The sequence below is a fragment of the Castor canadensis genome, chromosome 1 (genome assembly GCF_047511655.1).
Source record: "Castor canadensis chromosome 1, mCasCan1.hap1v2, whole genome shotgun sequence".
In the NCBI taxonomy this organism is placed as follows: Eukaryota; Metazoa; Chordata; class Mammalia; order Rodentia; family Castoridae; genus Castor; species Castor canadensis.
Window position 1 is genome coordinate 187,923,257 of NC_133386.1, and position 72,089 is coordinate 187,995,345.

Here is a 72,089-nt window from a genome sequence, read left to right on the forward strand (position 1 = left end):
TTTCCATGTTCTTTGTAGGGCATACTTTACATCTTTGTTCCTTATACCAGTAGATTCAACAGGGGATCAATATGGAAGAAATTTTGTCAGTGTCAAAGGAATGACTGGACTTGAGTTGCACATACATGAATATCACAGTTCCATAGAAAAGAATGACCAGTGTCAAGTGGGACCCACACGTGGAGAAAGCCTTGTGTCTGCCTTCTTCAGTGTTCATTCTGAAAATGGCTGTAAGTATGAGCAGGTAGGACACAAGGACAACCACAAGAGATGAAAGCAAATTAAAAGCTGCCAAAATCAGAATTATCACTTCAATTTCATGATTATTAGAGCCAATCAAAACTAATAAGGGATTACTGTCACAGTAGAAATGATTTATGACATTGTAGCCACAGAATAAAGTGAAAATCTATATAGTTACTAAAAGAGAAATGGATGTACAATAGAGATAAGGGGCTGCCACTAGCACTTGACATACCCATTGTGACACTGTAGAGCAGTGGGTTACAGATGACCACATATTTGTCATAAGACATTGCAGAAAGAATAAAAAGTTCACAAGCAATTAATACTAAAAAGACAGCTAGCTATGTGGCACAAAAATATGAGATTGTATTTTGATCAACAAAAAAATTTATCAAAATTTTGGATCCCCCATTTCATGATAAAAGCTCTAAGAAAACTAGGATTAGAAGGAAAGTACCTCAACATTATAAAAGCCTATATATGACAAACCTACAGCCAGCATTATACTTAACGGAGAAAAACTGAAACCATTGCTTCTAAAATCAGGAAAAAGAAAAGGATGCCCACTATCTCCATTCCTATTCAACATAATACTGGAATTCCTAGCCAGAGCAATTAGGCAAGAAGAAGGAATAAAAGGAATACAAATAGGAAAAGAAAGTGTCAAAATATCCTTATTTGCAGATGACATGATCCTATACATTAAAGATCCAAAAAACTCTACTTAGAAGCTTCTGCACATCATCAATAGCTACAGCAAGGTAGCAGGATATAAAATCAACATGGAAAAATCATTAGCATTTCTATATACTAATAATGAACAAACTGAGAAAGAATATATGAAAACAATTCCATTTACAATAGCCTCAAAAAAAATCAAATACCTAGGTGTAAACCTAACAAAGGATATGAACAACCCCTAAAAGGAAAACTATAAACTTCTGGAGAAAGAGATTGAGGAAAACTATAGAAAGTGGAGCGATCTCCCATGCTCATGGATTGGTAGAATCAACATAGTAAAAACGTCTATACTTCCAAAACTAATCTACATGTTTAATGGAACTCCCATCAAAATTCCAATGACATTCATTAAAAAGATTGAAAAATCTACCTTTAAATTTATATGGAAACACAAGAGGCCACGAATAGCCAAGGCAACACTCAGTCAAAAGAACAATGCTGGAGGTATCACAATACCTGATATCAAACTATATTACAAAGCAATAATGATAAAAACAACATGGTACTGGCACAAAAACAGACATGAAGACCAGTGGAACAGAATAGAGGAACCAGATATGAAGCCACACAACTATAACCAACTTGTTTTTGACAAAGGCGTTAAAAACATACGATGTAGAAATAGCATCCTCTTCAACAAAAACTGCTGGGAAAACTGGTTAGCAGTCTGCAAAAAACTGAAACTACATCCATGTATATCACCCTATACCAATATTAACTCAAAATGGATCAAGGATCTTAATATCAGACCACAAACTCTAAAGTGGGTACAGGAAAGAGTAGGAAATACTCTGGAGTTAGTAGGTATAGGTAAGAACTTTCTCAACAAAACCCCAGCAGCACAGCAACTAAGAGATAGCATAGATAAATGGGACCTCATAAAACTAAAAAGCTTCTGTTCATCAAAAGAAATGGTCTCTAAACTGAAGAGAACACCCACAGAGTAGGAGAAAATATTTGCCAGCTACACATCAGACAAAGGACTGATAACAGAATATATAGGGAACTTTAAGGACTAAATTCTTCCAAAACTAATGAACCAATAAAGAAATGGGCAAGTGAACTAAACAGAACTTTCTCAAAAGAAGAAATTCAAATGGCCAAAAAACACATGAAAAAATGCTCACCATCTCTATCAATAAAGGAAATGCAAATTAAAGCCACAGTAAGATCCCACCTCACCCCTGTTAGAATAGCCATCATTAGCAACACCAGGAACAACAGGTGTTGGGGAGGATGTGGGGAAAAAGGAACCATCTTACACTGTTGGTGGAAATGTAAACAAGTACAACCACTCTGGAAAAAAATTTGGAGGCTCCTTAAAAAGCAAAACATAGATCTACCATTTGATCCAGCAATACCATTCTTGGGGATATACTCAAAATACTGGGACACAGGTTACTCCAGAAGCACCTTCACACCCATGTTTATTGCGGCACTATTCACAATAGCCAAGTTATGAAAACAGCCAAGATGCCCCACCACTTACGAATGGATTAAGAAAACGTGGTATCCATACACAATGGAATTTTATGCAACCATGAAGAAGAACGAAATGTTTTCATTCGCTGGTAAATGGATGGAATTGGAGAACATCATTCTGAGTGAGGTTACCCTGGCCCAAAAGACCAAAAATCATATGTTCTCCCTCATATGTAGACAGTAGATCAAGGGCAAACACAACAATGGGATTGGACTTTGAGCACTTGATAAAAGCGAGAGCACACAAGGGAGGGGTGAGGATAGGTAAGACACCTAAAAAATTAGCTAGCATTTGATGCCCTCAACACAGAGAAACTAAAGCAGATACCTTAAAAGCAACTGAGGCCAATAGGAAAAGGGGACCAGGAAGTAGAGAAAAGGTTAGATCGAAAAGAATTAACCTAGAAGGTAACAGAAACGCACAGGAAATTAATGTGAGTTAACTCTCTGTACAGCTATCCTTATCTCAACCAGCAAAAACCCTTGTTCCTTCCCATTATTGCTTATATTCTGTCTTCAACCAAATTGGAGATAAGGGCAAAATAGTTTCTGTTGGGTATTGAGGGTTTGGGGGAGAGAGGGAGGGGGCAGAGTGGGTGGTAAGGGCGGGGCGGGGAGGCAGGGGGAGAAATGACCCTAGCCTTGTATGCACATATGAATAGTAAAACAATAAAACAGTAAAAAATAAGGCACAGCCCATTTGAGACTTAAAAGAAACAATTGGGGGTCCCACAACAGTAGAAAAACCAAGATTTGTAATAGCCAGGTATCTGAGAAAAAAGTACATTGGTGTTTGTAACCTGGAGTCCACCATGGTGAGGATGATCATGCCCAAGTTGCCCATTGTTGAGCTTATGTAGATGATGAGGAACAGCCACAATGGAGCCTGCAGCTCTGGACAATCTGTGATGCCCACAGAAATAAGTTCTTTCACCTCTGTGGCATTCTATATTTTGATCCAATTTTATTAGAAAACCTGTTATGGATAGACAGAATAGGAAAGTCAATATATTTCAAAGTTTATCCCATTGTAGATTAATTATGCAAGAATAGTATAAGTACTTAACTGAGCATTCGAATTCAGAATAAGCAAAAATAAACATGAACTAGATATTTTGTTTGTCATAATTCACAAGTTGTCTATTACTGGAATATGATGGTTAGAAGTCACTTAAAGGATGAAAACATGTATTGCAGTCAATATCATTCCCTAGTGATATCTGAGTAATTATTCTTGTTCAAATTTGAGTAAACTTGATAAAAAATAACAGATAGAATAATAGAAGAATGGATAGACCAACAGTTGAATACATAGGGATTAAAATGAAGATATACATATATACATAAACCAAATATAAAAATTCATACTTCCTAGAACTTTGATGTTAGGTAAATGGGTAATCATCATATTCTGCTTTACTTATTTCTTTGTCATTTATATATGAAAATCACATAGTGACTTTTAATTAAGCATATTTACTATAATAACATAATACACATGCAAATTACTTATTAAAATTTCCCAACTGCCCATTCCAAAATGATAAGCAACACCCTACTTCAAAATAAAGCCCTGAAAATCCTTATTCATACAGGTGCCAGAATGGAAACTTTTGACATACTAGCTAGAGATGTATGAGTTAAAGACCGTAAGAGGTCACTTTCAAGATTATCCTTACCTGAAGAAAAAAACAGTATAAATATGTATGTAAGTTGGTATTATCTAAAACTATTTTTCTTATATATAAAAGCAAGATATCTTTCCAAGATTGTTGAGAAACTGGAAAGTTGATTTCATGATTCATTGTGTCTGTATTACCTAGAGATAATTCTCAAAGATCATGCACATAATGCTATTTGCTTTGATTTCATTTTTAAGTGATGATGATTCCTACCTTAAAGTTTCCTTTATGTAAACTTATGTACATTCTTCTGCACAGGGATTTCACTTCATCAGGGATAAAATAGTGGCAGGTGAGGAACAGGGAAACCCAGATGAAGATGCAACTTGCCCTGATCTCTATACTACCTTCTCCCAACTCAGTGACTGAAAACGGACAGCATATTGGTAATTTTGATTAGTTTTCTTCTATTTTTCAAATCAATTTTAATAATGTTCTAATGCAAGTTTTATTGTTAATGTACTTAAAATATGAATCTTCTCCTGGAGGCATTGTCATTATATCTGAAATATACAGACTTTAATACAACAAATCAAATGTTTTATATTCAAGTATGAGGAAATCTAAGCAAATTAGAAGAAAGAGAGTTCAGTGGCATTTGTTTTATACAAAGGAGACTCATAAAATTCCCTTTTGTTAAAGTGATACCTGATTGAATAAAAAGTTTGAATTTTTTTTCTTATGTTAGATATGGGCTTTTCATAAAAGGCCTTGAATAGGTTGAGGTTAATTCTTCAATTGTATGGTATTTCATTCAGTTTAACCCCCTCTATTACTAACTTTTACTTTATTTTCCTTAACTCAATTATTTAACAGCTTTCAGTGCATTTTGTTATTTTTTATAAAAAATACTGCTAAGTTTTGTAATGCATAAAACTTTTCCTGTTGTACACAACACCAGAAAGACAAGATAAAATACAGTATAGACAACATATACATGGTTTCATAGACAGGATTTGAAGTCCTCATGTGCATTAAGTCCACCAGCACTTCTTTCAAATAAAATAGCACACAATGAGGGTAATCATGTATATAAACAAATAAAATATAACTGAATAACTCTAACATCTCAGGGACAATTATTATGGTAAAAATTATAAGCACCAATGTTACCTATGTCAAAAAAAAGAAATGGAAATAAAACACTTTATAATGAAATTATAATGACAACAGTCTATAAGTAAGCAAAAAGGAAACAAGTCATTCAAGTTACAACATTAACTATAAAGACTGTTGTATGTAGCTTGTATTTCAACTATATTAAATGTTGCTTATCTTTTTGTGATTACTTGGTATCCTACTCTGGCCCTTGTGTGCACTTCCTAAAGTAGAAACATGAGAAAATCTGTCAGACTATAAAATTAAAGAAATATTTTCAGTAAATCCAATAAAAATTGTATAAATGTTAGTTGTTATTGTTTCTGTTATGTTTAAGTTGTTATCATATTAAAAATGAAAGTAGATTTAGAATTATCAATATTTCTATACAGTTTGGAAAGAAAAATTCTCTCATCCCACAAGCTTTGGAGTTCAATGGCATTAAACACTTGCATTTTCATACTTTAATATGCTTAAAGATTATAAGAGTTTCATTTTTAAAAACTGTTTATTGATAATAAGTACTCACATCTCACAGCACAATGAAGAATATTTTGTCATTACTGTATAACTTGGAATTTAAAAGTCTTTCAATATGCAATTGATGTTTTTTACACCATATTGTGAAGTTGACACACTTCTTGACCAGGAAGTCAGGAATAAATTACATTTATATGTGCATTTTAAATGATCATTAAAATTAAATTAGTTTTGAAAAGGTCACAAGAAAAGCCTATAGTCACCAAATATGTATTTATAAGCTTGTCAAAATTAAAGTCAGAATCAATACAGTTTCAAATTGCCATTATAATGATATCTATCTTCCTTCTCTTCCATGTCTTCCTGTGTTTCATTCCATTATACAGAATGGATTATATGAATACATGTGTGTATATTCACAAATATTTTAATACCTTTAGAAGGGATAATGCATCTCACAGCCCAGGCTGAACTTTCCTTGATACTCTCCCTAGTGCTAAGATAAAAGGCATACTTTGCCATACTTGGCTTGAAAATTACCAATTTCTAAGCACATAAACACAATCTGTGTATCCAAGATGCTTACTTTCTCAAACTATTTGATAATACTCAAAATCAATATGAAGAAAAATAAAGAGGAGTCGTTTTCTCCCTCAGGCATCATGGAGTAGTATAAATCACAGCCACTGGATCAGAAATGGTCACAACATTAGATTGCAGAGTCCAAGCAATGTGAACATTTCATTAGATAGGTCATCTGTGAGACATACTTCTGTTTCATGTAAGGAAACCACTCTGTTGACTCTCACATGTGTGTGTGTGTGTGTGTGTGTGTGTGTGTGTTTTAACATGGGGTATTTGAGGACAATTTATAGATTTTTTTTAGAAACTCTCCCTGAAGAGTTATCAAGCAATATTTTATTGTTAAAAAAAATCTTTGAGTTCTTAATGAATTGCCTAGAGATTTTCTACTAACTGTAAGGATCAATTTGTATTCAATTGTGACTTTGTTTATTTAAGTGACTATCTGAGCCAGCAATAAAACACCTAGACTTGTAAAAACAGCTGATAATAAGGTCTCAGAGTTACTGGAATGGTCATGTTCTTGAAAACAAATTTGAAATAGCCATGAAGTAGTAGTGACCTTAATATTCATTCAAAGATGAATGGATAAATAAAATTGGAATAATGGCATAAATGGTACTAATTAGCATTAAAATAGTATCCAACAATATGAAATAATTTGAATTAAACTGGAGATCATAGTGTGAAATAATATAAAATAGTCACAGAAGTATGAAAAAATTCAGGATCTCAGTGACCTGAGGTATCAAAATTGCTCAAACTTATATAATCAGGAGGGATTCCAAGATGGCGGCAAGATCTCTCATTAAAGAGATCGAAAAATCTACCATGAAATTTATATGGAAACAGAGGAAGACATGAATAGCCAAGGCAATACTCAATCAAAAGAACAATGCTGGAGGTATCACAATACCTGACTTGAAACTATATTACAAAGTAGTAGCAATAAAAGCAGCATGATACTGGCACAAAAACAGACATGAAGACCAGTGGAACAGAATAGAGGACCCAGATATGAAGCCACAAAACTATAACCAACTTGTTTTGACAAAGGAGCTAAAAATATATGATGGAGAAATAGCAGCCTCTTCAACAAAAACTGCTGGGAAAACTGGTTAGCAGTCTGCAAAAAACTGAAACTAGATCAGTGTATATCACCCTATACAAATATTAACTCAAAATGGATCAAGGATCTTAATATCAGACCACAAACTCTAAAGTTGATACAGGAAAGAGTAGGAAATACTCTGGAATTAGAAGGTATAGGTAAGAACTTTCTCAACAAAACCCCAGCAGCACAGCAACTAAGAGATAGCATAGATAAATGGGACCTCATAAAACTAAAAAGCTTCTATTCATCAAAATAAATGGTCTCTAAACTGAAGAGAACACCCACAGAGTGGGAGAAAATATTTGCCAACTATACATCAGACAAAGGACTGATAACCAGAATATATAGGGAACTGGAAAAACTAAATTCTCCCAAAATTAATGAACCAATAAAGAAATGGACAAGTGAACTAAACAGAACTTTCTCAAAGGAAGAAATTCAAATGGCCAAAAAACATGAAAAAATGCTCAACATCTCTAGCAATAAAGGAAGTGCAAATTAAAACCACGCTAACATTCCACCTCACTCCTTTTAGAATAACCATCATCAGCAACACCACCACCAACAGGTGTTGGCGAGGATGCGGGGAAAAAGGAACCCTCTTACACTGTTGGTGGGAATGTAAACAAGTACAACCACTCTGGAAAAAAATTTGGAGGCTACTTAAAAAGCTAGACATTGATTTACCATTTGATCCAACAATACCACTCTTGGGGATATACCCAAAAGACTGTGACACAGTTTACTCCAGAGGCACCTGCACACCCATGTTTATTGGGGCACTATTCACAATAGCCAAGTTATGAAAACAGCCAAGATACCCCACCACTGACGAATGGATTAAGAAAATGTGGTATCTATACACAATGGAATATTATGCAGCGTTGGAGAAGAATGAAATGTTATCGTTCACTGGTAAATGGATGGAATTGGAGAACATCATTCTGAGTGAGGTTAGCCTGGCCCAAAAGACCAAAAATCATATGTTCTCCCTCATATGTGGACATTAGATCAAGGGTAAACACAACAAGGGGATTGGATTTTGAGCACATGATAAAAACGAGAGCACACAAGGGAGGGGTGAGGATAGATAAGACACCTAAAAAACTAGCTATCATTTGTTACCCTTAACGCACAGAAACTAAAGCAGATACCTTAAAAGCAACTGAGGCCAATAGGAAAAGGGGACCAGGAACTAGAGAAAAGGTTAGATCAAAAAGAATTAACCTAGAAGGTAACACACACACACAGGAAATCATTGTGAGTCAATGCCCTGTATAGCTATCCTTATCTCAACCAGCAAAAACCCTTGTTCCTTCCTATTGTAGCTTCTACTCTTTCTACAACAAAATTAGAAATAAGGGCAAAATAGTTTCTGCTGGTTATTGAGGGGGTGGGGGGGAAGGGTGGGGGCAGAGTGGGTGGTAAGGGAGGGAGTGGGGGCAGGGGGGAGAAATGACCCTAGCCTTGTATGCACATATGAATAATAAAAGAAAAAAAAATCTTATATAATCAGAAAGTAGAATGAAAGACAGGGAAGTAGGTGAAAAGAGGAACTGCTAATAAAAATTCATGACATCTGTATAATGCAAAATAAATATGAGAGTTCTGCTGTAAAACATTGTCCCTATACAGTATTGTACTGAGCATTTAAAATTATTAATAGTACAAATCTCATGTTAAGCTCATGAAATAATTAAAAAACCCAAGTAAATAGAGTACCAAAACTTACTACAACAGGTATGAATGTTGAAAACATTACTTTTATTCAAAGCAGCCAGGAAACAGATAGCCTTTACCATGAGTCCTTTTGAAAAAAGCAGATTAGAGCCACATGTAAAAATGGAAATCATATTAGTTTAAGGGAGTGAGGAGTGGGAGGAGTTACTTAATGCATATTTTGTAGAGATGGAGAGACAGATCTACTTATAGGTGTTGATTTCCCAACTTTGTGAGTGCAGTAATTTAAACAGTCAATTTTATGGCATGTGAATTTTATATAAATAGATTATGTCTAAATGAGCTTAGATAAGATTTACATGCTTATTATTTGCATGCTGTTTTTAAATTTTATAATTTTTACATTTACTCACATGTGTGTTCATTTTTTGGGCCTTTCCTCACCTCTTCTGGGCAGAACCTGTGTTGCCCTCTTGTTCTCTGATTTTGGTGAAGAGAAAACATAAGAGATAATAAGAAACAGAGCATTTTTGCTAGTTTGAGACAAAGATAGCTATACAGAGAGATTCCTAGCATTGCTACCATGCACATGTGTATTACAACACACATTGCTTCATCTCTGCGAGACCGCTTCACTACTTCCTTGTCCCCTGCCAAGAGTAGCCTCCGTCAGTTTAAGAATACTTTATTTGCTCTTCTACAGTAAGCACATCAACCACATTCAAGTTTTATGTTTCCTTCCGTTTCCCTACTCTTCCCATGTGCAATTTCCTTTAGTGTGTGACCCATGTGCAATAACATTACTGTGTTTGTTTTGGGTCTATAATCTGCATATGAGGGAGAGCATGCCATTTTTGGCCTTCTGAGCTTGGCTAACATTGCTTCAGATGATGATCTTCAGTTCCATCCATTTACCTGCGAATGAAAAAATTTCATTTGTCTTTGTGGCTGAGTAAAATTCCATTGTGTATAAATACCACATTTTCTTAATCCATTTGTTGTTAGGACATGTTGGCTGTTTCCATTTTTATAGAAATACCTAATTTTATATTTTGCACAGAAAATTTGTATGCATTCCTGATAACAAATTTTGTTCATTATATGCAATAAAATAATTATCTTTAATTATTATGACAGTTTTTGATTTATTGATGTTTGACAATTGGTATGCTCATAAGATTTTGTTTGAAAATAACCCAATTTTTGAAAAATGTAGTGAACTAGAGTGACTGTACAAACCTTAAGAGAATTCTGATTAATATTAAGTGAAACCCTTTTCTTAAATTATATATGTATTTTCAGAATAAATATTGCATAAGGATCCATTTATTTATACAAATATATAATTGTACCATCTCTTCAAATCTGTGATGATCTTTTACTGTATTTCTGATTGGTACCTATGATGCAGACTTCTAATATTTAAAAAATAAAATAATCATCCTTTATAAACTTGTATTGTGCTTAAGGAAATATTCCATTTAATAATGTAGAAATAAAATATACATATATAAATATCTGTATTTACACATATATTCATATATACATACGTACACAAAAAAGTGAAAGTTGGACTTCATCTCTTCCAATTTGGATTCCTTTTGTTTCTTTTTCTGAAATGATTGTTTTGCCTAAGATTTCCAGAAACATGCTCAACATATAGGAGAAAGTGGGTGTCCTGACCTGTTCTATATCTCAGGAAACTTTCAGTATTTCCTCTTTCAATATAATGTTAGTTGTTGGCATATAAGGAATTGCATTTCTAATGTACAAAGACACATTTCTATACTCAATTTGCCACTGATATTATTAGGAAAGTGTATAGAGTTTTATGAAATGAATTTTATGGATCTGTTGATAATATTTTCTCCTTCATTTTGTTGATATGGCAAATTAAATTTATTGATTTGCTTATATTGAACTATCCTAGGAGAAATGTGTCCTGCTTTTGTTTTAATAGTGAATAATCTTTTTAACATGCTGTTAGGTTTGGGTTTCAAGTATTTTGTTGAGGATTTTGTCATCAATGTTGATGCTGGTTGTTGGCCAGTATTTCAGCACTGTTCTTTTTATTATGTTCTTATTTGATTTTGGTAGGAGTGTAATACTGGTCTAATAGAATGTGTTTGAAAAAGTACTTCTTCTATTTCTTGGAATAATTGTAAAATAGTATTATTTCTTCTTTAAATGTTTAATAGAACTCTGAAGGGAAATATCTGGTGGTTTGACTTCTGCTTCTGTTGATATGTTCTGGTTTTCTGTTTCTTTGTGATTCACTTTTGGTAATGTTTATTCATCCAGGGCTTTTTTCCATCTAATCTAAGTTAGTATACATGCTGATGCAGAGTTTTTCATAGTTATCTTTAAAACCCTTTGCATATTTGTGGTGTCAATTGCAATGTCTCTATCCTTTTTAAAGTTTCAAATGTGCTGATGGGAGTGCATGTATTCTACAATTGTTGGACGGAATGATCTCTAGATTTCCTCCATTCACTAAGTCTAGGGTGAAATTTGATTGATAATTCATTTATATTTTTCAGTCCAGATTATTATTATATTAGATTAGACCTCTCCTTTTTGGCCTATTAATATTTAACACTTGGGTGCTTCAAGTGTGAGTGCACATATGTACAGTGTTGCTCTTTCCTCTTGCTGAGTTATCCCTTTATTGTACTACACTGAACTTCCTTGTCTGTTTTGATGCTTTTAACTTAAAGTCTACAATATCTGATGTAGGTACAGCATTCACTTGTTTCTTATGGATTCCACTTGCATGTAATATTCTCATTTCAACCTTTCAAAACCAACCCATGCATTTCCTTAGATATAAGTGATGTTTTTGTAATATATAGTCATTTTTATCCATTTAGTTATTCTATGTATTTGAATTGGAGAATTTTATCCACTTACATTAATGCTATTTAATGAGACAGAGGTAAAATTTTACTGTAGTCATAATATAATGTATTTTTAGTTTGATTAAAGGTGTTAATGATTTGACCAAATCTAGGAAGAAGTAATGATCAAAACTGCAATTAGAATTTGAACTGTCTGATAACATATCTTGGAAAGTATGTGATACAGGTAGCAATTAGGATATGATCAAGGCATAGGGAAATAATAAATACTCATTATCATTTTTTCTACTCTACTTCCTCTAATTCAGTGATACTACCATGTTTAATATTTGCTAATCAGAGACAATTTTTTAAATACCTGTGCATTATAATATTTATAATATTTGAGGTGGTAAATCATTTGCAATTTTATCTGTTCTGTTTCAAATAGAGTACATTATTTTGTTAATTTCTGACTAGAAATTAATAGCCAATCACCAAATGATGGCATGGTATGGAAGATGAAATTCTATATAAGAGTTTAAGGAGGGAGACCAGAGATGTAAGTACTGAATTCCATCTCTCTTGTTACTTATTCAGTTATTTAACAGACATGTCTTTGGACCCATTAGTAAACCTCTGGGTTTGTATAAATTGATGGCTATACATAGATAAATAAAGTGTAGTACTGGAGTCATCTAGGAACTCACAGTTTGGTATAATAAAAATATGCTAAAAGAAAATTCATATTCATATTTATGATGGGTTTTATTGAGACAGGTTCTTGCAAACTATTTACCTAGAGTGGCTTCAAACAGTAATCCTCTTGATCTCTGCCTCCTGAGTAGCCAGGATTACAGGCATGGGCCCCTGGCTCTGTCCTTCAATTTTAAGTGTATATTGATGGTTACATGTATATATAGTACTTTTTAAATTCATTTATTAAGATGTACATACACTGTTTGAACCATTTCTCTACACTACCCTCTGCCTCCTCCATCTCCCCTCCACCCTGTGCTTCCAGAAAGAACCTGTTCTGCCCTTATCTCTATTTTTTTTGAAGAGAAAACATAGGAAATAAGACAAAGCATTTGTTCTAATTGAGATAAGGAAAGCTATACAGAGAGATTCCTAGCATTGATTCCATGTACAAATGTGTTACAACCCAAGTAGATTTATCTCAAACTGACATTTTCACTAGTTCCTAATCCCCTTCTCATATTGACCTCTGTTGCTTTAAGGTTTCTGTATTAGTTCCTCTGCAGTGGTGACAACACGCTTTCATGTTTTGGGTTTTCTATCTATCCCCATACCACCCATGTGTGCTCTCCCCTTGTCATGTGACCCAAGTCCAACAACATTGCTGTATTTGCCCTAGATCTAAAGTCTGCATATGAGGGAGAACATACAATTTTGGTCTTCTGATCCTGGCTAACCTTGCTCGGAATAATGTTCTCCAGTTCCACCCATTTACATGCAAATAATAAGATTTCATTCTTCTTCATGACTAAAATTCCATTTTGTATAAGTACCTCATTTTCTTAATCCATTTGTCAGTAGTGGGACATCTTGAATGTTCCCATAACCTGGCTATTGTGAATAGTACTACAAAAAACATAGGTGTGCAGGTGCCTCAGGAGTAACCTGTGTCACAGTCTTTTGGGTATGTCCCCAGGAGTGGGATTACTGGATCATATATCAGATCTATGTTTAGATCTTTATGAAGCCTCCAAATTTTTTACCAGAGTGGTTGCACCAGCTAACATTCCCACCAGCAGTGTATGAGGGTTTCTTTTTTCCCTACATCCTTGACCAACACCTGTTGTTGGTGGTGTTTTTGATTATGGCTATTCTAACAGGAATGAGGTGGAGTCTTCATGTGGTTTTGACTTGCATTTCCTTTATGGATAGAGATGGTGAGCATTTTTTCATGTATTTTTTGGCCATTAGTGTTTCTTCTTTCAGGAAGTTCTGTTTAGTTCAGTTGCCCATTTCTTTGTTGGTTCATTGATTTGGGGAGAGTTTAGTTTTTTAAGTTCTCTGGAAATTTTGGTTATCAATCCTTTGGCTGATGTATAGCTGGCAAATATTTTCTCCCACTGTGTGGGTGGTCTTTTCAATTAGAGACCATTTCTTTTGTTGTGCAGAAGCATTTTAGTTTTATTAAGTCCAATTTGTCCAAATTTTGTCTTAATTGCTGAGCTGCCTGGGTTCTATTGAGGAAGTCCTTGCCTATAATTATTACTTCCAGCGTGTTTCTTGCTCTTTCCTGTACCAACTTTAGAGTTTTAGGTCTGATATTAAGGTCCTTGATCCGTTTTGAGTTGATACCATGTCAGGGTGATAAACATGGATCTAGTTTCAGTTTTTTGCAGATGGATAACTACTTTTCCCAACAACGTTTGCTGAAGAGGCTGTCTTTTCTTCATCATATATTTTTAGCACATTTGTCAAAAATAAGGTGGGCATAGTTGTGTAGATTCATATCCGGGTCCAGTATTCTGTTCCACTGGTATTCATGTCTGAGTTTGTGCCAGTACCATGCTGTTTTGATTGCTATTGCTTTGTAATATACTTTGAAGTTGTGTGTTGTGATGCCTCCAGCATTGCTCTTTTTGCTGAGTATTGCCTTGGCTATTCGTGGTCTCTTGTGTTTTCAATTGAATTTTAGGGTAGATTTTTCAGTCTCTGTGATGAATGTCATTGGGACTTTGATGGGAAATGCATTAATCATGTAGATTGCTTTTGGTAGTATAGCCATTTTCATTATGTTGATTCTACCAATCCATAAGCATGGGAGATCTCTCCACCTCATCTCTTTCTTCAGGGGTTTGTAGTTCTCCTTGTAGAGGTCATTCACATCCTTTGCTAGGTTTAAACTTAGGTATTTAGAATATTGTAAATGGAATTATTTCCATATATTCTTTCTCTGTTTGTTTTTATTGGTGTATACAAAAGCTAATGATTTTTGTAAGTTGATTTTGTATCCTGCCACCTTGCTGTAGCTGTTTGTGTTGTGTAGGAGTTTTTGGGTAGAGTTTTTTGGGTCATGAAGATATAGGATGATATCATCTGCAAATAAGGATATTTTGACAGTTTCTTTACCTATTTATAGTACTTTTGTTTCTTTTTCTTGCCTAATTGCTCTGGCTAGGAATTCCATTACCATGTTGAGTAAGAATGGGGATACTGGGCACCCTTGTCTTGTTCTCCTAATTTTAGGGGAAATGGTTTCAGTTTTTCACCATTAAGTGAAGATGTTGGCTGTAGGTTTGTCATATATAACCTTTACAATATTGAGATACTTTCCTTCTATTCCTAGTTTTCTTAGAGCTTTTATCATGAAGTAGTGTTGGATCTTGTCAAAGGCTTTTTCTGCATCTATTGAGATGATCAAGTGGTTTTTGTCTATGCCTCTATTAATGTTCTGTGTTACATTTACAGATTTTCATGTGTTGAAACAATCCTGCATCCCTGGGATGAACCCGACTTGGTTGTGTTGAATGATCTTTTTGATGTGTTGTTGGATTCTTTTTGCCATTATTTTAATGAGGATTTTTGCTTCTAAGTTTATTAAGGAGATTGGCCTGTAGTTCTCCTTTTTAGAAGTGTCTTTGTCTGGTTTGGGATAAGTGTAACACTGGCTTCATAAAATGTGTTTGGCAGTTTTCCTTCCCTTTCTATTTCATGGAACAATTTAAGGAGGGTTGGCATCAGTTCTTCTTTAAAGGTCTGATAGAATTCAGCAGAGAATCCATCAGGTCCTGGACTTCTCCTTTTGGGGAGACTCTTGATTGCTGCTTCAATTTCATTTTGTGTTGTAGATCTATTCAGGTGAGTAATTTCCTCTTGGGTCATTTTTGGATGGTCATATGTATCTAGAAATCTGTTCATTTCTTTAAGATTTTCAAATTTGTTTGAATATGGGTTCTCAAAGTAGTCTCTGATGATTTCCTGGACTTCCATGGTGTTTGTTGTTATCTCCCCTTTTGCATTCCTGATTCTACTAACTTGGGTTTTTTCTCTCCTCGTTTTAGTCAGGTTTGCCAGGGGTCTATCGATGTTGTTTATTTTTTCAAAGAACCAACTTTTTGTTTCATTAATTCTTTGTATGGTTTTTTTGGTTCTATTTAATTGATTTCAACTCTTATTATTATTATTTCTCTCCTATTTGTTTTGGGATTTGCTTGTTCTTGTTTTTCTAGGAGTTTGAGATGTATCATTAGGTCATTGATTTGGGATCTTTCAGTCTTTTTAATATATGCACTCATGGCTATAAACTTTCCTCTCAGGACTGCCTTAGTTGTGTCCCACAGGTTCCGGTAGGTTGTGTTTTCATTTTCATTGACTTCCAGGAACTTTTTAATATCCTCTTTTATTTCATCAATGATCCATTCTTCATTAACTAATGAGTTATTTAGTTTCCATCTGTTTGCATATTTTTGTCTTTACTTTTGTTGTTGAGTTCTACTTTTACTGCATTGTGATCAGATAGTATGCATGGTATAATTTCTATTTTCTTATATTTGCTGAGACTTGCTTTGTGCCCTAGGATATGATCTATTATGAAGAAGGTTCCATGGGCTGCTGAGAAGAATGTATATTGTGTAGAAGTTGGATGAAATGTTCTGTAGACATCAACTAGGTCCATTTCATCTGTTGCATATTTTAGATCTTGGATTTCTTTATTGATTTTTTGTTTAGATGACCTATCTATTGACAATAATTAGGTGTTAAAGTCTCCCACAACCACTGCATTGGCATTTATATATGCTTTTAGGTCTTTCAGGGTATGTTGGATGAAGTTGGGTGCGTTGACCTTGGGTGCATACAGGTTTATAATTATTATTTCCTTTTGGTCTATTTTCCCTTTTATTAGTATGGAATGTCCTTCTTTATCTCATTTGATCAATGTAGATTTGAATTCTACTTTGTCAGAGATAAGTATTGCTACTCCTGCCTGTTTTCGGGGGACATTGTCTTGGTAAATCTTCTTCCAGCCTTTCATCCTTAGCCTATGCTTATTTCTGTTGGTGAGATGGGTCTCCTGTAAGCAACAAATTGTTGGATCTTCCTTTTTAATACATTTCATCAAGCAGTGCATTTGATGGGTGAATTAAGTCCATTAACATTAAGCATTAGTACTGATATGCATATGGTGATTCCTGTCATTTAGTTGTCTTAGTTTTTTGAAGGTTTGATCGTGTGTACCTAAGTTGAGGTTACTCTCTACTTTCTTGCTTTTTCTTTTCCTGTGGTTTGGTGCTGCCTGTCTTTTCATGGTTAAGTGGGGTTTCCCTTTCTGTGTGCAGAATCCCTTTCAGAATCCTTTGTAGTGGTGGCTTTGTGGTCACATATTGTTTTAGTTTCTGCTTATCATGGAAGACTTTTATTGCTCCATCTATTTTGAATGATAGTTTTGCTGGGTAGAGTATCCTGGGGTTGAAGTTATTTTCATTCAGTGCCTGGAAGATCTCACCGCACACTCTTCTTGCTTTTAATGTTTCTGTTGAGAAGTCTGCTGTGATTTTGATGGGTTTACCTTTGTATGTTACTTGTTTTTTCTCTCTGCAGCCTTCAATATTCTTTCCTTAGTTTCTGAACTTGTTTTAATGATGATATGTCATGGGGTAGTTCTATTTTGATCTGGTCTGATTGGTGTCCTGGAGGCCTTTTGCATCTGTATGGGAAGATCTTTCTCTAGATTTGGGAAATTTTCCATTATTATTTTGTTAAATATATTTGTTAAATATATTTAAGAAAATATTTTTTTTTATATTGTTGTATTTTCCCTTGCACCTCTTCTTTTTCGATGCCCATGATTCTCAAGTATGGTCTTTTGATGGAGTCAGTGAGTTCCTGCATTTTCTTTTCACAGGTCTTGAGTTGTTTTATTAATAGTTCTTCAGTTTTTCCTTTAATTACCATTTCATCTTCAAGTTCTGAGATTCTGTCTTTTGTTTGTACTATTCTGCTGGATTGGCCTTCCGTTTTGTTTTGCGGTTCTGTTGTGTTCTTTTTTCTGAGATTTTCCATATCCTGGCTGTTTTCCTCTTTAATGTTGTCTATTTTTGTCGTGAGTTCATTTATCTGTTTATTCATCGTGTTCTCTCTTTCACTTTGGTGTTTATACAGTGCTATGGTTTCCTTTATTTCTTCTTTTGTTTTTTCAAATTCTCTATTTTTGTTGTCTTGGAATTTCTTTAGTGTATCTTGTACATTTTGGTTGACACTATCCAGTATCAACCCTATAAAATTCTCATTGAGTACCTGTAGTATCTCTTCTTTTAAATTATTCTTGTGGGCTTCATTGGGTCCTTTGGCATAGTTTATCTCCATTTTGTTGGAGCCTGGATCTGAGTACCTGTTTTCTTCATTCCCCTCTGGTTCCTGCACTAATTTTTTGCTGTGGGGAAACTGGTTTCCCTGTTTTTTCTGTCTTCCCATCATTGTCTTTGGTGTTGTAACTGTCCCTGTATTGTGTGTAATTAAGTATTTTCTAGCTTGTAATAATAACAATGGTAATATTTAGAATGGAAGAGTGAGCTGAGATGGAAAGCAAGAAGTTAGAGAAATGGGAAAAACAAATACACAGACTGGAGGGAGAAAACAGAACAAAGTGTCAGACAAGAAGATTTCAAAGGAATAAACAGGGAGATTTAGTGTACTAATTGACAGTAAGCTGAACAGACATTAGAGAGACAGAGAGAGGATTGAAAATCAAAAACAAAAAAAAAATGTAAGAATAAAAATAAAAAATAATTAAATGAAAGAAAAATCTATTTATAAAAATGTATTAAAATAAAATGAAAAAATAGAAAATTAAAAAAAAACAAAAAATCAAAAAAAACAAAAAACCAAAAACCTCCAAGTTCAAATGCAGTGAAGTCTCAGTCTCCAATCCTGGAGATGGTCCATCAGATGTTGTTCTGTAGTTGTCTCATCAAAGGGGACGCATAAAGAAGAACAGAACTACACACACACATGCACAAAAAAAATCCCACCAAGTGTCCCAAGTTCAAATGCAATACAGTTTCAGTAAGTTTTTCAGCTTGCAGGTGTTATTCAGTTGTTCTGTCATCAAAGGTAGGGAGACAAAGAAAAAAGAAAAGATCCTGGAGACAGTTCTGAGAATGTTATCTGCAACTGTGGTTTGCCTGCCTGCTGCTGTCAGCCTGCTGTTGCTGGAGGCGTTATTTATGCAGATCTCTGGGGTGAGCTTAGTACTCACCTGGCCCTGCAGGCTTTGTTTGCCCAGATTTCTCCTGTGCATGAGCCCCTGCTACAAACTTTCCCTTTTCCAAGCACTGAGAAAGGTGACACTGCACCCGCGTTGTCAGGCCTGCGTGTTTATTTACAGTTCATGTGGGAGGTGGGTCTTCCCCCCTCTCCTGTGCAGTTCTCCTCCCACCTCTGCTTTCACAAGCTTTCCTGCTCCTGATTACTGGGTGGTGCTGCTCCTCCTGCCAGCCACCATGTTTGTTTACAGTCAGAGGCTCTCCAGCCTGCCCGACTTGTTTATTTACAGTCCTGGGAAGGATTCCCTTCCCACAATCTTTGGCACTCAGTGTGCCCCACCCTCTTTCCTGCTTGTCTTATTTGTCCTTATTCCTTATTACTCAGTTTCTCTTTTTTGTCCCTGGGTGGAGGTCAGTCTGTCCAGAGGGCTATGCTTCTCTGGCCCAGGCTTCTCTGTGGGAGTACTGTGGTACCATGAAGCTCACGTGGTCTGTGTCTTCCCAAGCCGTCTGGGTGCCGGCAACTGGAGGCTTGGGTCCTCCTTGTTTCTCCATTTAACGTGAAGTGGAGATTCTCTGTGCAGGCTGGAGGTGTGGAGGGGTCAAAGTTATGCCTTTTCTCAGTGATTATATCTGCAAAGTGTGTCTCCAGCATCTCTCCAAGATTTCACTATAGGAGGCTTGCTTTCTGCTTCCTTCCTCTAGGTGCCATCTTGTAATCCTCTGGAGTTTACATATGTTTTTATGTCCTCAGATTATGTTTGATGAAATTGGGTTCATTGAAGTTGGGAGCATGTAGGTTTATAATTGTTATTTCCTTTTGGTGTACTTCCCCTTTTATTAGTATGGAATTTCCTTCTTTATCTTGTTTGATCAATGTAGGTTTGAAGTCTACTTTGTCCAAGATAAGTATTGCAACTCCTGCCTGTTTTGCGGGCCATTGGCTTGATAAATCTTCTTCCAGCCTTTCACCCTCAGCCAGTGCTTGTTTCTGTTGATGAGATGGGTCTCTTGAAAGCAACAGATTGTTGGATGTTCCTTTTTAATACAGTTTGTGAAATGGTGTCTTTTGATGTGGGAATTAAGTCCATTAACATTCAGTGTTAGTATTGATAGATATGTGGTGATTCCTGTCATTTAGTTGTCTTTGTTGTTTCAAGGTTTGATTGTGTGCAGCTAAATCAATGTTACTCCCTACTTTCTGGCCCTTTCTTCTCCTCTGGTTTGGTACTGCCTGTCCTTTCATGGTTTTGTTTACTTTCATTTTCTGTGTGCAGGATTCTTTGAAGAATCTTTTGTAGTGGTGGCTTGGTGGTCATATATTGTTCACTTTCTGCTTACCATGGAAAACTTTTATTGCTCCATCTATTTTAAATGACAGTTTTGCTGGGTAGAGTATCCTAGGGTTGCAGTTATTTCCATTCAGTGTCTGGAATATCTCACTTTGTGATCTTCTTGCTTTTACGTTTTCCTTGGAGAAATCTGCTGTGATTTTGATAGGTTTACCTTTGTATGCTATTTGTTTTTTTTTTTTTTTCTCTCTTACAGCCTTCAATATTCTTTCTCTATTCTCTGTGCTTGTTGCTTTAATGATAATATACTGTGGGGTAGTTCTATTTTGGTCAAGTTTGTTAGGTGTCCTGGAGTCTTCCTGTTTCTGAATGGGCATAGTTTGTTCTAGATTTGGGAAATTTTTTGTTATTATTTTGTTAAATATATTGTGAATTCCTTTTACTTGCATGTCTTCTCCTCCTTCAATGCCCATGATTCTCAGGTTTGGTCTTTTGATAGAGTTGGTGAGTTCTTGAATATTCCTTTCACAGTTTTGAGTTATTTGAGTAATAGTTCTTCAGTTTTTCCTTTAATTTCCATTTCATCTTTGAGTTCTGAGATTTGTTGTCTCCTTGTTCTAATCTGCTGGAGTGGCCTTCCCTTGTGTCTTGTATTTCTGTTTATTTTTTTTGAAGTTTTCCATAATATGGGTCACTCCCTCTTTGGTATTGTCAATTTTCAACCTTAATTCATTTATCTCTCTATGGTGTTCTCTGTTTCATTTTAGTATTTATTTAGGGCTCCTATGAGTTCATTTATTTGTTTTTATGTCTTCTCTTATTCTTTAATTTTGTTGTCTTGGAATTTCTTGAGTGTCTCCTGTACATTTTCATTTACCTTTTCTAGTAACATCTCCATGAAATTCTCAGTGATTTCTTTCAGGATTTCTTTTCTCAGGGTGTTGTTTTGGGATAGTCTATCTTTGTTTTGTTGGAGTCTGGAACTGGGAATCCATTTTTTCATTTCCCTTTGAATCCTGTACCAATTTATTTTTTTGGAGGAATGGTTTCCATCCCTTTTTCATCTTCCCATTGTTCTACTTGGTGCTGTTTCTTTCCCTGGTCTGTGTGTAATTTAGTATTAGCTAACTTACATCAGAAAAATGAATGGAAACATGAAAGAAAGAGAAAAAAGAAAAAGGAAGAAAAGGAAAAAAAAATAGAGAACGAAGAAATCAACAAGCAGAGATGGTGGACAAATAAATGGTGACTAAGACATACACTTAGAGAAAAAGAAAAAAAATGCAGGTTCAGGAGCAATAGAATTTCAGTCTTAGTAGTTCTGGATGTTACTGCTTTATATACAGTCCTGGTGTTAGTACTTAAGCAGTAGCTCTGTCGTAGTTTCACCAAGTGGTTGTGTCAAGAGATGAGCTTTGTGGACTGTTCTCTGCCGTATTTCATTCAGCAGCTCATCACCCACCTACTGTCTGCCTGTCTGCCTTCCCAAGCTTTGTTTACTGAAAGTTCACATGGAGTTCAGCTCCTTGTCACTCCCCCCTTCTCCTTGCAGAGGCTTGTCAGCCATCTGCATTTCCAGGGCTTTGCTTAATGAAAGTTTACATGGAGATCAGCTCCTTGACCCTCCCCCACTTCTCCAGTGTGCTCAGAGCACCCCGCTCCCTCTGCTGCATGTTGCTTTTCAGTTTCTTGTTTATTATTCAGGTGTGGGTCAGTCTGTCCAGGGGACTATGCTGGTTTACCCTAGGAGTACCTGTGGGAATACCACTTGCCACTTTTTTGCTCACCTGTTGGTTTGTGTATACCAAGCAGGTTTAGAGCTGGTGCCTGGCAGTGTGAGAACCCTACTGTTTTCTTGTGTAATGTGGTGTGGAGAAGCTTTGTATGGGCTGGGGGTTCAGGGTGTGGCAGTTTTGCTTCTTCTTGGTGTTGTTTTTCTGCCAATTGTGGCTCCAGCATCTCAGCAAGTGTTTTGATTTTCAGAGCTCATGCTGTCTGTCTGCTTCCTCCCTCTAGTCACCATCTTGCTAGATTGCTCTATATTGTACTTTAATCAGATTAACTCTATTACTTACACCTTCTGTATAGACCTGTTCCCCTATTTTTTAACAACTTCAGTACATTTTGTCATTCTCTCTTCACACATAGATGGGATGTATTTTGATATTATTCACTATCACTATTTTTTCCTTTGCCACTTCCTCATTTTACCCTTGTACAGACCAACTGTTAGACTCTTGCCATCTCTCTCCTTCTGTATATGTTTATATTTGTATATGATCATTTTTGTACTTTTGTTTACATTTATCTTTTCAGTATAGCTTCTGAGTCTGAGCGAAAATATGTGACCTTTGTCCTAATCCTTTGAAATACAATTTAGTCAACTAAGGGAATTTCCTTAACTTTAATTATTCTGGCAATTATTAACAATATAACTACCTGTTTTCTTGTATTAACACTTTTTTACATAGTGAAAATTACATTGGATTAAAATTGCCTTTATGAAGTCAGCATTTTTTTTTATTAATTTTTTTGTAAAATAATATTGAAACTTAATATACTCCTTCCTCTTCCCTTTAATCCTGATCCTAACACAGTATCTCCTTTAGCAGAATTAAGCCTTATCTACCATATGTTATTTACTTGGATGTTGTCATTGGTAAATATATTTATGTCTTTGTTAACAATATACAGTGTAGTTTTCAAATATTAAAAATTATATTTAAATGCTTGCTGTCTTATTCCATGAATATTTTTCAGCCAGACATATTTTTGAATTAATCTATATCAGTTCATTCAAATATGAGTCATTCATGGATATTTCAAGGTATATAAACTTATTTAATGCTTTTAAATTGCTAGTGATGTGGCTAATAAACTTTTACACTCTTTCACAAAACATGGGAATATTTCCTTAACCCTATCTCTTCACCGTTACTTTGTAGCCCTATTATTTTAAACTATTGTCCATTTCACTCTATAAAATTGTATGAAGGTTTTGAAAAAAAAGTTCAAATTTATAATTTTCAGATTACCATTTAAGGGTGTGAACATACAATCATATATTTGTGATTTTCCTGTATACATACTTTGTTCATTTTTTCCATTTACTGTAGGTTTATTATTAATTCTACAAATGCACAATAGTACCTAATTTCTCCAGGTTGTGGATTATTTCTTTTATTGCATTTATGATCATTTTCATTGTTCAGAGTTAAAATCTTTATGCATGTATCTATCAAACTTACTTTTTTAAAAAAATCATACTCATCATTCTTTTATTTTGAGATTGTGTTCTTTATATTTTATAAAATTAGAGTTGGACTGGTGGTATGTTGTCATTTATCAGCTGGACCTGGGTGACCAGAATGACAAAAGATGGGGAGACTATTGAGTTGTGCTCAATAGCCACTTTAATGAAGATAATTTCTGTTTTTTTAAAACTCTTTTTTCACAGACAGCATTTGGTCAGAAAAAGCATGCCAAGGATTAAATGTCAGGGTTACATTAGAACAAGGAAGCACAGTTAAAATTCTCTCTCTGTTATGTCTCTTTTAAAACAGGAACAGAAAAGCAGGAGAAGCACACAGTCAGCATAACCTTCTTATTTACATCTGAAGCACACAAAGCCATCTGGGGAACCTTGAGCACTGTTGTTTTTCTGGACATTTGGCTCTGAGACCTTTACCTCAGTTCCTTAGAGCTTTCTCACAAGGCCAGATTCCAAATCACACAAGCACAGTCCCACTGCTGGCTCCAATAGTAGTACATTGTGACAGTTATAAAAATGTAGACAATACATCTTAGTTAAATTCACCTACATCATTCTCTTTTATCCCCTCTTCCCCCATTTTTGAGATTGTTATAACAGTTGTTATTTTTCCATTTCCACACATGAAACATTTGCATACATGAACTCAGTTGTGGTTAAGAATTGTTTTTTCCATGCTGAAACATAAATATGTTTATATACATACAAAAACATAGAAACAAACAAGATTGTACACCCAGGACAGTGTTTTTCTTTCCAAGCCTGTGATATGATTGGATAAGTTTTATCAGTGACCATTATAAAATTCATATATTTAAAGAAGAAACCATATGAATTATAGTGAAGTTAGCTTTCAAAAATGGTGTTATGGTAAGAATACATTTTGGGAAGAGACTCTGAAAAATACTTTTGAGGACTTATTTAAATTTAATAAACTCAGTTTAGGCAAATATCCATTTATTGAATTTGGCTATATAAGGAGACTTTCCTATTGGAAATAAGGAATAAATGTGTCTCTTGTAAGAAAATGAGTCATGCATTGCAATTAAAGCATAAGTAGAAATAAAGAGGAAAGAAAGAAAATGGAACACTATCAGTTTGCAGACATTTTATTTTAATGTCAATTTGGTAAAAAAATAGTGTTATTAATGAATATTTGAACTTAAACATTTTTATATCTATTGAGATGTCATACATGCTTTCATTTTAGGTTTTTTGAACATATGATGAATAATAATTTTGTATCTTAAATCAAACCAATTTCTTGTTTAACATAATATTTTATACCACAATATTATGGTGGTATTATTATTATTTATACCACAATATTCTTTACCATAATATTTTTGTAAATATTCTTAAATAATCAACTAAAGGTTTGTTTAGAATTTTCAAGTACATGATAGCTTTATTTGCCTTTGATACACCAGGGTAGTGTGCCTTGAAAATTGGAAAATATTCCTTCTACTTAGATTACTAGGAACATTTCTAAAGAAAACAAGCAATGTGAACCTGATTTTTAGATGTATATATAAAGTATATTTTTAAGAAAAAAATTCCATTTTGAAATACTCCTCATCATGATTTTTTTCTAGTTTATTTTCTTTGAGATTATGTAAATGAAAAGCTACAATACACTACTACTTCTAATGCTAATCAAAAGCAGATTGTGATTTTGTAGACATCTTTGGTGTCCCTGAATTTTTTGGTGTTTCTGTTATTCAAAATTTTATTGAAGTTTCTGAATTACTTTTTTGATTCAAATTCTTTATTTAGGCAAATTCAAAAGTCTGAACAATATTTCTTTTAGAATTAAAATGTTGAAGTATGTACAATCATAGTTGGCTTTTCAATTTCATTTAGTTCATATTTCTACTTTTCTGTGTTATAAAATTTATAATTATCTTTGGAAGTTGACTAGGGCAGAAATATAAGTTAAATATATGAATTTAACCATTTCAATAATATTGACTCACAAATAATATTAAAATCCTTTTAAAGTAATTTTTATGAACATGTAAAATTGCATTTGTATTTAATATCCAGTACATAGTTGGTTCATTGAAACCAGACTTTGTAAAAACACATAACATTTCTGATGAACATAAACAGTCTCATACAGTTGAAACTCATCATGTGTTTTCACATGAATAAACATGTCATTACACAATACATTCAGTAATAAAGACCTTGCCTGGACTTGGCATGGCACCACTCAGTGCTTCAAGACAGCATAGGCCTCCCTTCAGCTCTGGAGAAGAGATTAACAGCTCTGCATAAAGGAGCTCAGTGATCATCATAGCCATGCTCAGCCCTGTGAACCTTTCCTCAGCATGTACATTGATCTCCAGTGAGGCTGGTGCCATGGGCACCTTCTCAGAGGACATATCTAGAGCTTGAGATAGGAATTTCTAGGACAAACATTATTTTTTGAAATGGTGATTAAGGTACAATATGGATAATATAAAAAAGTCTCACTCTAGTCCAGGAAAGGTATAAGTTTTATGCCTAATAATAATACCAACAATTATTGTTTATTTTTATAGTTGCTTACATATAATAATTAAAGTGAGATCTGTGCCAGGCTTTGTGTTAGGTATATTCACTAGTCCATAAATGAACACAAGAAACATACAGAATAAATACTATCATTATCTCTGTTCCAGAGGCCAAGAAACATTAATGTAGTCTGACAGGCAGTAAGGGAGAAAAGTAGACAGCACTTTGCATCATGAAACACAACCTAGGTACCACTGTAGCTTTCTATGTCCAACATTGGGCAAAGTCATCATTTTCTCAGAGCTCTGTTTTACAGAGCCTGGAAAGCTAAAATTCTTGATATTTTTGAAAGATCTGTTTCTGATTCTTTACTAACATTTTCCCCAAATTTTCACATTCCAAAACATAATATGATATTCCTTTCTTGGAGGAGTATCCATAATTTTTTATTAGGTTATTTTCCTTATACAGGATGATTCATAGTAACAATTCCAATTAAACTTATATTTTACATTAGCTACTTTGCCACCATACTCTTTCCTCCTCTACCCCCTCCACGTCCTACTTAAAATTGTTGCAAGAGGTTTCTTAGTTCTGCTTCATATTAGTATATGAAATCCATCTACCATATGCCATCACCTTAATCTCTTTCATTCACCCTCCACGTTCCCACTAGTAACCCCACACTATACCTATTTTACCATCCTGTTTTTGTTATTAATATTTAAATTGATATTCAAAGGGGTGTTTTAATGTATGACCACTGTGAGTATATGTTACTTCAACCCCTCCATTACTCTCCCTTACCCCTTTACCTACCAGCCCCCATTTTTCAACAGCTTTCAATACACTTCCTTATATTCTCTACTTTCATGTCTTGCTTTATGATACTAGTGATGCTCTATCATCCTTCTTTCCTTTCCCTCTTTCCCCAAGTTCCATAGTGTAAATATAACAATCGAATTTTACTCAGCCATGAGGAGTAATGACATGTGGTTTGAAGGTAAATGGATGCAATTATAGGACATCATGTTAAGTGAAGTAAGCCAGGCTTAGAAAGACAAAAGATACATGTATTAGGGGCAAATACAGCAATGTTGTAGGACTTGGGTTACATAACAAGGAAAGAACATATACGGGAGGTACGACGGGGTTAGACAGAAAACCCAAAACATGAAAGCATTTGAGGTTCCTACTCCAGAGGAATTAATACAGAAACCTTAAAATGAAAGAGGTCAACATGAAAAGGGGATCAGGAACCAGTGTAAAGATCAGTTAGAGATGAATCAACCTGTGTTGTAACACATTTATATATGAAATCAATTCTAGGAATCTTTCTGTATAGCTGGCCTTATCTCAACTAGCAAAAATGCTATTTTTTTCTTATTGTTGCTTAGTTCTAGTCTTAAATGGAACTGGAGAAAAGTGTGAAAGGTTCTGCCTGAAAGGGAGGGGAGGGGGGGAGATGGTGGAGGCAGGGATAGGAGGGAGAAGTGACCCAAACAATGTATGCACATGTCAATAAATGAATAATAATAAAAAAGTAAACATACACACAAAAACAAGGATGATCATATAGAAACTCAGATGGAGAACATGTTTGCAATGTTAATAACTTGCTGTTTTCTATCCCAAATACAATTTTAGAAAAGTAAAATAGTCTTGCAAGTAAAGAAACATTGAAATTTTGGTCTGCAATTTCAACATAAAAATAAAGTGCATGCACCATTTACTAACAGTTATCCTCACATTTATTTTCACATGAAATTTACATGTTTTTATCATTTCTAAGGAATAATTTTTACTCAATTTTGATTGCCTACAAGGATACTTTCATCACATGTTGCTGTTATAAATAAACAGGTCAGTCTTTCAATGATGTAAATAAAATGGCATGAATGGTGAATAATGAAAATAATGAAAAAAATTGAGGTTTTAGGCAGGTGTATGCATGAAGTACATGAGAAGTTCATGCATCTGTACATACTACAAGCCACCTTCATTAGAAACACAATGTAGTTAAAATCATGGCAGTATCTGCACTTGCTTCCTTCAAGTTGGATTATCAATTCTATGCCATCAAAAAATGAATCCTTACCAAAAAATAGCAAACTGTCATATTGACTGAATGTATGTAATATCAGCCATGAGAAAGAATAAATACAGAACTATTATACCATAGAATAGGCATTTTTTGCAAAAAAAACAAGTAGATTTTGACTTCTAACCAAGAAGTATGTATTTAGAGACCTAAGGTAGAGTGACTATCCATTTTCAAAAATGGCCTTAAGGAATCATGATCAAAACAGGAAGTAAACCAACCAAATAAAAAAGTAAAAACACTGGAAGCTTCTATGACAGAAGCCAAAAAGTATGCATTAATTGTTGTACTGATTCATATTCACATATTCATGTAGTTAAATAAAATTAGATGCTGTGCTGAAGCTCTGGGTTGCTGAATAGCCAAATATGTTCAGTTTGTGGAGTCTCTTGGGCTCAAAAATGAAAGTAAGGGCATTCAGGAGAAAAGAGAGGGAGCCTAGGATTCCAGTATAGAATATGAGAATTTGAGCTCACTGAAAGACTTATTTCTTCAAATATTGTGTTGCAATGAGTCTCCTGATTCCACAATGAAGTATGATTTTAACAACCGACAGAGGTGAGGAAGTATAAAACAGAAAGATTGTATTTGCATGAACTCACAGATGCATACAGAAATACATACATGGATATTGGAAATGTTACTGTAATACTAGGGAAAAAAACCACAAAATTATTTGACTCTTCCTTTATTTGTATGCCACATAGCATATAATTCTGCTACCTGCTCTACTGGTAACCATTCTCTGTACTAGATAATTCCCCTGAAACCATTCTCTGTACTAGATAATTTCCTCTATTAATATACTATGAACCATCACTCTTTTACTTTTTTATTCACAAAGTACTCGTAACATTTAGAACTTTTACTGGTATGATAAAGGCCAATTTTGAAATATGTGTGGATTCAACTTGTGTTTTCTATACATTTTTAACAATCCAAGTTCATATCCAATTCTGATTTGTGGGAGTCTTATAGTATGTGCCCTTTAAGAAGAAATGTAGCATTTATTTTCCCATGTCCTTTTTAGAGCATATTTTACATCTTTGTTCCTCAAGCTATAGATCAAGGGATTCAACATTGGAATGATCAGGGTATAAATTATGGGGGACACTTTATCAGTATCCATGGAGTGAGTGGACTTGGGCTGCACATACATAGATATCAATGTCCCATAGAAGACAATGACCACAGTCAGGTGAGACCCACAGGTGAAGAAAGCCTTGCACCTGCCTTCCACAGAGTTCATCCTGAGAACAGCTACAAGGATGAGCAGGTAGGATACAAGAACTATCAGAAGAGAGACAATCAGATCAAATGCTGGAAAAATCAAAATGATAAACTTGATTTCCTGAGTATTAGAGCAGAGCAAGGATATCAAGGGGAGACAGTCACAGAAGAAATGTTTGATGACATTGTCAACACAGAAAGGTAAAGTGAAAATCTTTATAGTGATCAGTAGAGAAATAAATGTGCAGTAGAGATAGGGGCTTATCACCTGTACCCAACATAATCTTTGTGACATGATGACTGTGTAGAGCAGTGGGTTACAGATGGCCACATAGCGGTCATAGGACATTGCAGATAGAATAAAACGCTCACTACCAATGAACACAAGAAAGAAAGATAACTGTGTAGCACAATATAATAGGAGACTGTGTTTTGATCTACAACAAAATTCAACAACATTTTGGGTCCCACAGCTGTAGAGTAACCAAGATCTGTGAAAGCCAGGTGTCTGAGAAAAAAGTACATTGGGGTCTGTAGCCTGGAGTCCACTATGGTGAGGATGATCATGCCCAAGTTGTCCACCACTGAGATCACATAGAGGATAAGAAAAAAACCAAATAATGGTGCCTGCAGCTCAGGACGACCTGTGATGCCCATCAGAATGAATTCACTCACTGCTGTGAGATTATGTTTCTCCATCTTGCTTTATCAGAAAAACCTGTGCTTGATGAAGACATCATCACAGTGAATAGGTTTCACATATCACCACCACAGGGAGATTTCTTATGGGATGCCATTTTAAATAAGAGACAAACTTCCAGTTTTAAAATATTTGAAAATAAATGAATGCATCTTTGTAAAAGTCATATACCTAGAGATTGGTACTGATTTAGATCAGTGGTTTTAAATAAAATTGATTTTACTCACAAAACAAACTATGCAGTCCAGAAAGATAATTTATTTGTCACATTGGGCAGAGTGATGCTTCTGCCAGCTAATGACTAAAGCCCAATTAATATGCTCATTATATTCAGCCCCAAAGAATTCTTGCCCAAATACCAATAGTTCCAAGGTTGAGAAACACCAACAGATAAGTAGATAGAGAGAATGATAGGTCGAGAGATAGATAGAAAAAAATAAACAACCAGGCAGATAGACAGATGTAGATAAATACAGATATAAGAATAAAAAGGAGTTTATACCTTATTTATTATTTTTGTGTGAAAGAACAGGATAATTATTTTACTCCTCTTAAGTTTTCTATTTGTCATTCATGTGACAACAATTATATAGTGCCACGTATCAAGTTCATTTAATAAAATGATATAAATGGATATTTCAATTAATAAGAGTTTTAACAACATATTGCTAAGGTGCATAAAATTCCATAATTTAAATTAGCCTGATGTATAAATGGAAAACTATAATTGATCACTTCAAATTCATTTTTATAAGAAGAAAAAAATTGGAAGTATATGTATATGTAGTCTGTTTTATATATGAATTTAGTGTATACACATTTATTTTTGCAAATATTTTATCTAAAAATCTTTATTTGCATATATAAAACAAACATTTTCTTGCTGTGTTGTTGCGAAGGATGAAGGATGATTAAATACTTCAATATTTCCATGGTATCTGGGAATTTTTATCAAAGATCAGGTACATATGTATCTTGTTTTTGTTTTTAAATGTAAGTGGTGATAATAACCTACCTGAAAGCAGTTTTCATTTTTCTGCACAGAGGCCTAACATTTTTCTGGACAAAAGTAATGAATAGATGAAAAATAGGTGAAGTAGATCATGATAAATGTGATGAATTAAATTTCAACTTCACCCAGTTCTCCACTCTATGGCTGAAACTAGGCATGAACATGATATCACCCTGGATTACTTGTATTTTATTCTCAATAAGTATTTGAATACATTTTCACATGAGTTACTTTGGTACATATTTAATAAAAATATTTTTCAATCCACATGAGCGTTTTCATCATAATCAAAATTAGCAAATCAGATACCCTTTATCATGCCAGAACTTGATGGAATATGTGGAAATCTGTGCAAATTAGGAGAAATGGAGGTCTCTGGCATTTGTTTTTTCCAATGATTACTCACAAATATCCTTTTAGATAAAGCAATGGGTGTTATATTTAAAAAAGAAAAAATGGGAAATTCTTATTTGTAATTCTACATTATACAAAACATTTATTATGGTGCATATTGGCACACAGTATCATAGACAGAAATGCAACACACAAAGAATGATATACACCTGGACTCTTAGATGTGTTTTTGGAATCCTCTGTGGAATATGCCATAGGAATTCTTCCAAATATAATACAGACATTCTACAAAGAATTGTGCAATCAAATAAAACATATCTGAATATTTCTCATAGCTCAGAGATTAATGAATATAACACAGACGCTAAAGATAAAATAATTACTATGATGTGAAAAAATTGTTGTCACCGAGTGTCTTAAAATTAAAAAAAATGAAATGACTTTACTCTGCAAATTGTAGTACCAGCATCTGTGTGTGAGCTGCAAAAAAAAATTACACAATATTATATGTGAATCTAGTTACATATAAATTGCACTTAACTCAATAAAATGTTTGTATTGTGGCTACTAGATATCCTGCCCTGCCTTATTCAAAAATCATTTTCTATTAAATATAGCAAAGTATATCAGCTTATAACATTAATAAATATCCTCAATAATTTTACTGAGAAGACTCTAAACCTTGTTTGTTGTTATTTTGGTTTGGTTTGGTTTGTAATCATGTATTACTACAAAATAAAGTACACATAAAAATTAGTACCAATATTACTGTAAGGTAAAGAAAGAAAGTTGTTTCCTCTTACCAGTTTTACAGTTCAACAAATTTCTTTTTGTTCCCTGTAATACAACTACTGAATATTCCTTTAATTATAAACATACACTCTTGAAAAATTCACTAAGATCCCACTGTTAAACGAAGAACATTTTACCATCACCATAAACTGGTTACTTAGAAGTCTTCTGACATTCAGAAAAAAATATAACAACCAAAAAACTTTTAACATCTCAATATGAAATGCAAACTCATTTTTTTTCTTATCAGAGAACAGGATTGAATCTCACTCATATATTTATTTTCATGATAAATGAGAGGGTCACAAAAGCCTACAATATATGAATCCCTAAGTATTTGAAAGGGCATGAAACTGAGAGAGTGTGTTCTGTTTCAATTACTGTCTCCAAAAATTTATCCATGTCATTTTAATTTATTCTTCATCTTCACTCATTTTGCCTTATTTTAGATGTAAAATTATATGCACACAAAATTTTTTAACCACAAATGCAAGGTAGTATTTTAAAGTTGCTTATGAGTATTTATCCTATCAATTGATGAGGAGAATAGGCAAAAATTTATCTGAAAAAAGGAAAGAGGTCTTAGAACTGGTCAGACCTTATGATACTATTTGAAAATGTCTTTTTTTGTCACCTGCAATGAAAGCTCTCTCTTGATTCTCCCATGTGTTTCTTAGCAATTGTTTCTTTGAGAACAATTTATGTATTTTGTTTAACTTTGGAGATACTCTCTGAGGAGTTGCCAATAAGTTTGTTGGTTATCCCTAAAGCATTTGAATGCTAAATGAAATGCCTGGGAGATTGTCCACTAATTGTCAAGGATGATTTGTATTCAAATTTGATTTTATTATTTATTTATTGTAGGAAACTGCAAACCCACTTCTAGACTTTATCCAAAATATTGGTTTTAGGATTTAAAAGAGTTCTTAGTATTCTTGGGTTCACTGAGGCATAATTTGAAATAAAAAACAATTGGAAGCAAACTAAATATATATTAGTGGATGAATATTTAAACAAAATGTGGTTTAAAAAATCTCAAACACCAGAACATTATTCAGCCTTAAAAAATGATCACCTGCAATATGAAATGACAAGGGTGAACTTGGAGAACTGGTGCTAAATGCAATAAATCAGCCACACAACAAATGCTACATGATTCAACTTACATGAAGTGTGGGTAAGAAGCAATGAGAGTGGGCCAGGACTGGAATGTCTAGATAAGGTAAGCTTCCCTGGAATTTTGTGGCACTGCTGGAATGTTTTGTGAGAAGCACTGTGGAGAGAACAAATGTTCCTACTCCAGGAGGACACCATTAGCTTTTGACCTCCAGAGTCATGCTATGATCTCCTAGCTGCTCCTCATGGTACCTTCCTATTAGGAAGTATTTCTCCTCTGTTAGCATCCCTATTAGTACATTTTGATAAACCTTATTTTTCATACGTGCCTCCTGCTATTTCTTCTGTTTCATTGCCCTAGCACAGCAAGACTGCAGCTGTTACAAGGCAGGAATCTTGAACACATCAAAATTGAAAATATCCAGATCACAGAAGTCACTTTGGTTGAGTCCTTTATAAAAATTTTCCACATTATAACAAATTAAAAGGAAATGATGGAAGTAAAGAATGGGGAAAAAGAGATAATGGTTATTTATAGTGGTGGAAAGGTTTTAAAACATTTATTCATCTCCAATATTAAATTATTTTAAAGAGAATGTCAAAATACCTATAGCCGGTATAAAACTAAAACAACATTTGAAAAAAAATAAAAATGGAAGTCTGAATCCTGGCTTTATTTAATTTAATTTCTTCCTTTATTGACAAAACTAGATGAAACTGGAGTATTATAAATTTAACAGTTGCCACTAAATCATTCTCTTTAGAATTGTTAAATGTAGTAAAAAGGAATTTTACCTCAATAAATTAATTTTAAATGAGATTAGTTAAAACCTGAGTCTCATTCCTTTTGTAATATCCCTAGGAGTGGTATTGCTGGATCATATGGCAGATCTATGTTTACTTTTTAAGAAGCCTCCATATTGTTTTCCAAAGATGTTGGACTAGCTTACATTCCCTCTAGCAGTGTATGAGGGTTCCGTTTTCCTGTATGCTCACCAACATTTTTTGTTGGTGGTGTTCTTGATGATTGCTGCTCCAATAGAAGTCAGTAGGACTCTTAGTGTGGTTTAGATTTGTATTTTCTTTATGGCCAGGGATGGTGAACATTTTCACATGTGTCTTTGGACTTTTTCCTTTGAAAAAGTTATGTTTAGTTCAGTTGCCCACCTCTTTATTGGTTCATTAATTTTTAAGGAGTTTAGTTTTTTGAGCTTCTTCTATATTCTAGCTCTCAGTCCTTTGTCTGATGTAGAGCTAGCAAAAAATTTTCTCCCACTCTGTGGGTGGTCTCTTCAGTTTAGAGACCATTTCTTTTTTTGTGCAGAAGCATTTTAATTTCATGTAGTCCCCATTTGTCCATCCTTTCTCTTAGTTGCTGGGCTGCCAGAGTTCTACTTAGTAAGTCCTTGCCTATACCTACTGTTTCCAGACTATTCCCTGCTCTTTTCTGCACTAACTGCAAGTTTTCAGGTCTGATAATAAGGTCCTTAATCCACTTTGAGTTGATACTAGTACAGGGTGACAGGCATGTATCTAGTTTCAGTTTTCTGCAGGCATTGATAACCACTTTTCCCAGCAATATTTATTGAAGAGGCTGTCTTTTTACCATCATATATTTTTGGTCCCTTTGTTAATAATAAGGTGGCTTTAGCTTTGTTGACTCATATTCAGGTCCCTTATTTTGTTCCACTTTTCTTCATACCTGTTTTGTGCCAGTACCATGCTGTTTTTATTGCTATGTCTCTGTAGTATAGTTTGAAGTTGGGTATTGTGGTATCTCCAGCATTCCTCTTTTTCTCACTATTGTCTTGGCTATTTATGTTCTTTTGTGTTCCCAAATGAACTTTAGGGTAGATTGTTCTATTTCTTTGATGAATTTCATTGGGATTGTGATGGAATTGCATGGAACACGTAGATTGCTTTTGGTAGAGCCATTTTTGCTCTTTTGATTCTACCAGTCCATGAGCACAGGAGATCCTTACACTTTCCATAGTCTTCTTTGATCTCTTTCTTCAGGAGTTTGTTGTTCTCCTTGTAGAGGTCATTCACATCCTTTGTTAAGTTTATTCCTAAGTACTTGATTGTTTTGAGGCTGCTGTAAATGGAATTATTTTCCTATATTCTTTGTTAACTTGTTCATTGTTGGTGTACAGAAAGACTACTGATTTTTTTGTAAGGTGATTTTGTATCCTGCTACATTACTGAAGCTGTTTATGGTTTCGAAGAGTTTGTGGTGGAGGTTTTTTGGTCTTTGAGGTATATGATAATGTCATCTGCAAATAGAGATACTTGGACTCTTTCTTTAGAGTGAAATTTTGTCATTTGCAAGTAAATGGATAGAACTGGACAGCATCATCTTAGGCCGAATAAGCCAGGCTCTAATGGCCAAAAATTTTATGTTCTCCCTTATATGCAAATTGTAGAACTAAAACAAATGCAGTAATATTATTGGATCCAGATTACACACTAAGGGGAGAACATGCATGGGAGGAATAGGTCAAGGTAAGGAAACCTAAAGCTTGAATGTGGTTGATGTGCTCACTGTAGAAGAGCAAATAAAGTAATGATAAACTGGCAGACGCCACTATGGGAAGGGGACCAGGAACTGACAAGAGGTTTGGCAGAGATGAAACAATGTGGGTTGCAATACACAAGTGTATGGAAGCAATGCTTTGAATCTCGCTTTGTTCTTTACCGCAAACTAGTAAAAATGCTGTCTTTCTTATTTACGTTTTCTCTGTAACAAAATCAGAGAACCAGAGGATGAAACAGGTTTTTCATGGAAGCGGGATGGGAAGTGGGTTGTGGGGGGAGAAGCACAAACAATGTGTACACATGTAAGTAACTGTAAAAATGATAAAATAAAAAATAATTGAGTTTGGTTATAATTTTACATTTGTTTTCTCTATTTTTAGTGAAGTGGCTGTTTTTACATAATTTCCCATAACATTTTTATGAATTCTTGCAAAATTGGGTCTGATATATGGAATAGGATAATTGTGTTTTTAATTATTTCATGATAGCTTTTGTTTCATAGAAAGTTCAAATGTGGTATACTGAAAATAAAGTGTGTTTTTGCAAATTACCCAAATTTCAAAAATATATCATTATGAAAGGGAATTATAATAACTATAATTCTGTAAATTATTAATACTACTACTTTTTTATAATTAAGATAACACTGGCATTTTTTATTTTTACCACAAACATCATGTATTAGAAAATTAAAATTATTTATCTAACCTTCATCATCTTGTCAATCTTGGTTCTTATTCACAAGTTTTCTCTTTTCCTGGATTTAAGTACTGTCTACAAGGTAGCATTCATATGTAAGTTCTCAGAGGTTAACTGTAAATTTATGATCTTACAAAAAATATATTCCTGGACCTTTTACTTATACTATTAAGTGATTACTCTGCAGTTTCATTTTTCTACTCATTTTTTTGCGCCATTCATATTAACTCATTTACATGGGTACCGTTCTTTGATTTTGCTGAATATACAATCTTGTAAAAAAGTTGCATATTTTCCTAAAATATTTGCTACTTTTATACACTTAACAACAAGGTAGATGTGTGTCCATTAGTCCAGGTCCTCACCATCACTTTGAAGTGACGAATTTTGAATTTATAGAAATTTTATGCATATGCAACAGTGTTTGTTATTGTGTTGCATTTTTAATTTCCAGATTATATGAAAGTAAACTATGTGCCTTATCAATACCAGGAGTCTGTCTTTATGAAGTTTGCATATGTATTTTGTCTAGTTTTCTATGGGATAGGGGATCTTATTTGTTAGGTCAAGAGATACATAATTGTATGTATGAAGTCAACTCTGTTGTATGTACATCACTACATATCATACTACATTTTCACAGGAAAGATAGTATAGTTCAAATCATAGGATTATCTCATCTTTGCTTGTTGCCTCCCAGTCAGATAAATTGATGTAGAAAATGAACATATATTAACCCATACTAAACTCTCATATGGACCAAATAAGAAGACAGCCAGTACAAAAAAATTAAGAATGACAAACCTACTTTGTCATAGAGTAGGCCATCTATGGAAAAAGTATATTAACAAAAAGTCTACTTTATTTTGGTGGGAATGGAATTTGAACTCAGGGTTTCATGCTTGTAAAGCAGCTGTTGTACCACTTGAGCCACATTATCAGTACATTTTGCTCTGGTCATTTTTGGAGATGGAGGTCTCAGTAACTATTTGCCTAGCTGGCCTCAAACCACAATCCTTCCAATCTCAGCCTCACAAGTACATGGGATTATAGGCATGAGTCACTGACACCTGGTGAAAGTCTACAACTTTTAAATAAGAATTATCTTTTCACTTAGAGACTGAAGGAAGTCTTATCCATGTGACAAAAACAGATAGGAAGGAATAAAAACAGCCAGCAAGGAAAAACAAATCAAACAGCAAGTTTTGTGGGTACGTTTTATGAGTATATATACTCAATTTTATGAGTATTGAAGAATGTTGCCTTCATGCTGCAGTTACTAGTTTCCAAATTACTATGAAAATAAATGACATGAATTATAATAAAAGAACTCTGCCTTTGAGGAATTCTTATATACATATTTTGTCCAAGTTTCTATATATTTTGAATTATATTTAATATTTCTCAAGACATATCTTCATATATTTTCTAGAGTCTATTGTTTGCTTTCTAATCTACAATTGATTTGCATGATGCAGACTTAAAAATTCTAAAGCACAAAACTTTAATGCTGGACAACACACGCACACACACACACACACACACACACACACACACACACAGAGTCACTTCTACCTGGCACTGTTTTATGTGCCAGGCAATGGATTTCAATGATCATTCATTTAATTTCATGTTTGAGGTAAGGAATGACAGAGGTCATATCATAAAGGAGAGTTTGGCACCAGTGAAAAACAAATCTTAATGTATTGTGCAGCAATATAATGAAGTAGGATATGCTGTGCATTCATCGAAGTCTTATATAAATTATGCAATCATCTTTTAGGAAAATATCCTTTTCTTGTACTCTGCATTGTAAGAATATTGTTCTTCAAAGATCAATTCTTAATTCTGAAGAATTAAGATTAAGAATTATTAATTAATTCTTAAGAATTATTCTTAATTTTTAAGAATCTTTAGTTCTTCTTAATTGATGAACTATTGTTCATCAATACTGTGATTGTTGAATAAGAGAAACCACTGGTGAAAAAATGAGTTATCACAGTCGTAATTTAAAATTCTAAGTAAAGATTAAAAGAAGAACACATAGCAATTTGAACCTATTTTTTAAAGTGAATCCTTTGAAATTAAAATGATTGCTGTTGGAAGCAGAGTTAAACAAGAGCCTAGAAAAGAAGTGTTTTTGTTGTGATAAGGATAGCTATACAGGGAGATTCCTAGCATTGCTTCCATGTACAAATGTGTTATATTCTAAATTGATTCTTCTTGAACTGACTTTTCTCTAGTTCCTGATCCTCTTCTCCTATTGCCCTGTGTTGCTTTAAAGTTTCTGTATTAGTTACTTTGCAATGAGGACAACAAATGCTGTCATGTTTTTTGGGTTTCTTACCTATCCTCATACCTCCCTTGTGTGCTCTCGCTTTTATCATGTGACCAAAGTCCAATCCCCTTGTTGTATTTGCCTTTGATCTATAGTCTACATATGAGGGAGAACATATGATTATTGGTCTTCTGAGCTTGGCTAACCTTGCTCAGAATGATGTTCTCCAGTTCCATCCACTTGCTTGAGAATGATAAGATTTCATTCTTCTTCATGACTGAGTAGAATGCCATTGTGTATAAATACCACATTTTCTTAATCCATTCACCAGTAGTGGGTCATCTTGGCTGATTCCATAACTTGGCTATTGTGAATAGCGCTGCAATAAACTGAGCAGTAAGGAAGGGAGGCATCAGTATGAATCTCACTATATGATAGAGGTGGAAAGAAAAGAAAGAAAAGGATGGATAGAAAAGTGGTCCACAGGGAATACAAAAAAGATGGGTGGAGACTCAATTCTGGAAGGTGCTAAATTTGACAGGTTTTATAATTTATCCTGTAAATTATGCTTTCTTGTTGCTTTTTAGTATAAATATTATTTTAATAAATGCTACTGTCTTGTAGCACATACAGAATTAAAAACTGGATTTGCACCTGTGCTGATATCAGTTTGATCAAATTTTTGACATTAATGCATAATGGAATTTAAGTAATATGGGTGCAAAAATATTTTTGTATATATATTCATAACTGTTAAATTATCTTGATGGCTTGTTCCCTTTATTCGCATGTGGAGAGTTTTAAAATATCTTCTAATTATTTTGGCTTGAGGTCTGAATTATCAGACAAGAGTATAGAGACTCCAGATTTTTTATTATGATTATTTTTTTGCTGTGGGTGCATTGTGACATTTAGAAAGGATTTATAATATATCAAATATATTATAGTTGAATTCACCCCCTCCATCATTCTCCTTTATTTCTCTCCCCTTTTTCTGGAATAGTTTAAAGAGGTCTCATTTTTCCATTTACATAGATGTGTACACAGTATGTGTACAATATTCACCCTCCTACACCCTTTCTCCATCTTCTCCCCCATCCCATAGGTACCAACCCCCTGACAGGACCTGTTCTGTCCTCCTGTTTTCCAATTTTGTAAAAGAAAAAAATGACTTTTTTTGTTTGTTTAAGATGGCTTTAGAGGGAGTTTCCTTCTGACATTTCCATATGTATCTTAATGTCAAATTTTGTTTGCAATATCATTTTCCACCTTTTACTTTCATTCTGTCTGTGCCAGAAGGTGTGCAATTTAATCCTATCTTGTTTTTAAACCCAATCACATAGTATTTATCATTTATTTGGAGAGTTAAGGCCTTTGTATTTGGGCATATTATTGAAAAGTATGTTCTAATTCTAATACTTTTATTAGTTTTATTTTTCTTGATTGATTTAAATAATCTTTGCTCTTTTCTTTCTCCCTTATTTATCATAGAGATTTGCTAGTTTACTGATTTAATAACATTTGAGTCCTTGATAATTTTTCTTTTCTCATGTGTTTTATATTTTTGCAAATATTTACATTATAAACATTTTTCCTTTTATTTTCTTAACAAGATGAGCTGCATTTTGATTTTTTGCACAGGTAGATTGACCTTTTTTATTGTTTTTACATTTATTCATGTGTGTATACATTGTTTGGGCCATCTCTCCCCCTCCCTCCATTCCTACCCTCACTTCCTGCGCAGAACAGGTTCTGCCCTCTTGTTCTCCAATTTTGTTGAAGAGAAGACATAAGAGATAAAAAGAAAGATACAGCATTTTTGCTAGTTTGAGATAAAGATAGCTATACAGAGAATGTTAAACAAATTTTTATAATCAAGTGAACATGGATCTTTACTGTTTACATACTATTACATTCATCACGTAATATTTTTTCACTATTTTCACATAATTATGTCTTCATCAATCTTTGATATCAGGGAAACAGTCCTCAATCAGTTGTAAAATACTCCACATCTTTAGTTTTCCAAAAGTTTCTAGAAGTCAGTGTTTCCTCTTTTACCCTACCATTTAGTAGAGTTTTAAAATCAAGCCACTTAGACTTGATTTTATGGTGAATATACAGAGCAATTTTTAACATAAACTTCCATTTTGATATTCAGTTCACCTACTTATGTTTTTTCTTAGAACATCTGTAACTGAAAAATGTTAATATGCCTCTACTAATGAGCCTAACCTCAACTACAGATTGCTTATCTACTCACACTCTGAGTGTCCCTACGTTTAAATGTTTTCTCATTCTAAATTGTATTTACTTTTCTGAACTACTTTTGGATAAAATATTAAGTTCTCTTAATTCAAATCACCTTAACAATTGTTCCAATTATTTGTCACTTCTTTCTAAAACAATTTAAAAATCAAGGTACAAATAAAATAGAAAGTAACTATTAAATTCAATGAAATGCCTTATTATTCTCAAACTAAAGCCCTGCTTGTTCTTTGTTTGCCTCTCCACTTAAGGGACAATCAAAAGTCTGACCCACACTTATTATAGTGGTAGGAAACTGGTTTATGTTTATTCAGAGTTATCAAAATAAGATACTGGAATGTTTTACCTTTATTATAGTTATTTATTGAAGTTAATTTGGGGAAGTATAAAATCATTAAAATATATATTAAATTAGATGTTTTCCAGGCCAGATGTATTGGTATAAGACTGTATTCCCAGCACTTAGGATTCTGAGGCAGAAAGACCACAAATTTCCAGTCATCCTGGTGACATAGCAAGTTCAAGACCAACCTGGGCTACATAGTGAAACTTTTCTCAAAAAATTGCTTTTCTGGGCTTATTTATCTCAGAAGCAGCAGGCATAGCTTCTGCTTCTTAAACAACCCTGATATGTTCATGGGCTTGTTTGTACATTGGAAATGCTCCACCAACAATCATATCAGTGGTGTTAAGTATTACACTTCCATCCAGATGAATGTGATTGAAGTTGACAAGGTCAAAGGCAGGTTTAATATCCAGGTTAAAACAGATGTTATTTGTGAAGCCTTTTGAAGAATGGATGAGTCAGGTAACTACAGTCTTAGATGAGCCAAGGTTGATGGCATTTTTTCAAAGAACTCTTGACTCAAGGAAAATGTGAATGTGGAATATTTATCATAAGGGAGAAACAATCTTTTTTCCACAATTGTATCTACCCTAATGAATTACATTATGAAAATTTCACTTCATCTCTGTTCAATATTTTTTTGTAGGAAAGTAAAATATTTTCTTGCACATATAACATTTTATATACATTTTTGATAATAAATGAAAAACAGTATAAAGTACTTAGTAATATTATTTCCCACATGGCTGTGTATGTATGTTTTTATGACTCTGATAGATTATATTTATGCATATTTGATTCACTATACAAATCATTTTACTATATGGTAACATAATAAGAAAACAGATCATTTTACTTGTGATGTAAACTAAATGACATGAATGTTAAATTATGAAAAATAATGATAAAAGGGAGAATTTTAGATAGTGAAATGGATGATAAAATTTCTGAAGACATGACAAATATTCTCATCAATGCATATCCAATTACCCTCTTACTAGATAAATAGCATAGTGGAAATAATAGGACTATCTATGTTTAATGTCTTCAGGTTGGGTAATCAAATCAATGTAGCCAAAGAACATATCTAAACCAAGAGATATTACATTATCATATGGACCAAATATGAGGAAAGTCAACAATAAGAAGAGCAACAAAACAGTTTCATCATAAATTAATGATTTTATGCAAGAATAAATAAATAAACTATGACTTTTAAATAAGAATTATACTTTCCATTTAGAGAGGTAAGGAGGAATTATCACCAATTAAACAAAAATGGATAAAAAGAATAAAAATCAAGCAAGTAAGGAAGGGGATAAAAGAAAACCCAGGAAGCTTCCATGAAGAGCTGAAGAAGTGTATCTTAATTGTTGTATCCACTTTTATACACATGTGCCCTGAATTAGACAAAATTAAATGTTACACTGCAGCTATGGATTACTAGTAGTCAAATATGTTGAGTTAGTTCATGCTTTTCACCTACATTTTAAAGTAAATGTACTAGTGAGAAAAGAGAAGGACCCTTAAATCCTCATGTAAACTAGGAACATTTGAGAACATTTATATGATTGATCTTTTTTAACCATCACACTACAATGAACCTCCTCATGCCACAATTGAGATTGGTTTTAATACAAGCCATAGAATTGTGTAAAAGCTAAACTATAATACTTTGCTTACAGAAAAGAAGAAAGATACATACAAGCACACACAGACACTTGGAAGTGTGCTGTATAGGTCTACCACAAAGAACACATTAACTCACTGTTAATATACACAGTAGCTTTTCACCTCCACACTATATCCACATTCAAGAACGTGTTCCTTTGGCCTCAAGACTCAACAGTACTTCAAATGTACTAGAGAATATTCTTAATTATTTTACCATAATTTATTTTTCCCTTCAAGAATGGCAGTCATTTATTATTTTGTTTATTGGTATAGTCATTACATTTTCAACTTTGACTCATGCAAAGAAAGTCAACCATATGTTAAGTTTATTGGCATTTTTAAAACATTCTGAACAAATTCACATCTGGTTAACATCTAATTCTGAATTTTAGGATTCATATTGGATTTATCATTTACAAAAAAAGTTGCTTATCTTTTTCCATGTACTTTGTAGAGCACATTTTACATCTTTGTTCCTTAAACTATAAATCAAGGGATTCAACATGGGGATAATCAGGGTGTAAAAGATGAAAGCCAATTTATCAGTGTCAGAGGAGTGACTGGACTTCGGCTGCACATACATAAATATCAAAGTTCCATAGAAGACAATGACCACTGTTACGTGGGACCCATAGGTAGAAAATGCCTTACGCCTGACTTCAGCAGAGTTCATTCTGAGAATGGCTATAAGGATAAGCAGGTAGGACATAAGGATGATCAGAAGAGATGAAAGCGAATTAAAAGCTGCTAAGATCAGAATAATCATTTCAATTTCATGAGTATTTGAGCAGATCAAAGATAACAAGGGGAGATTATCACAGTAGAAATGACTGATGACATTGTAGCCACAGAAAGATGAAGTAAAAATCTTTGTGGTGACTAGAAGAGACACAAATGTGCAGTAGATATAGGGAATTACCACCAGTAGCCAACATACTCTTTGTGACATGACGAAAGTGTGGAGGAGAGGGTTACAGATGCCCACATAACGGTCATAGGACATTGCAGACAGAATAAAAAGTTTACTAATAATAAACACAAGAAAGAAAGATAGCTGTGTAGCACAAAGGTAATAGGAGATCATATTTTGATTGAAAACAAAATTTAACAACATTTTGGGGCCCACAGCTGTAGAATAACCAAGATCTGTAATAGCCAGATGTCTGAGAAAAAAATACATGGGTGTTTGTAGCCTGGTGAGGATGATTATGCCCAAATTGCCCAACATTTTACAGCCCAAATAATGGAGCCTTCAGCTCGGGACATGTGGTGATGCCCATCAGGATGAATTCCTTCACATCAGTGACATTGTGTTTATCCATCCAGTTTTATTACAAAACCTATTCTGGATAGACACAGTTAACAAAGTTACCTTTCAAGTAGAAAGATATTATTGATTAATTATGCAAGGATAGTGCAAATAACATATATTTGAACATTTAAATGAAGACTATTTGAAAATAAACACATCTTTCAAATTAAATTATGATGAGACAGAAATAGATAAGTTTTTCTCAGTTAAGATGGCTTCACTTAAAGAAGAAAATACTTCAGTGTCTGTAGATACTGTGTTTTCTCAGGTGGGTACTGATGTTTTATGATTTGCAACCATTTGAGCTGACAAACGACTGGTTTTTAAATGTTATTTGATCCAAGGTGATATTCAGGACAGAAACCTTCTTATGAGATTTAGAAACACTACTAGATATATAGGTAGATGAATAGATATGCATATAGACATACAGAAAGAGATATACACAAGCAGAAATGTAGATAAATAAAGAAAAATAAAATTCCAAATGTTAATAGCTTTAGGTTTTAGATGAATAACAAATTATTTTACTCTAGTTTTCTATTTCTCATATACAATTTAATCATATTATGACTATAAATACATTTAATTAGATGACATAGGTCATATTCCAATTACATAATAAAAATTTTGAATGACAAATTTCAAAGTAGTTGCAACTACTCACATTAGAACAGTACTCAAAATTTCCTACATTTTGGAGGTTGTAGAGTGGAAATTTTAGTACTGTTGGCTAATGTATCAATACTAAAGCTATAGGAGATCATATTACCCATGTTTACATGAAAAAACAAGGCAGGATAAATATTTACGTATGTAGATGTATCAGCCCATAGCTCAGTGTACTAGGTGAGTAAAACTGTTAACTGAAACTCTTAATTTTAATATACAAATCCAAAATACATATACGTTCAGTTATTTTTGAGAAGCAACACTTCAACGAGATGTAGGAAAGAACTGATTTATCCATGCTACACGAGACATATTTCTCAAAGATCATGTACATAATGATATTTTAGTTTATTTTTTAAATAACAATAGAAACATACCTGAAAATAGTTTTCTTTATATGTATGTACATACATACTTCTGCAAAGAGAGCGCACTTCTTTGTCAGGGCTAAAATGGTAAAAAGTTGAAAACATGTGTTGTAAGAATGTGTGCAACTTTTCCCAGTCTCTATTCTACCCTCACACCCACATTCTATGACTAAAATTGGACTATTTTCTATGACTTTGGATTACTTATGTTTAATTTTTTATAAAAAATTTAACAAAATTTTCAGTTACATTAAAATAATTTCCTTTAACATATAAATTTTTCTATGGAGACATTTCCATCATACTTAAGATACACATACCTTAATATAACAATTGTGTTGCATGTTGTATTGAAGAACTCAGAAAATCTGAAAATATCTGAGCAAATTATGAAAGAGATCATTGTCATTGGGTTCTATGAAATAAAGTCTTACAAATTTTCCTTTGGATAAATGAGTATCATATTTTAAAGGAAAATTTTATAATATGTATTATAAAATGGTTCATTGTATAAAATTTTACCATCATGCAGACTACCACAGAATCAAAATATAATACCATACGGTGAAATACACATGAATTCACAGATTGTTCACTAAGTCCATAAGAAATTCTTCCAAATAAGATAAAGCAAATAATGCAGAAAATATGTGCATAATCAAATAAAATATTCTTAATACCTTTAATAGAGGGGATATCAAAAGTATAGCATGTACTTTCCAATGTTTCCTAAGCAAAACACTGAACTAGCAATGACACATTTGCAGTGAAAATTGTAGTGAAAGCACTCTGCAAGTGACATGTAGAGAGACACATAAATTCCTACATTTCCCCAACATTAAATGTAAAGCTGGCTGGCTTGTGTTAATTTATAATCCCTAAAAGTTACAAAAATAATGTGCATGTAGTGGTAACACTTTTTATGTATCATAAAGAAAATAAAAAATTATTTCATCTCTCTGTCATTGGATTGAATGCAAGGAAACAATTTCTTCATAGCTTACTATTCTTATTGAATACTTCAATTTTAATCTTTTATACTATACTCTGATAGTTACTCAGGTTACACTGAAAACTGAAAAACATGTTACTGTCAATTTAAAATAGTATGTATAAAATTCTCCTGTCATCAATATAGTCTTTTCCCGTCTCATTTAATCTGGAATGAATCCCATGAATAATTTATTGATATAAAAATATTTGGAAAGCCATCAAGATGAAAAGACTTAGTGCAATGTCAAATTCTGCCATAAAAAAAAGAAAACCTGGGGGTGGAGGTGGCCTAAATAATGAATACACATGTAAGTAATGTAACAATAATAAAATAAAATTAAAAAAGAAAATCTATATCTCTTATACTTCATCTGTGTACAATTGTATATATTATGTATATATAGTTGAACATACATAAATATAAACAATTATATTCATATGTATACTAATATAATTAAATACAATTTTATAAGTATATATATGAACATACAATTAAATATTTTCTAAGTGTACACACATAATGTCTTTTTTCCAGATGCTTAGTTTCTCAACCTATTTGAAAATACATGGAGATTAATGTGAACTTAAAAGGAAAAGGTCCAACTGCTTTTCAAGAATCATGGGGTAGCAGAAGTTGCAGAAACTGAGTCAGAAATGTTGACATCCATTTGATGTCAATACCAGAATAACTGTGACCATTTCTATAAGTACTGGTAACATAAGGCACAATACGAAAACTTCTGTTGTTGTTTACCTATAATGAAAATTATCTCTTGATTCTCCTATGTGTTTCTTAATATTGCATTTTTAAACAAAATTTATGGAGTTTTTCGTCTTTTGAGACTTTCCCTGAGAATATGCCAAACAATTTGTAGATTATCCTTAAAGCATTTGAGAGCTTAATGAAATGCCAGGAAGTTCTCCACTAATTGTCAAGACCAATTTATAGTCAGCTGTGAGTTTACTTATTTATTAATTGCTTGTGTATGGCAGCAATTCAGCTTTGGGGTTTTGTGCAAAAAAATTGGTATTTAGATTGAAGTCATGCTTGCATTTTTATGTACATTGCTGTAAAATTCCCAAATGCCAAGATGTGAAAACACCTTAAGTATTCATTCATGGATCAATAGATGTATAAAATGTGTTAAACACAAACAGTGGAATGTTGGCTTAAAAATGAAACACCTCAGCATGTTATAATAAGGATGAACCTGGAGAATGTGGTGGTAAATGAAATAAACAAATTATAAAAGGAAAAGTAACGTATGATCCTACCAGCCTGAGGTTTCAGATATACTTAGACTTGTAGAATTAAGAAGATGAAATGGTGGTTGTGAAGGACTGGTGATGGGGGAAAGGAGGAATTGGTCATAAATAGACTTTATATTTCCATTACGCAAAATAAATATGATCTAGAAATCTGCCGCAGATCTTTATTTTAACAGCTACTTTTTATACAATGAAAATTGTACAGCCACTAAGCACAAAAAAATTAAACTAAAAAAAATGAAGTCCCAACAATTGCTATAACAGGAATGATTCTTGAAAACTTTACATGAATTCAAAGCAGCCAGGACAGGTCATCTTTGCTGTGAGTCACTATCAAAATAACTGCAACAGAAAAAAATCACTGAAATGGAAAACAGATTGGGACAGGTCTGAAGGAAGTGAATGGATGAAGTTACTTAGTAAGTGTATCGTAGGGATAGAAATGCTTCAAAGTGGATAGAGGGGGTTATTGCACACACAAAAAGTGAAATAGTTGTCTTGAAAACATTTCCTTTAAATTTAAAACAGCAATTTTAGGGCATGTAAACTTTTCTCAATTGTTTTTGAATGTCCATATAATTTTATTTTTAATAAAGTTGATTGTATTACTGTATCCTCCTTCCCCCATTACCAGCCCTTAGTCGTCATTTCATAAAAGTGGTTATTTTATATTTTCTGATATGATCTGTCATCATTCTTGATAATAAATTTGATTTATTGCATACAACAAAATGATTGTGTGTTTAATTAGTTTATAATAGTTTGGAGTTTATAGGTCTTTTTTACATTTGGTGTGATCATGGTAATTTGTGTTTAGAAGTTGCCCAAAATTAAAACTAAAAGCATATATATAATAAACTCAGGGGCTATTTTTACTATCAAGAGTTTTTGGCCTGGCAGAGAGACTCAAGTGGTAGAGCACGTGTTTAGGAAACATAAGGCCCTGTGTTCAAACTGCAAAATTAAAAAAGTAAAAAGAGGAATAGTGCTGGTAAATTTTAACAATACATCTATGTATTTTCCTAAATTAAAATATGCTTGTTTTTCATAAGGAAGGTTACACATGAGGATGACTAATGCTATATATTCATATTATTAATCCTAATTAAATCATAATGTAAATAATAAAAAATGAAAATAATAATTCTTAATTCTTGTATGCTTCTTCCTCTTTCTTTAATCCTGCTCCTTAACCTATCTTGTCTTCAGATTTGTCAGTTATAAGCACCATCTGCCATTTGAAATGTAGTTACTCACGAACAAAGTACATCATGTTTGCAGATATTTTAGGAAAGCTTTACTGTATGGTACGGAATATCCATCTGCAATTTTCTTTTTCCCTGGTTGCTTGCTTTGGATAACTAGATGGTGATTCATTTAGTTAGAAGTTATTCTCTGATCTTGTTGAATACATGAATTTATTATAAATTTGCAATTTGTTTCACAAAATGTGATACTGTTACACTCACACAAGCTGAGTATAATTCTTTCCTTTACTCCATCTCCTCACCATCATTTTGATGTTACCAACTTTAATTTTTAACATTTTTATTAGTATATAGTACCTACCTGTACCGTGGGCTTTGTTGTGACATTTCCATATATGCATACAATGTATTTCAGTTTGTTTCATCCCTCCCATCATTCTCCCTCTTCCTCCTTCCCCTTCCTAAAATGACTTTGACAGGTTTAAATTTTCTATATTTGTACTTGTGTAGAAAGCACATCAGCCATATTTACCCTCCTTTACCTTCTTCATTTACCCTCTGCTCCCTCAAGTGCTCTGCCCTTAATAACACCTGTTTTACATTCCTGTCCTTTGTTTAACATTCTGTTAATTGTTCAGTTGGGTTTTGCCTTGGCATTTTACATGTAAATATATTACACTTTAATTAGTCTAATGTCCTCTGTTATCTACTTTAGCATTTCCCCACATCCTGAATTGTTTAACAGTTTGCAGTTCAATTTGTTGCATCTTATTCTTACACATATGTGATGAATTTTAGTATTATTCACTCTATCATTCTCCTTCCTCCCTTAGTCCTGCAAACAGTTCCAATCTTGGGAAACATTTTGCATATATATGTATATATGATAATGCTTATTTTTGTATTTGGATATATCTTAAATACATGAGAGAAAATATGTGACCTCTGTCTTTCTGAATCTGGCTTACTTCACTTACGATGATGTTCTTTAGTTCCATCCATTTTCGTGCTAGTGACAAAATTTCATTCTTCTTCATGGCTGAATAATACTCCATTCTTCTGTTTTCTTAGTCCATTCATTAGTTTTAGGTCAACTGGGCTGTTTTCAATGCATGGCTAGTGTGAAAAATAGTGCAGGAAACATGGGTGTGCCAGTGTTTTTATTGTATCAGGGCTTATATTCCTTCAGGTGTATACCTAGGAGTGTTATTGTAGGATCTTAAGTTAGTTTTCATGGTTTTTTTAGTTTTCTGAGGAACCTCCATACAGTTTTCCATAGTGGTCATACTAATTTACATTCCTACCAACATTGTATGAGGGTTCATTCCCCCCACATTCTTTCTTAAATTATTGTTTTTTTCGATCCTGATGAAAGCCACTCTAACATGAATGAGGAGGAATCTTAAGATGGTTTTGATTTGCATGAAATTACCAACTTTTAAATCAGTGTCAATTTATGGATAAATAAGACTGTTTGATATAATTTTATATTTGAAGTTTTCAGGTCATTATTAATGTGGAGACATGGTCCATAAAATGTTTCTTTCTTTGTGAGTTTCCTGTGGATTAATAGTCTATTATTTATTAACACAACAGGTATATAATTAGTCCTGCTTTCTTAAATCAGTAGCTTGTTCTTATATTCATGATTGACCTCTTTAATGCAGATTTTAAAATTTCATAAGAATAAATGTCATCATTCTTTGTAATTTTGAATTGGATTTTAGAACTCTATGTTTAATGGTGTAAACACACTTATGCATATGTATAAATACACAAGTATAGGGTCAGTCCTAGTTTGCATTGCTTCGATATGCACAAATAATGGATATCAGTTATCATAATTTAGTTTGGACATTCGAAGAAAAAAAATAATTGATACCACACAAGGAAGAGCTCTCAGAGCAGCAAACAACTGTAAAGATAATATATATATATAAATATACTATGAGAAGATTTATATTTCTATTGTTGCAGTGGTATTTAAGTTCATTCATCCCATATTAGGAAAGTATTCATTGGCTTTATTCTATGCAGTAGGGATATTATCCAATTAATTTTTCATTAAGTATCTTCTAAGTAATGAATAAAGGAAAGCTTGTTGGACAAAGTGTATGGATAAAATAATAATTTAAAAGTAATAAAGAAGATGAAGAAAGGATAGAAAACCACAGCTCTTAAACACATCTTTGAAGAAGAAATATGGGTGCAGTGAAGACAAAGTGTGTTACTAGCAGGCTTAAATGTGAGTACACTAGAGACACTTTTCTGTACTTTGGTCCTTGGAACTGGGCAGTGAGGGAGAGTGGCATGTTTAAGAGCAGCACATAATGGTAGACATTAAAAGAAAATTTGGGGCTGCATGCCAGGTTCATGCCTGTAATCCTGGTTATTTGGGAGACTGAGACCAGGAAGACCAAGTTCTGAGACCAGCCTAAGCTAATAGTTTGAGGGACCCCATCTCCAAAATAACCAAAGCAAAATGGATCAGAGGGTGGTAGAGAAGCTGTTTTGCAAGCACAAAGCTTAGGGTTCAAACTCTAGTCCCACAAAAACAAAGAAAAAATATAGGCAAAAGCTGAGATTAAGCAGGATTTATGGAAATTCCATAGTGCCTGATGGGCTGTATTATGGAAAGAGTTACATCGGCCAGCCAGTTTTACCTTACTTTTGGAATTGTGCTTTTCTTTGGTTGTTCCTGAACTTAAGTTAATCTTGGAAAACACTACTGCCATGTCTCCATATTCAGAGAAGCACTGAAGCATGGGTGCTATGCCTATGCTTTAGAAAATACAATAGAAGAGGAAGAAATTCAACCTCATTAGTCACCCAGTGATGATACCCAGGACTTTTTTTTACTTTATCGGATCTGTGTGATCCGTATCTTTTCTGTTTAAACTGTCTGTTCCAGCTGTGATTGCTACCTGTACATACCAATGGAGCAGATTGCTTTGAACTAGATTTAGCTACCAATAACTTTGTGAAAAATGGCCTAAACTTATGGAAGCAGTGCTTATTCCTTTGGATTGTATATTTGTTGATCAAACCAGTCACATAGAACTTAGAATTAATCATAATTGTAACTACGGTAGCCTAAACAATTTAACTTCAATAGAAATTATAGAAAAAACATATATAGCATTTTGAGTATTGCCTATGACCTTTATTTTAAAATGTTCAAAATAATTGCAGTAATAAATTAAACAAGTGTTTTCATCATATCCCATTACTTCCAAGTTTCCAGTATTAATTTTAGTGTGAAAAATAAACATTATTGATAGACTGATTTTTTTCCAAGTAATTTTTGCACTGCTTCTTTTACATCTTTGTTCCTCAAGCTGTATATGATGGGATTCAACATGGGAATCACAATAGCATAAAATATTGACAATATCATGTCATGCTCCAAAGCATAGCTGGGACTTGGTCTCACATACATGAACACAAGTGTAACATGAAAAACAGACACTCCTGTTAAGTGAGAACCGCAAGTAGAAAAACTTTTCATTTCCCTTCCATAGAACGTGTTCTAAGAATAGCAGACAGAATGAAACCATAGGAGATCAGGACAATTAAAATAGTTGATATTTCAATACACCCAGCAAAGTAGAAGAGTAGAAGCTGGTTCATATGGGTGTCAGAACAAGAAATTTCAAGAAGAAGAGGGATATCACAGAACATTTGTCTAATTTCATTGGACCCACAGAAGGTCAGGTTGAAAGTGGCTAGAGTGTGTATAATAGCATGCACAATTCCACCAACATAGCAAGCCACGATCAGCGACACATAGACTCTTGGTGACATGCTCACAGAATAGAGAAGGGGGTTGTAAATAGCTACATAGAGGTCATAAGCCATTGCAGCCAAGGGAAAGCATTCCGTGGTTCCAAAAGTTACAGCAAAAAACATCTGTGCAGCACATCCAGAAGATGAAATGATCTTCTTCTTTGACATAAAATCTACCAACATATTTGGTGCGATAACAGAGGAATAGCAGGCATGTATGGAAGACAAAACACTCAGAAAATAGTACATGGGGTTGTGAAGTTGGGAATCCCCAATGACCAGAACAATCAGTCCTAAATTTCCCATGAGAGTGAAAAGGTAAATTGCCAAAAACAGGAAGAATACAATCTGCAGCTCAGTGCTGTCTGTGAATCCCTTCAGCACAAATAGAGTGACTTCAGTGACATTCTTCATGGTGAAATCTCACAGAACACACTTTAAAAATCACTGTAGAATATCAGCTCATATTATAAAGAAAGAATGAACATCACTGTGAGTCTAAGGAGATGACATGCTCATTTGTGCGGTATTTTTGGGGAAGTGACTAATTTCCCTTCAGCAGACTAGAAAACAGTGACATGATTGTACTTTGAGTATCCATGCCACTGGCGGCTGAGTGAAGGAGAACATATGAGTGTCCTACCCTGGCTGAACTCATGCAGCCTTTGAAGCCATCAGGTCAAGTGGTTGATGGGCCCCTGAATTCTACCAACTCTTTTTATATTAAGCATATTAAAACACAAAAATGAGTGACTAAGTTGTATCCCACTTTCATCTGAATACATAAGCTATTATACCAGGGCAGACATTTGGAATAAAATCAGAATTTTAGATAATTCAGCAATTTTGTACAATGGATTCCTATGATCGTTTCACTTGTAAAATGAATATAAGTTTGGAGTAAATATTGAAGAACAAATTATGCTAAAAATGAACTTCTGATAATTCAATTATAGACTTGCTAAATTACGTGGTTTTACTCAGTATTCTATCTAGATTAAATTTCATGAAGCATATATAGTATGTATTGGGATTTTTCCTTTATCAACTAAATTATACTTTAGAGAATATAGATTTCTATTTTTTATGGATCGTTTTGAAAGACTAAACATGAACAAGGAATCCTAGAAGCTTGAGGAGAAACCCAGAATTTCAAAGTTTTGGCTTAATCTTACTACTGAGGAGAGATTGGTCCTTCTATGAATGCACACTGCAGATCTGAGCATTCTGAGGTCCATGTTCTGGCCAGATGTTTGTTGCCCCAAGTCTTAGAACTCTCTTGAGCCTTCCAAAGTCTATGGTCTTTGGGTTCCCAGAGTGAAGTCCCTGACTTTGCATCCTGTCTTACCCTAAGGTCTCTTTGACCTCTTTGCAGGCTCATTTCTGTCAATTGAAAACATGCTAGTGTCATAGAGAAGAAATTTAAACCTTAAGAGTTCAGCTTCTTGTGTGTCAGTTTATAGTCAGTTCAAGTCAAGCTAATTAGGGTGGTGCCACATTTTCACATGTAATGGCAAGGGATCAGGTGACATTCAAGTCAAGCCCATGGGAGGAAATCATTGTTCTGGGTTCTCTTGATCCTCTAACTCTAAATAAATTGTTTAGAATAAAATACTCAAATGTCCAGTGTAAGTTAGGCATTGTGCTGCAGGGAAATGACTGAATTCTGTATAGCAGAAATAATTACATAATTTCTTTTCCACCAGCATGGAAACTAGGTAGCACAATGTGTATGAGACATGCTGGTCAATGCAAGATGACCTGAAATGAGATGGCAAGAGAAGATTAAAGGATATAAGAAACAGACAAGATTGAAACAAGCAAAAACCCGAGGTGCACAAACCTCAGGGTCAGACGTGAGTGATGTTCTGCGTGTTCCTACAGCATTGCATGATATTTGATTTGTGGAGGGTGGAGGCATCAATGCCACCGTCCCTGTGAGCACCACTCCACCTGTCATGGTAATCGTTACGTGGTCACATTCTTAGTAAAATGTGAGTGCTCAAGTCAGGTCTGCACAGAGTGGCAATTTGGTTTCCATCTCATGAAAATAGACAAACAACACGTGAACAAGAGTTAGGGAAACAGGATTTATGGAATTGAAGGAAGAAAAAGTCACCTGCCCCTGGATTGCAGTGCCCTCATTATTTCTGAAGTGGCTCACCAAAGGATGTTGCAGATCCAAGTCACTGGATGGACCAGAAATTTCTTGGTCTCATTGGAGAAAGAACTCAAGGATAGGCACAGAGGACACATTAGCATGAGCAGCTTCAGTCACGCAGAGCAAAGCAAACCAAACTCAATGTACACTCGGAAGGGTAGAGTAGGTAGGCTCCAAAATGAGTGACTGTGCTGAGGATCCCAAGATCTCGAGTTCTGATTTGGGTCTGTGGGCATGGGAGTGGCAATTCTTGGGAAACTGAGCTATGCATCATTAACTTTTGGAGACTGGGTTACATATCTCCCACAGGGTAATTGGTGGAAATTTTGGATTTTCATTGTCAGACTGGGGCTTTTCACTTCCTGCAGGCTGTGGGGGACTGTGAGTCAGCGAGATTCTGCTTTAACGCACAAGTAATTTCCTTAACATGAAGAGGCTAGGCGGTGATTTTTTTCAAATCATTATTCTCAGCCATCATGTTTCCTAAATCTCTGCCTAATCCCTATATCAATGTAGTTTTCTTGTCATTGCAATTAAAAACAAAATAATATACCAAAACTATGCTTCAGGAAAAAGTGCATGATTTAATACTACTTAAGAACTCTTAAGATATGAGACAAAATCTTATATCATAGGCTAGGCATGGTGGTGTAAACCCATAATTGCAACTATTTCAAAAGTGGAGGCAGGAGGGTCATGATTTTTGTGGCCCTAGTGGGCAAATTTAGTGACACCTTATCTCAAGAACAATATGGTAACAAATTGACAACATGGAGGTAATAGCATCCACTCATCCCTAGTATCTCTTGCGAAAGGACAGAGAACATTTGGACAGCAGCTAATCTTTGAGGAGGGTGATGGTAGGCCACACTCGTGTGTTATTAGTGAATAGCTAGAACTACATTTTAAAGAGGTAGGCAGATAGCACTGGCAAGATGAACAGAGGGATCGTCAGGCAGATGGAAAGACCAGCCAGACAAAACATCCAGAGCTGTAAAGACCAGGGACTGAGGCAAAAGAATGAAAAAGGCTGACTTAATCTACACAAGAATGAATATAGAAATCTTAAAACCACCTGAAACCACCATAAAAAAAGACTAAGGCAGAATGAAGAAACTTAGAGGAGATAAACCAATTGAGGCTATAATAAATATATACATGGAAATATCACAATGAAACTCTTTGTGTATCTACCTTTATCTCAAATAAACAAAAATGTCATTATTTTTCTTTTATCTTCTCTGCATTTTCTTCTACAATATGGGAGCACAGGAGGGCAGAACAGGTCCTATGGTGGGTGGTGGGGAGGTTGGTACCAGTGGGAGGGGACAGATGGCAGGGAATAGGAGGGTGAAAACCAAAATGTGCAAAAATGTGTATATATGTATGTAAATGCAAAATGATACCTGTTGAAACTGTTACAGGAATCACTGGAGAGGGGGAGAAAGGAGAGTGGTGGAGAGGGTGAATTCAAGTATGGTATATTTGATACATTGTAAGAACATTTGTAAATGCCACAATGTACCCTCACTCAGCACAATAATAAAGAAAAAAAGCAAAAAGATCAAAGCCTCAGAAAATATGTACTGGGATTTAGACTGTTTCAACTGTGAAAAAACACTCTTACTTAAACAGAAAAAAGAATCTAGAAACCATTGGAAATTGGATGGGTAGGAGAGAAAACTTCAGGAAGTGTTCTGGAAAGAAGTGACACAGCAGAGGGTGGGAATGGAGATGAAACAAACAATAAGAGTCTCAGACAACAGGTAACCTTGGACTCTACCTAGCAGAGTTGCAGTCTAGTCAGGCAGGGGTCCTGGAGACCACACTGTATAGGCAGGAGGGAGGTCTTTCTTCTTCATAGCATTCAGTCACAGCACAAATTGAAGCAAGTTGCTCTTGAACTCATGAAGGGGAACAGATTCTATTCTGCATCTATGTAGAGCTTGGGATGGGGGAGATCAGGAAGACAGAGGGCATGGAGTCTTCCACTGCAGAGTGCACCCCTACTGCAGAGTTCACCCCTACTGCAGAGTGCACCCCTACCACAGCATGAGGCTGTTGAAGACCCCAGGGATTAGAATCTGCTGATCCAAAACCTTACAGTCGCTTGTATCCTGTCCTGAGGAGTAGCACCCACTGGCTTGTCCCAGAGAACATGCCCTCTGCTTGGTAGATGATGCACACAAAGGAAAACACTTGGAAACAGGCAACAGGCTGGTGAATCTGCCTAAGAAAGTAGAGCTGGTTGGCATTTTGCCCTGGGCCCATCCATTGGCATACTTACAGGACTGGAAACAAGTTCTTCTTTTCACTATTTCAGAAAATAAAAGCTTTTTATTTTATTTCATCACTTTTTAATATTTGTTGTCCTCTTTGTTTGACAGATCACTTTTCCATAAAGACTTAAAATCATACTCATCTGTTTAAATATGTACATATGTTTTTAATCACACACACACATATATATATAAGTAATATACATATCTAGTGTTTGTGTGTGCACTCAGGGCCTCACACTTGCTTTCCAGGCACTCTACCACTTCAGCCACTACAGCAGCCCTTTATTGTGTTGGGTATTTTCAAGATAGGGTGTCACAAACTGTTTACCTGGTTGGCTTCCAAACCTGATCCTCCTGATCTCTGCCTTGTGAGTAATTACGGTTACAGAAGTGAGCTCCACCAGCACCCAACTCATATTTTATACAGTTTATTTCTCCCTTTTCTTTGTTTATATGTTTCCCTTGTATTACTTCTCCATATAACATATGATTTAATTGATCTATTTTGTACTACAGCTTTCAGAGTATGGGGATTACACATGTGAACTCCCATATGCAGTTGTTAATATTTAATTTTTAATCATCTTTTCTTCCTCCCTCTTCTTTGTCCCTCTACCCATTTCATTGTTTTCTGATCACTTATCTCTCTTTTTCTTTTTTCTCCATTCCCCTTTATATATTTTTTCTTCATTGTCACTGCTTTTGAGTGGTTGTTTTCTGTGTCTTATCATTACTTTTTTCTCATTTTCTCTTACCCAATTTACTTTTAGCTGAATTTTATCTATCTGTTCCCTTCTTATTTCTCATTTTCCCACTTTCTTTACTTTTCCCTATTCCTTCATTTTTATACCTCTGTCTTTTTTGCAATATTTACTAGTATTATTCATTCTCTTTTCTTTCCATTTTTACACTTATTAACTTGTATCTTCTAAGTGCACTTAGTAGTATCTTTGCTCGCTTATTCCTTAAATGTCATTGGAGTTGTGATGGCAATTGTTTTAAGGTTGTAACCACTATATTTTCATGGCATGTGTTGAGCAATTGTCTCTGCAACCATATTTTTCCTCTGTTAGTAGTGCTGGGTATAAGGCCCTGTGCTTTGAGCATGTTGGCAAATTATTGATTTACTGAACTACACTTGCAGTTCAGTGGTAAGAAACTGATCCTCAAAATTCCAAGGGCCCAGTCCTGCCTGTACAGTGTGAATACTTCAATTGATATAATAGAGGAGACTGAAACCTCCGATTGATCACTTAGCTCAGTTGCAAAAATCCCAATGCAGAAACACAAGACAAAATAAAAAACATGACAAAAAGACTTATACATAAGTGAATAATTCCAAAATATTGGGCATTAATGACAGTGAAATAGACAAAAGTCCAGAGAAACAGTTCAATACCATGATTAAAGAATGACCAACAAAATTAAAGAAGACATAAATAAACATCTGGATGCATTCAAAATGGACACAAACAAATAGGTGGATGAAATAATGAAGACAATGCAAGAATTCAAAAAGGAGATTTAAATTCTGAGAAAATAGTGTCAAATTGCATTTTGGCAAGGAAAACTTTAGTAGGACAAACAAAAAATTTAGTTGAACACCTCAGCAGAAGACTTTATCAAGTAGAAGACAGAACGCCAGGACTTAAAGACAAGGTAGATGAATTACGACAAACACACAACAATAAAGAAGAAAGGACTCAAAAACGTATTTGACAAAACTATAGCAAAAAATTTCCCACACCTTGAGACAGAATCTCTTTATACTATATTACACTAGAAATTTAAGCATACAGAAAAAGGAAAGACTATTGAAAGCTATGCAAAACAGGTACCAATCACAAATTAAGGCAAAACCATCATAATAACAGCAGAAACCTTAAAAACTAGGAGGATATGAGATGACATACTTCAAACCCTGAAAAAAAAATGTGTCAATTAATTAGATTAATGTATCTAGGGAAGCTGTCCTTCATAACTGGAGCTAAATAAAAACCTTCTCCAATAAAAAAAAAAAAGAAAACTAAAGGAACTCGTGCTTACCCAACCAGTACTACAGAAGATAATAGAATCCTACATACAGAAAAGGAACATTAAACATAACCATAAGAATATGAGACAGAATAAATCTCACTAATAGAACAGATAAGCAAACAAGAAATGGGAAGGAATTAAATATTAGAAAAAAATCAAATATTATGAAAGGAATTAGTATATCTTTTTTAATAATAACTGGAATGTTAATAAATTCAATCCTCTAATTAATAAACAAAGACTGACCAGTTGCTGCAGTCTTATACCTGTAATCCTAGCCCCTTGGGATGCTGAGATCAGAAGAATCATGGTTCCAGGCCAGCCCAAACATAAACATTTGTAAGACCCCATATCAAAGGAGAAAAGCTAGGCATAGTGGCATGTGTCTTTGGTCCCAGCAATGGAGGGATGCTTAAAATGTGAAGAATGTGTTCAAAAAGCAAGACACTATCTCCAAAATAATCAGCATAAAAACAGCTGAAGGTGTGACTCAAGTTGTACAGCACTTGCCTAAGAAATATAAAGCCCTGAAAACAAATGCCAGTACCACCACAAAAATAAAACAACAACAAAAAGATCATGGATTGAAACTAGATTCCTAATTCTCTTCCTATACAAAAATCAGATAACAATGTGTCATAGACCTTAATGTAAAACTTCACACTTTGAAACTCCTAGAGGAAAACTTAGTGAAAACTCTTCAAAATACAGGCATAGGCAAAGATTATCTGAGTTGTACTCTAATAACTCAGAAAGTAAGAATAAATAAGATTGCATCAAGTCAAATCAAAAAGCTTCTTAACAGAAAAAAGTCAAAATGAAACAAAACAAAGACAATGAGCACAGTGAAGAGATAGCATGCAGAATCGGAGAAAAGTTTCCTAGCAATTAGATTACTACATTGAGATTCTATCTTACCCCTCTCAGAATTGCTATCATTAGGAAAAGAAATATAACAAACACTGGTGAGGATGCAGGCAAGAGAAACTCTTACTCACTGTTAGACACGTAAAATTCTGCAGCCACAATGAAAATCAGTATGGGGTTCCTCAAAATACTAAAACTAGAACTCATGTTTGATACAGTTATATTGCATACTACATATACAAAAGAATCAAAGTCAGCTTACTATAGAGATAACTCTGTAGCCATATTTATCTTGGCACTAGTCACAACTTATGGAATCAGATTAAGTACACATGAGTGGATGAATGCACAAATAAAATTAAATCTATAATGCTGTTTTAATCACCCATTAATAGAAATGAAATTATGTCATTTGCTGGAAAAAGAATGGAACTGGCGATCAAATTGTTAAGGGAAATATCACACATTTTCTCTTATATGTGGAAGTTGGGGAAAAATAAAAACAAATACAAAAATAAGATCATGAAAACAGATGGGAATTACTAGGGAGGTAGAAGGAAAAAGAAGGAGGGCAGTAGGATAAGGAGTAATAGAGTGGTAAATATGATCAAAATACACTGCATATGTGTATGAATAGAAATATAACCCCTTTTTATGTACAATTAATATATACCTTAAAATGATCCAAAATAAAAACAAAAAGACTGGGGACATAGCCCAAGTGGTAGAATGATGCTAGCAAATAAAAGAGTCTAGGTTCAATTTCAGAAGCAGAATAAAATGACCAAAACAAAATAATCATCTTGTGTCATGGTTCTAAGATTACTGTGTAAGAATTTAACTTCTTTGAGGATACCTTCTTTCCAACATAATAAATACAAACACTACCAGTTCTCATTAGTGTACAAAGGGTACTAAAACATTTTTACTTTGCCTCAATGTCCCTCAAGGGCAACTGGATTGGAAACAAATCTGGTGAGCAATTTCAAATTGTGTTGATAATTAGTCTGGAGTAGTGGAATCACTCCCATAATCATTAAAATATTTACAAATACGATGTTAATTTTGACAACTTACTATGTTAAGAGAGAAACAAAGAAACTACTTTCAGGGACTATAAACACTATGAAAAGAAGTAAAGCCAAGAAAAAGTGTAAGGAATGATCTCATTGCAAAGTTTGAATAATTTTATAACTTAGGTAGGCTGTAACTCTTTGTTTTTTTTTGGTTTTTTTTTTATTTTTTCGATGGTACTGGGGTTAGAACTCAGGGCTTCACACTTGCTAGGCAGCGCTGCTGCCACTGAGGCACTCTGCCAGCCCTGTAGGCTGTACTTCTAAGATGAAAGGATTTTAGTATCTAATTGATATGATAATGACACAGACTGCTTTTCAGTGACCCATTTTTAAAGATGAGCATATGACAATCATTAGATTCAATTAGGTCAAAACTCAAGAAGTTATATATGGTAAGCATCTATTCTGAGTAATATATCACATTTTGCTGGTCAAGGTCTATATCTTTTTACCAAAACCTCACTCTCTGGATTAATTTTGCTTTAAATTAGTCATTATGATAAGATCATGTTAATATCCCAAATTTAATTTTTCAAAAGCAGTATGACTCTCTTAGCTTCTTTGAATTTTCAAATAAATTACACAGGCAATTTGTCTATTGTTGCAAACATGTTTTTAAATATAATTGGAGAGGTGTTACATCTATAGATCAATTTAGAATTGTATTTAATTAATTTCTCAGTTGTTCGCTGGTTGACCAGTATCTTTTATCCCTTTCTTTCTTTCCTTCTTTCTTTCTTACCTTCCTCCCTACCTCCTTCCTTCCTTTCTTCCCTCGTACTTTTCTTTCTCTTCTTCCTTCTCTTTTTTCTCCTCTCTGTCTCTCTCTCTCTCTCTCTCTCTCTCCTTACCACCATCATCAATTTCCTGTATCAACTTTCTCCATGCTTCCTGCCTTGTGTCATTCTTTCTTTCCTCTTTTAATGTTGATAACACAAGCTCAGAAAGTACAAACCAGGCATCTAATGAATGGTATGAACTATAATATCTAGTGAAGCCACTGCTCCATAAGATTTTAATGAATTCCTGTCTCTTTTATTTCTGCATTGACTAAATGAAGACTTTCAGTATTTCCTATCCTTTTGTCTAGAAACTGAATAAGAAAACTGTAAGTGAGATTAGTGACTCATTTCATTCCATGTTCAACAAGTCGAAAGGCAGAAACTGTGTAGTCAGGCTGCATACATCTGAGTGCTAATGCCAGTCTTAACGCTATCAACAATTGAGGAAATTAATTAAATTTTTATTCATGTTTAATTAATCTGTGATAAAACAAGGATACAAAAACTTTTCTTTTGGTTGTTATGAAGATCACATGAAATAATCCATGTAAAGGACTTATATAATTGTTCTGTGTCTGAAAATCTTCATGTATTTTTAAATTATAATTATCATAAAGTATTTAAGTTTCCTCCACGTGCCTAAGGTTTATACACAGGTATAAAAATAAAACTTATAAGAACAGTTTAACTCTTTTATGTTACACAAGTTCCTGCAAGCATGGGGACCTAGTGACCCAAAGAATGTTGCCTATTTTTTATCTTTATGTTTCATGAAGAATAGCCAATTGTGTAGATATGTGATTATACAAAAGGTTACGCTCTAAGGCTAACAGATTGAAGAAGGATTCCATAAGTCCTGTCTTGTCAGTTTCTTCTTGCCTTCCTTGGGTAATAGTTCTAATAGTTCTTTCTTCCAATCTTCTTTCCTCTCTCTCCATCTCACCTTCTCTCCTCCTCCTCCTCCTTCTTCTTCCTGTCTCTCTCTCTCTCTCTTTGTATAAGTCAGGACATTTCTGACATGAATGTCAGATTATACACTTTCAGATTGTTAGGACCCGGAATCCTATTCCCCCGAGAGACAGAGAGCCAGGCGTGAATGCAATCAACAAAGCAGAGTTTATTGGGCTGGCTAGCCAGGGTCGAGCTCCCACACGGACACGCAGGACCGGTTAGGAAAACACGACCCTGAGCCTCTTTAGGGGAAATCTTATATAGACTGCGGTGGCGTGCATATTTTCGTTATCAACATTGGGCAAGCAGGCAGAGCACATCTTGCACGTACCTCACATCTTGCACGTACCTCCTGCTCACATTCCTCACATTCTATATGCCCTAACCGCACCCTGCCGCATTGCTTATCTTATCTACACGGGGTGTTTGGTACTGGTTTCTCCAACAAGGGGGTTGGGGCCCGCTGAGACCTCCTATTCCTTTCATTTCCCCCATTTTTTTACGGCCTAAATTGAGGAATCATTCTCAAGGGGATGAAGAGCCTGATATTGTTGGCGGAGGACCAGAAGTTGGATAGTCTTAATTCGACTTTTGACAAAAGTCATAAGTCGGTTTAGAATCCAGGGTCCTATGGTAACAAGTAATAGGATGATTATTATTGGCCCTGCCAGTGCAGATAAAAGGGTAGCCAACCATGGGGACTGGTTAAACCAAGACTCGAACCAGCTTTCCCCTGCCTCTTTTTCTCGTTTTCTTTGTTCCAGGCTCTTTCGGAGTTTAGACATGGAGTCACGAACAACTCCGGTATGGTCAGTGTAAAAACAACATTCTTCCCCTAGAGCAACACATAGTCCCCCTTTTTGGAGGAACAACAAGTCCAGACCTCGTCGGTTTTGAAGTACTACCTCAGACAGAGAAGTGAGGGATTTTTCTAGGTGGCTAATGGAGGTTTCTATTCTCTCTATATCTTCGTCTATGGCTGCGCGCAGCGAAGACATCCCTTTATGTTGAGTAGCCAGGGAGGCTATGCCGGTCCCTGCCCGAGCCACCCCTAGGCTAAGTAGGGTAGCAATGGTTAGTGTAGAAATAGGCTCTCTCTTCTTTCTCTCACCTGTTCCTATATTCCAGTATGAATATAGACTTTCCTTCGAATGATAGAGGATGCGGGGCAGCACAACCACTATAACACAGAATTCTTTAGAGCTGTTAAACACCTTAGTTGATAGGCATGGGGTGAGTCCAGACCGCGAGCATAGCCACCACCCATTGTCCTTTGGAATTACCCATTTAATAGCATTTCCCCAGGTAGAACTGGCGTTAATAACAGTACATAAGTCCCGTCTGTTCTTTGGCACTTTTCCTAAGCAGGTTCCTTGGCCGCTTACCTGCTGTATGGTCAGACCTCTCTTACGGTCTCCCCAGGAACATTGAGTAGGGTTTTCCTCAGATGAGGTATCGTGAGTGGTGTTTAGCCCTATTGCCTCATTGAATGGGGGCCTCACATCATAACATAACCAACATGAATTAGTCATGTTAGGGTTGGTGTGGTTTAACGTCAGGAACGCAGCGTCCACTAGGTCCCAGAGGGGGTCTTTAGATCCGGTCATGAGACTGGGTCTCACCAAGGGAGGGCTGGTTTCTGATGGTCTTGGAGTTGTCACATTAGCCCGAGCTACGGTTGAGGGAAGGTGGTGAGTCGTGGAAGGTTGGGGAGATGGCTTTACATTGGGCGGCCTAAGTACCTTATTAGGGCCTACTGCTGTGGATGGTGGCCCTATGGGCTCAATCTTTAATCTGACCACTATGGTCGAGCCAGCATGTCCACCATATTTATAAAACACAAGTCCCCATACCTTACCTTGTATCCACCCAGGGGTGTCCTTCTTGCCAGTTTCAGTGAAAGTGACCTTGATTCTATCTAGATCCGTGGGCTGGCGTTTATGGGTGGGTATCGGAATTCTGTGCCCCCTTAATATCCCATTTACAAAGGTCTGATTTTGATATCTCCCATTTCCATTCACTATCATTGGATGTGACACATGCCCATGACCTACAGAAGGAGTATTGTATCCCCCCACATTCCTGGTTCTTTTTGTGGCCGGGGCAGGCATAAAACCCATAACGTCGGGCTGACTCCGGGGCAGTAGACTTGTAGGCAGGATTGATGTCTCTGAAGCAGAACTGAAGCTCCGGCCACCAAGTTCCTATGGGGGCAGTGCGAGTAGTCTCGTTGAGGGTGGTATGAGTCTCCCCATCGGTGAGTATCCAGGTTTGCTTATAGGGCTGGTGAGGGTTGGTTTCTGCGAGGCTCCCGCTCTGGGCATTGAGCAAGATCAGAGCGATCAGCCACCCCATCCGTGGCTGCTCCTGAAGACTCTGCATGTTCCCGGGGCCACAAAAGCTTTAGCTTTAATGGGTTGTCTGGGTGCCGCCGTACAGTCCACTCCTTGACCCCTTCTTGTTTTTGATGATTGGCTCGACGCACGTGGGAGTGGTGGATCCAAGGTCCGATGCCATCAACCTTGAGGGCGGTAGGGGTAGTAAACAGTACAACATAAGGTCCTTTCCATCTAGGCTCTAGGGTTTTGGACTGATGCCTTTTAACCCATACCATGTCACCCGGAACTATGCCATGTTCCGGAGCCGGGACCCTCTCAACAGCGTGGTATGCTTGAATTAAGGGCCAAATCCATTGTTTCACCTTAGCTAGAGCCTGTAACATGGTCAGGTAATTTGGGGCCAGATCACCTAGTCCCGGGCTTAAGGTCCTCTGAATGATGGGGGGTGGAGCCCCATACAGGATCTCAAAGGGGGTTAGCCCATGGACATAAGGGGAGTTCCGGACTTGGAAGATGGCCAAGGGAAGGAGCGTCACCCAATCACCGCCAGTCTCCAGGGCCAATTTGGCTAAGGTCTCCTTTAGTGTCCTATTCATCCTTTCTACTTGCCCTGAGCTCTGGGGGTTATATTCACAATGTAGCTTCCAATTGGCCCCCATAGTCTGGGCTAGTCCCTGCAGGACTTCACTAACAAAAGCCGGACCGTTATCTGACCCAATTGCCTCGGGCACCCCATATCTGGGTATGATTTCCTCTAGCAAAGCCTTTGCCACTACCTGACTCGTCTCCTTCTGTAGGGTAGCGGAGGGAGCTCTGGGACCGGCACGTCTATCGCCGCAACTGTGGAAGGTTGCCCTGTCTCCATGGGAGGACTCACCATTGCTGCTCTCTTTGCTTCTTGATCTGCTCTGTTGTTACCGACAGCTTCCGGCGTCTTGGCAGACTGGTGGCCTGGGACATACATCACTGCCACTGCCTTCGGTTTTTCCACTGCCATTAATAGATGCTGGACTTCGGCTAGGTTCTTTAGATGTTTTCCTTCTGCTGTGCGGAATCCTCTTTCGCGATAGATGGCCCCGTGGACATGGATGGTACCGAAAGCATAGCGGCTATCGGTGTAGATATTGACTCGCTTTCCTTTTGCCCTCTCCAGGGCCTCTGCCAAGGCAATTAATTCTGCTTTTTGGGCTGATGTTCCGGGTGGGAGGGCGCTGCTCCATACCGTATTTCCTTCTTGGTCGACTACAGCTGCCCCTGCCCTTCGGGCTCCATCTTGGAAAAAACTGCTTCCATCCGTGTACCAGTTTAATTTGCAGCCGGACAGGGGGGTATCCTTTAGGTCAGCCCGTACCTGTGTAACTTCGGAGAGGAATTCTTTGCAGTTATGGACAGGTGTCTGCAGTTCCGGGTTAGGCAACAAGGTGGCAGGGTTCAGAGTTACGGGATCTGTGAATGTGATCCAAGGGGAATCCAACAAGAGCCCCTGGTAGTGGGTGAGCCTGGCATTCGTCATCCATTTCCCAGGGGGTTGTTTAAGGATTCCCTCCACCGGGTGAGGGGCCGTAACCCAGAGGGCCTGTCCAAAGGTTAGTTTATCGGCTTCTCTTACCAGCACGGCAATGGCCACTATGATGTGGAGGCAGGGGGGCCATCCTGCCGCTACTGCATCTAATTTCTTGGAAAAAGATGCCACTGGTCTCTTCCAGGGACCTAGCTGTTGGGTCAAGACTCCTTTGTCTACCCCCTTTTTCTCATCTACAAACAGAGTGAATGGTCTTGTAGGATCTGGCAAGGCTAAGGCAGGGGCCTGCAAAAGAGCGTCTTTTAGCTGATCAAAGGCCTGTTGTTCTCTCTCTCCCCAACTCCAATCTGGAGCTTCTTTGGTGGCCTCATATAGGGGTCTGGCTATTTCTGCAAATCCTGGAATCCAGAGTCTACAGAACCCCGCGGAGCCCAGGAATTCTCTCACCCCCCTAGTGGATGTTGGGGATGGGATAGCCAGAATAGTCTGCTTCATGGCATCAGTCAGCCATCTTGCCCCATCTGCAATCCGATAACCCAAATATGTCACTGACCTTTTACAGATGTGAGTTTTCTTGGCACTTGCCCAATACCCCAGCTCACCTAATTCCGTTAGCAGGTGTTCAGTAGCCTTGATGCACTCCTCTCGGGTTTCTGCCGCTAACAGTAAGTCATCAACATATTGTAATAGAGTGACTTGTGGGTGGCTCTGGCGAAAAGGTTCCAGGTCCTGGCTCAGGGCCTCATTAAACAGGGTGGGAGAGTTTTTAAATCCTTGCGGCAGTCTGGTCCAAGTGAGCTGTCCGGATTGGCTCCCATCTTCTTGCCATTCGAAAGCAAATAGCGGCTGACTAATTTCTGACAATGGAATGCTGAAGAAAGCATCTTTCAAATCAAGGGTTGTATACCATACTTGCGAGGGGGTTAGGTGGCTGAGCAAGGTATAGGGATTCAGAACGGTGGGATGAATGTCCTCCGTCCGCTCGTTTACCTTTCGTAGGTCTTGCACAGGCCTATAGTCCCCGCTTCCCGGCTTTCAGACGGGGAGCAGAGGAGTATTCCAGGCAGACTGACAAGGCCACAGTACTCCTTCCTTTATTAGCCTGTGGATATGAGGGGCTATGCCTCTTCGGGCCTCCTCAGGCATAGGATACTGTTTCACCCGAATGGGGAGAGCAGAAGCCTTCAATTGTATAACTACGGGCGGGAGGTGTTTGTCGAGGCCGGTTCCCGCAGTCTCCGCCCAGGCCGTGGGAAATCTTTTTACCCAATGAGTCATGTCCCCTCCTGGTTCCTGTTGACTCTCAAACAGACGATGCTTGTCAGCCAATGATAGGGACAAGACATGAATCAGGCTCCCTTCTCGATCAGTCACAATTATTCCATCTGGTTCAAAATGGATATAGGCCCCTATTTTGGTGAGTAGGTCCTGTCCGAGCAGGGGAGCGGGGCTCTCAGGGACGACCAAGAAGGAGTGTGTGACCTGGTGTTTTCCTAAGTTCACCTTTCTTTTGGTAGTCCATGTACATAACTGCGTACCGGTGGCCCCCTGAACAACACTTGTTCGTGCCTTGTTCAAAGGTCCATGTGCCTTGTTTAAAACCGAATATTGGGCGCTGGTATCCACCATGAACCCCATCGGCTTCCCCTCCACATGTATTGTTACCCAGGACTTGGGGAGGGGGTCTGAGCCCCGTCTCCTTCAGTCCTCTTCTCCGGCTAGGAGGACTCTGGCCTGCTCTACTGCTCGTTCCCTTTCCCTGTTTTCCCCCGGTCTCCTTCCAAACCCTCTTCTTCCCTTTAACTTAGGACATTCTCTCTTCCAATGCCCTGTTTCCTTACAGTAAAAACAGTGTTCCTTATCCGGGGTCCTGGCGTGGCCCCCTCCCCTGGGTTGGTCCCGGACACCCGCTAGGAAAATATGAGCCATTTCTCTCTGTTGCTTTCGGTTTTCCTTAGCCTGGAACTCCCGGTCCTCCTTTCTCAATTTCTCCTGGGCCTCCCTGTCTTCCTTTCTCTGTCTTTCCTCCCTTTCTTCTGGAGTTTCCCTAGTGGTAAAGACCTTTTCCGCTACCTGTAGCATTTCCCTTATAGTCATCTCCCCTAAGTTTTCCTGTTTATTGAGTTTTCTCCTAATGTCTGGAGCTGCCTGATTAATGAATGAGAGTACCACAGCAGACCGGTGGAGGTCCGCCTCAGGGTCAATAGGGGTGTACTGACAGTATGCCTCATAGAGGCGCTCTAAGAAACCGGCCGGGCTTTCGTTTTCCCTTTGAACAACTGCTTTCACTTTTGCAAATTTGGTGGGCCTTCTAGCGGCCGCTCGGAGACCGGCCATAAGAGTCTGGTGGTAGATCCGAAGACGTTCCCTACCTTCTGCGGTCCCGAAATCCCAATCAGGGCGGCGTAGGGTAAAAGCCTCATCTATGGCCGGTTGGAGAGTTGTGGGTCTCCCATTATCCCCCAAGACGTTCTTCCTCGCTTCGTTGAGGATGCGCTCTCGTTCCTCCATCATAAAAAGAGTATTGAGCAGCTGATGACAGTCATCCCAAGTGGGACGGTGTGTATGCATGATGGACTCCAAGAGATCTATGAGACACTTGGGGTCTTCAGAAAAGGACGGGTTCTGCGTCCTCCAGTTATATAGATCACTGGAGGAGAAGGGCCAGTACTGAAACTGTTGCCCTCCTCCCGGTCCCCCTTGGCCCACCATCCGGACTGGAAGTGTAGGGACAGTTTCCTCCCCCTGTGTTGATGAGGGGGGCCCGTCTTCCCCCTCCCTTTCCCAGATCCCTCGGGGGCGAAGTCTTCAACCCATTCCTCCTCCTGCTGCCAGTCCTGTTGAGGAGGATGAGGAAATTTCCTCCTCCGGGGCACTGGCTTGGCCAGGGGGAGTCACGTATGGAGGCGGCCGATCTTCCTCTGCCCCTGCGAGGGATGGGTAAAGGGGGGAACTCTCTGGTAAGACCGGAGATGGTGAAGGAGATGCCCTAATTTGAGGACCGGTCAAGGTGGGAAGAGGAAGTTTTTCCTCCTCCTTTATGACCAAGGCGGGCGTGACTGGGGTTTTAGCCCCGGGGGCCGAACTTGAGGGGTGGGTCAGAAAAACTGTTAACCAAGGGGGAGGGTTCCTCACCAGATCCTCCCAAACCAAAATGTAAGGAACTTGGTCTAGATGGCCTGGATTGTCTGGCTGAAAAATGACTGCTTTAACCTTAGTGATCAGGTCTAGGGAGAGGGAACCTTGAATGGGCCACCCGACTCCAAAGGTGGGCCACTCTGCAGAACAAAAGGTGTCGAACTTACCTTTCTTGATGACCAGACCCACATTTAAGGCCCTTTCTTTAACTTCTGAAAAGTGAGAAAGGATCAGAGACTTTGGGGTTGTTTGTCCCTGTCCCATTGTGGAAGGAGACTCAAACACCAAGAGAGATAGAACAAAAAGGGTAAAGGCAACAATAATTCCACACACACACAACACTCTCCAGCACTCGCTCGGACCGGTTCTTCTCTCACACTGGTGCGCACCCCATTCAACCTCCTCACCGTCCAACTGGGATATCAGGCCGAAAGGCGTCCACTTGACGGGTGGTCGGTCGACTAGCTCAATTAGTTCTTCACCTGGCGCCAGGGTTCCTAAAATGCTCGAGCCCAAATGAGAGGAAAGCCTCTCCCAATAGGACCCTGTGGTCCTCCTTGCGAGATTCCCAGAATGAATCTCCCTGGGCATTGGCCGAATCCCCGCCGCGGCCCAAATGAAACACTCAAGTTCCTCCAAATGAGGGTCTGGGATCCCCTCCCAACGCCTAGGACTTGGGATCACCCCTGCTTTCTCACAGGCAGGTTCTGTCTCTCGAGAAAATGAAATCTCGGTGGGACCTCCAAATGTTAGGACCCGGAATCCTATTCCCCCGAGAGACAGAGAGCCAGGCGTGAATGCAATCAACAAAGCAGAGTTTATTGGGCTGGCTAGCCAGGGTCGAGCTCCCACACGGACACGCAGGACCGGTTAGGAAAACACGACCCTGAGCCTCTTTAGGGGAAATCTTATATAGACTGCGGTGGCGTGCATATTTTCGTTATCAACATTGGGCAAGCAGGCAGAGCACATCTTGCGCGTACCTCACATCTTGCACGTACCTCACATCTTGCACGTACCTCCTGCTCACATTCCTCACATTCTATATGCCCTAACCGCACCCTGCCGCATTGCTTATCTTATCTACATGGGGTGTTTGGTACTGGTTTCTCCAACAAGGGGGTTGGGGCCTGCTGAGACCTCCTATTCCTTTCAAGATAAGGTGGGTCAGATAATTCACTAATTATAATTTTATACACAGAAACTGTAGAGTTTCAGAGTGATGGTTCTTTGTTTTATGACATAGTTTGGGAAAGAAGTCTCCTCATTTTGATGACCCCACGTGAAGAAGAGAAATTCTAACCTGTCACCTGTTTGGGAAGACTAGAACAGAAGAAAAGAGGGCTGGGGAAAATCAAAGAGACTTTTCTCTGAGGCCCTTAATTTCAAAATATTCATCATACCAAAGTTATAGACTCTTATTCCTTATGTTCTTAAACCCCAACATTTCCAATCTGAAACTTCAGCTAATGTTCCAAAAATGATTAGAAACTGAACTGGTGGCTGTGGAGAAAAGAGGTGAATTGGCAGGTGAGTGACAAGTGATCTGCAAAGAGTGAGAAGAACTTTATGTAAAAGTTTGTTGAGAAATGGATGTATGGCTTATGCAGTAGAGCACCTGTAAATCTCTGAGTTCAAACCAATGTCCCACCAAAATAAATAAATTAATTGAATAATTAAATAATTGATAAAACAAAAAAAGTATATTGAATGAACAGAAAAGATCTAAGCTCATTAATAATTTTAAGCACATTGAACAGTCTAAACATGCAATAAATGTAACTGATTCTTTGACTCATCCTTTATTTTGTAAATATTTTCTTTAATAAATCATATTTTGCAGGTAAATTTCATGCCCTGCTCATTATATTATGAAGAGAGGCAAATACATTACAGTTTCAGCACAGTGGATTATCTACACGGAAACCCAAACCTAATAAAAACCATAAAGTCATAAGTGCTAAGAAAAAGAAGTCTGG

At 36.1% G+C, this 72,089-nt stretch overlaps 3 pseudogenes; all 3 read right to left on the minus strand.

The window, feature by feature from the left end:
- Positions 1-24,608: 24,608 nt before the first annotated feature.
- On the minus strand, positions 24,609-30,272 carry LOC109674855 (olfactory receptor 8K3-like; annotated as a pseudogene).
- A 13,484-nt stretch (positions 30,273-43,756) lies between these two features.
- LOC109676848 (olfactory receptor 8K3-like) lies at positions 43,757-44,669 on the minus strand (annotated as a pseudogene).
- A 7,771-nt stretch (positions 44,670-52,440) lies between these two features.
- LOC141421628 (olfactory receptor 5T7-like) lies at positions 52,441-53,369 on the minus strand (annotated as a pseudogene).
- Between the last annotated feature and the right edge of the window lie 18,720 nt (positions 53,370-72,089).